Raw genomic sequence first — 72,089 nt, forward strand, 5'->3', positions numbered from 1 at the left:
GCGGGTGTTGGTGGCCAACGGCGACCGTGTTCCGTGCCAAGGGGTTGCTCGCGACGTGTCCCTCGCCATTGGCACCGACAGGGACGAAGCTAGGAAAAAATTTAGGAGAGGCTAAACAACGGCAATTAGCAAGAAAAGAGATTCAGCAAATCTTAGCCCCTCCTACCTATACATCTACAGCTGAAATTTCAGACGACGGCTCTATGGGGCTTCGCTTGCTCGCGAGCGGTAGGGGGGGCTGGAGCCCCCCTAGCCCCACCGCTGGCTCCGTGCCTGGGCACCGAGGAGTTCTCCATCAGCTGCTTCGGCATTAGTCTGGGCGAGTTCGACCTCATCCTTGGTGTTGAATTCCTCTGAACCCTCGGACCCATCCTGTGGGACTTCGAGGACCTCTGCATGGCGTTCACTCGCGGTGGCCGCCGCCTTCTGTGGAAAGGACTAGGCTCCCCCCGCGACGACATTCGGGAGCCCGCGGTCCGGGCCGTCCACACGTCCCCAGGGCAGCCGCTCCTGGACCGGCTCCTCCACCAGTTCGGCGGCGTCTTCGACGAGCCGCGCAGCCTTCCGCCGGTCCGGCCCTACGACCACAAGATCCACCTCCTGCCGTGCACAGCTCCTGTCACCGTGCGCCCCTACCGCTACCCGCAGTTGCAGAAGGATGAGCTGGAACGGCAGTGTGCAGGGATGCTCGCACAGGGGATCATACGCCCCAGCACGTCGCCGTTCTCTGCCCCGGTCCTCTTGGTCCGCAAGGCAAACAACTCCTGGAGGTTCTGCATCGACTACCACGCCCTCAACGCCAAGACCTCCAAGGGCAAATTCCCTATCTCGGTGGTGGACGAGCTCCTTGACGAGCTTCACGGCGCCCGCTTCTTTAAGAAGCTTGACCTGCGTTCCGGCTACCACCAGGTGCGGATGCACCCGGACGACATCAGCAAGACGGCGTTCCGCACTCACCAAGGGCACTACGAGTTCTTGGTGATGCCCTTTGGCCTCTCCAACGCCCCGGCCACATTCTAGGCGCTCATGAATGATGTTTTCCGACCGTACCTCCGCAGGTTTGTCCTGGTGTTTTTCGACGACATTTTGATTTACAGCTCGTCGTGGACCGAACACCTGCAGCACATCGGCATCATCCTCAACGCCCTCCGCGCCCACCATCTGCACCTCAAGCATTCCAAGTGTTCGTTTGGGGCGTCCTCGGTGGCCTATCTCGGCCACGTGATCTCCGCTGGAGGCGTCGCCATGGACGCTGCCAAGATCGCGGCAGTTGCCTCGTGGCCCGTTCCGCGGTCTGCTCGGGCCCTGCGGGGCTTCCTGTGGCTCGCCGGCTACTACCGGAAGTTCATCCGGGGCTTCGGCATCATTGCGGCGCCCCTCACCCGCCTCCTGCGACGCGATGCGTTCGCATGTGACGACGACACCGACTCGGCCTTCAGGGCGCTCAAGGGCGCCCTCACTACCGGTCCGGTCCTTCAGATGCCGGATTTCGACCGGACGTTCACCGTGGACAGCGACGCCTCGGGTGCGGGGTTCGGTGCCGTCCTTCACCAGGGCGTCGGGCCTCTCGCCTTCTTCAGCCGGCCGTTCGCCGCTCGCCACCTCAAGCTCGCCGCTTATGAGCGGGAACTCATCGGGTTGGTCCAGGCCGTTCGCCATTGGCGGCCATACTTATGGGGCCATCACTTTCTTGTTCGTACTGACCATTACAGTCTCAAGTATCTGCTAGACCAACGCCCGTCGACGGTGCTGCAGCATCAATGGGTCAGCAAGCTCTTCGGCTTCGACTTCGCCGTGGAGTACCGCCCCGGCAGCCTCAACACCGTGGCGGATGCCCTCTCCCGCCGCGACGCCGAGGCCGCCCCTGAGGAGGGCGGTACTGCAGCAGCAGCAGCGGCAGCCCTCTCTAGGCCGTCCTTCGCCTACCTCGACGACGTGCGCCGTGCCACGGCCACTGCCCCCGACGCCTTGCTGCTGCAGGAGCGCTTCCGTGTGGGCGAGCTTGCTGCCTCCTGGCGCGAGGACGCGGGGCTGCTGTTACACGGCTCTCGCATCTTCGTCCCCGATTTTGGCAACCTCCGGCATCAGGCAATTCAGCTTGCCCATGGTGCCGGTCACTAAGGCATCCAGAAGACGCTGCATCGCCTTCGTTCGGATTTTTATATCCTAGGCGACCGCTCCTTGGTGTAGGATTGGGTGCGCACATGTGCTACATGTCAACGCAACAAGACCGAAGCCCTACAGCCGGCGGGCTTGCTGCAGCCCCTGGCCGTGCCATCCCAGGTGTGGGCTGACATCTCCATGGACTTTATCGAGGGGCTGCCCAAGGTCGGTGGCAAGTCGGTCATCCTCACCATCGTCGACCGCTTCTCCAAGTACACGCACTTCATCGCGCTCGGCCACCCCTACACCGCGGCGTCCGTCGCCCGTGCCTTCTTCGACGGCATTGTCCGGCTTCACAGGTTCCCGACGTCCATCGTCAGTGATCGGGACCCTGTGTTCACCGGGCACGTGTGGCGCGATCTCTTCAAGATGGCGGGTGTCAAGCTCCGCATGAGCACAGCGTTCCACCCCTAGACGGATGGCCAGTCGGAGGTGGTCAATAAGGTAATCGCAATGTATTTGCGTTGTGTTACAGGGGACCGCCCTCGCGCTTGGGTCGACTGGCTGTCGTGGGCGGAGTATTGTTACAATACCTCATTCCACACCACCCATACTGCCATACCGGCCGGGGACAGCATGTACGGAGGCTGCGGACGCCCTTCTCCGCAGCCGTGATGATATCCTCGCCGAGGTTCGTCAACGCCTCCTTCAAGCCCAGCAACTCTCAAAGAAGTACTACGACGCCAACCACTGGGACGTGGAGTTCGACGTCGGTTCGTGGGTCTGGCTGCGCCTCCTCCATCGCACGGCGCAGTCTCTGGACCCTCGCGCCAAACACAAGCTGGGGCCGCGTTGGGCAGGGCCCTTCCGCGTGCTCGAGTGCATTGGGAGCGTTGCTTATCGTCTCCAGCTGCCGGATGGTGCTCGCCTCCATGATGTGTTCCATGTCAGCCTGTTGAAGCAGCACCGCGGCGAACCGCCCGCGACTTCGGGAGCTCTACCTCCGACGTAGGACGGGCGCATCCTTCCTGCTCCCGAACGCGCGCTGCAGGCGCAGCGTCGCCGTGGTGTCTGGCGCGTGCTGATCCAGTGGCACGGCTTGGCTAAAGACGATGCCACTTGGGAGCGCCTCGATGAGTTCCAGGAAGCTTACCCCGACTTTCAGCTCGAGGACGAGCTGTTTTCACAGGCGGGGAGAGATGTTATGACGGGCGTCCAGTACACCAGGCGCAACCCCTCCAGTGGCTAGGCCACACCCACGCAGGAGAAGGCCAGAAGGCCTAAGTCATCAGCATTTAGTTTTTATCAGAATTACTATAATTATTAGGGGGTTATTTCTATTATTATTATTAGAGGACATATAAATACTTTGTAAGACTACTTTGGAGAATTAAGCGGAAACATATATTGTTTCTCGGCTTCCCAAGGGAGCCGGGAGTTTTGCCGTGGCCTAACCCTAGCCTCGTGCGACCACGGCGCCGCCGCGCCGTCTTCCTCGCGTCCTCAAGCCCCGACCTCCGAACACACACACCTACAGTCTTCGATCCCTCTCTCGCCGGACTAGGGATTGTAACAGCCCCAAATATTTTAAGGATCAATTATATTGGTACTTTTATGCTCTCAAGTTTATCAGCAGCCAAGCACTTTTTACAATAGATGACTACTGCAAATATATGGTCTCATGAATAACTTTGGTAGTAGCCGTTTTATTCTCTCATGAATTTTGAAACACCAGAAAAAAATACTCATAGGAAAAAACATACAATAAATGCAATGCATAACCTCAATATCTAGCATGAACTCAACCTAAGATCATAATGCATTAAGATCTAAGAGCTATACTTAGGCTTAGGCCAATGAGCCATGAGGATGACATTATTCACAGTGTAAAATATATGCAAAGCTCAGTTCCAACACAGTTCCTTTGACAGTCTAACTAAAACGGGGGCACGTATACATATTAGAAGTTGTTCCATAATTGGTATTTGGCCATGCTCTACACTAAATTAGCTAGCTTATAACAAACAATAAGCTTTAACCGCTTGCAATGTAATAAAAAGATGAGGGACCGTACATTTTTACTAACTGATATTGTTTTTTGGAACCAATAGGTTATATGTATTCAGATAAAAAATAGCAGCAACAACAACAACAACAACAAAGCCTTTAAGTCCCAAACAAGTTGGGGTAGGCTAGAGTTGAAACCCAACAGAAGCAATCAAGGTTCAGGCACGTGAATAGCTGTCTTCCAAGCACTCCTATCTAAGGCTAAGTCTTTGGGTATATTCCATCCTTTCAAGTCTCCTTTTATTGCCTCTACCCAAGTCAACTTCGGTCTTCCTCTGCCTCTCTTCACGTTACTATCCTGACTTAGGATTCTACTACGCACCGGTGCATCTGGAGGTCTCCGTTGCACATGTCCAAACCATCTCAACCGGTGTTGGACAAGCTTTTCTTCAATTGGTGCTACCCCTAATCTCTCACGTATATCATCGTTCCGAACTCGATCCCTTCTTGTATGACCGCAAATCCAACGCAACATACGCATTTCAGCGACACTTAGCTGTTGAATATGTCGTCTTTTCGTAGGCCAACATTCTACACCATACAACATAGCAGGTCTAATCGCCGTCCTATAAAACTTGCCTTTTAGCTTCTGTGGTACCCTTTTGTCACATAGGACACCAGACGCTTCCCGCCACTTCATCCACCCTGCTTTGATTCTATGGCTAACATCTTCATCAATATCCCCGTCCCTCTGTAGCATTGATCCTAAATATCGAAAGGTATCCTTCCTAGGCACTACTTGACCTTCCAAACTAACATCTTTCTCCTCCCGAGTAGTAGTGCCGAAGTCACATCTCATATACTCAGTTTTAGTTCTACTAAGTCTAAAACCTTTGGACTTCAAGGTCTCCCGCCATAACTCCAGTTTCTGATTCACTCCTGTCCGGCTTTCATCAACTAGCACTACATCGTCCGCGAAAAGCATACACCAAGGGATGTCCCCTTGTATGTCCCTTGTGACCTCATCCATCACTAAAGCAAACAAATAAGGGCTCAAAGTTGACCCTTGATGTAGTCCTATCTTAATCGGGAAGTCATCCGTGTCTCCATCGCTTGTTCGAACTCTAGTCACAACATTGCTGTACATGTCCTTAATGAGCCCGACGTACTTCGTTGGGACTTTATAGACAAATATTTACCATGCATAAACAACGAGAGAAAGGAGAAGAGAACTTTACAAATGGTGTTTCCACTGAAATATGTTCTTTTTAAATCTGAAGCAACCCAACAATTTGATGTGAGCATTTAGTAGTAAACAATATCTATAGGACACCAAAATTGATGGATAGGAAATTTTTTATGAGAGTGGCATAAACAGTACCTGTTATAAAAAGTTTCATCCTCTAGAATAGAAAGACTAAATGGCAGCAACAAGCATTGTTTGCATTGATATATTCGTAGATTGATATGACACATCAGTATCATTAGTTTGGTATCTGGCTGAAGCATTCTTATAAGCTGTGAACTATCCCCCAAGAATTTTCTGTGAGCAGATGGCTCATTTCCTGGGCCAGGCAAGTCTCCTTTGTAACACAAAACATGATCACCCAAAAACAGAGAAGGAAAAGCAAAAACAGGAGCATGGTTGTACACACATCAGCCTATCCACCTTGTAAGCAACTCTCTCCATTCCAAATTGTAAGACGTTTTGGCTTTTTTTAGATACATAGCTTCGTGCTATCTAACATCCTTTCAATTGAATAAGATTATTAGCTATATCTGAAGCTAATTTCACGTGTCATGAAACATTAAATGGCAATATTTGAAATAGTTAATTAGTTCCTATGACATGTGAATTTTCAGGCAATGCCTTTTCTTCAGAATATTCTTTGCAAAAGATGAAAGGACAATTTTAACAACCGATAATGTAGAGAATGATTGCTTGTAGTCTACCTCCCATTGCTTAATGACAACCAGTTTGAGCTCTGCAGCCACTTCCCACCAGCATGAGTCCCTTATCGGTCCATTGTCCTGAGCATTCTGGATCAAGTCACAGACAAACAAAAGAGCATGTGGCATTCTCTGCAGAAGAAAAATCAATTAGACCATTGGACTATTTAGTACAAAAATTTACCAATCCAAAGTTGAGTTCAGGAAGGAATAGTAATCACCAGATCTTTCAAGTTCACAGGAATCTCTATAGCATATAGCTCAAACAAACTATGAAATCAGGTATACGAAATATAAAAAGGTTGGCCAAGGAAATACACAGGTAGTAGTGAAGCTCCAGAGACGCTCTTCCTTTCCAGATGGACTGTTTTGTTCTCATCAGCACAACCCAACATGGCAACAGTTTATCGTATAGTGCTGAAAATTCGAATCTACTAAATTGAAAGTTCACTGGCATTTCTCTCAAACACTAAAAAATATAAAAATACTCTTGCGGACTCAAATGTGCCAATATGATGTGAAAAATATGAAAAGCTGTTACCAGGTCAATCACATTCATTTTAACAGTATAGATTGCACACATAAACATAAATAACAACGATGGAACATTCATCAAAAACATGGCTATGCAAATGAATACATACCACGACAATCCAGGCACCTCTGAATCTTAGTCTTTCTTCTGAACCACAGCTCTTCTGAATCTCAGAAGCACAAGAACCCCTGTTCGCTGAACCGCACCTTCAAAATATGCAACGACAAAGAATAAAAGCATAGTTCAGATCAATCAGCGGGAAATGTACAGTGTAAAAAAGAGCAAACAGAATGGGAGCGACGGCAGGGCGCGCGTACGGCGGTGCTGGCCACCCCAGGATCGAGATCTGGCGCCGCACAGTAAAACGGCGACGTGGCCGAGGTGGGAGCCTGCCGAGGCCGCCAGCTCTCTTACCAGTAGATGCTTGAATGTAGCAATCCTGCAGGGAGGTAGCCGACTGCAGGTGGAAGGTTGTAGCCCCTCATGCCACAGTCAAATCACCGCCACCACCCATGCCAGCTTTATTACTGGACGCTCACATGCTAGGTGCATCGCCGTCTCCAAGTTCCTGATATATAATTGGCAGAAATATGAATTCAATTTTTTTTCATATCAAAAGGAAAAAGAATACGAATTCAGCCATCCACACTATTGCATCTGTGCTGCTGTCCATACATTGTTCTTGTAGGGACATCCTCACATCCATACAAAGAATTTATGCCTTGGCATCGCTGATGGCTTCCAGATGTGTGTAGCTATTGCCGAACTTACCGCCCCCCCCCCCCCCCCCCCCCCCCCCCCCCTGAAATTCAGCAAATATGAAGAGCGTGTGGAGTACTCACCATTTTCATTTGCAGTCCACACACTGTGGTCAGGATGGTCAGATGACGAAGAGCTTGACAAATTCCTCAAATAAAGGAAAAGTGAGGACATGGTCCAAATCTGGAAATCCATCTATCATTTATGTGAGCCTCAGCCATTGTATTCTTTCTTCTGCCGTGCACAAACATGGATGGGAAGAGTGCCGACAGTGTGTCTTCTCGAACCCAACTTGATGTCCAGAAACATGCTGTGGCCTATGAGGCTGCTGTTCAGTTTGACAACCATAGCTGCATTGAAGAGAGCAATATTAGTAATGCTCTAAAGGAAGGGGCATGCCAATCCAAGGGCGGTCTAGTGCAACCCATTCAAACCACAGCCACCATAAGCGTTGAGCTCACGCGTAGCATTCAAGGTCCAGTATGCCAAGGCCGCCTGTCGGTAATGCTCTAAAGGAAGGGGCATGCCAATCCAAGGGCGGTCTAGTGCAACCCATTCAAACCACAGCCACCATAAGCGTTGAGCTCACGCGTAGCATTCAAGGTCCAGTATGCCAAGGCCGCCCGTCGGTGTTTCGTACAAGCACCGGCAAGTAAATTTATGATAATGCGCGTTAGGCTCGGATGGTGCGCTAAAGGACACAGGATTTATACTGGTTCGGGCGGAACGTCCCTACGTCCAGTTTGTTGCTGCTTGTGTTATTAGCACCGTAAACGATCTGTAGTAAGGGATACAAACTGCCGAGAGAGGGACTGGTCCCAAGTCTCTGATCGAAGGGTTGAAAGGTAGTCAAGAGCTTCGTAGCTGCTTGAATGTGTGTGAATGCGTTCTATCGTTTGGTCCTCTTTTTTCCCGTCCCTTCGATGGAGGATGTGCATCCCCTTTTATAGATGAAAGGGGGTGGCTTTACAAGGGTGAAGACTCCAGGATGCGTATTCTACTTAGTCTTGTGGCTTACGTCTATCCGATCAGGTCCTCCATCCTGATGAGTGCGAAGGAAGATAAGTGCTTACGATATTGTCGATGTCTCTGTAGGATGTCAGGCTAGTCACAGAACGCTGCCCTGCGCAGGGTATGGGCTGTAGTACGGTGGTTTTGACTTATGAGCCTCTCCCAGCCCCGCTCCGTGCGCCTTCTGGTTCCCATGATTCCTTGTTGGGAGAGTTCGGGGTCGGGGTCCGGTGTGGCACCGTGGCCAAGGCCTTCCGACTGGGAGGACCTGAGGGGTCGGGAAGCGGGCGCCGCTCCCTCGGGTCCACAGCGTGGTGACGGAATACCCGTCGTCCGTGGAGATAGCAAATCCGTTCTTGGAGCGTAGCGGTTGTCGTATATCTTTGTTGGGTTCCGTGTCCCAGAGCTGAAGGCGGCGCCTACAACTCTACAGGGTGAGGCGTGCACACCTGTAATACCTTTTGGGCTCTGCGGCGCCCGGAAGGGTCTAAAGCATCAGTCCTGTCGTTCCCTGGCAGTCCTTTTCCTGCCAGGGCGCAGGGTATGGTCGTTGGAGCCATGGTTGACCCGAATGTCTTGTCTCGTCCTGTACCCATCATTATGAGGGATAGATATCGATCAGGGCGAGGCTCGTTCTGGGCCGTCGGGTGAGGCGGAGATCAATCCCTATCTCTTGGGCGAGACTAACCCTATCCCTCTGGGATCGGGCGAGGCGGAATCCATCCCTTAGCCCTCGGGCGAGACCGAGCCCGCCCTATAAGCGTCGGGCGAGACGGAGTTTGGCTTTGAGCCTTTGGGCGAGACAGGGTTACCCCACAAAGGCGTCGGGTGAGGCCGACCCTGCCCCTCCGGGATCGGGCGAGACGGAACTCATCCCTTAGCCCTCGGGCGAGACCGAGCCCGCCCTCGAGGGGTCGGGCGAGACGGAGTTTATCCCTCGGCCCTCGGGCGAGACCGAGCCCGCCCTATAAGCGTCGGGCGAGGCGGAACCGAACTCCTGTTACTCGAACAAGGGATGACATGACGCCTTTATGCGTCCGGAAGTTTTTCACGTTTGGTGGTTATCGGTTCCGCCTTCTGGGGTACCCCGGTATTAGGTCCCCGACAGTAGCCCCCGAGACTCTAGGCGATTCGGGTAGAACCGCCTGGAGGGTGTTTTTGATTTCGCCGAAGCTAATTTGCCGGAGGGTGCGCGCGAGCGCACCCGATGGGTGTAGCCCCCGAGCCCCCGGGTGACTCGAGTTGAGTCGCCCGGGGGGTTGTATCGGCCCCTTCGTGGGTAAGGCTGAAGGACCTAGTTTTTCTTCATCCGGGTGTTTTTCCGAGTGGGTCGTGTCGTCCCGTTCGCTGGGGATTGAATTGGAGCTGTCATAACTGGTGCTTCTGCCCTTGAAGGCGGATCGTTCGTGGATTCCTTTTTAGTTGGGCCGGTCGGCGAGTGTCTGGGCCCTTGGTGGTCCAAAGAAAGAAGAACAGGCCTTTGTGGCTGGCGCTTCCCTGGTGGGTAGAGAGTCCGGTTTCACTTGGGGAAGGCGAACCGTCCGCCGAGATTTTTGGGGTGAGAGGATAGGAACTGCGGGCGCGTGTCCCGCGACGTGACGCGGTGGCGCGCGTGGCAGGCCTGGAGATCGAGGCGGACGGTTGCCCTTCTCGCATCCGTCGCCCCCTATAAAACCACGGGGTTCGCCCCCAGGATCCCGTATTTCGCTCCCCTTCCTTTGCGTTCTGAAACATCCGCCGCCAATCTTTCTAGCCTCTCGCGCCCGCATCGCTTCCGTCGACCGGCCTGCGTTCGTGCTCCAGCCGCCGTTAAGCTCGCGCCTGCCCTTCCCCCCTACTGCCTCAATGGAGTTGTGGGGCAGATCAAGCATCACCTCCCGGCGTCTGGAGGGCCTCGTCCGCCGTGGCCTTCTCCGCCCACTGTCCGCCGTCCAGGAGTGGTTGCTTCCTGGCGACGAGGGTGAGCCGGTACCGCCTGAAGGGTATGTCGTCTCTTTTGCCCTCTTCCATGAGCGGGGGTTCGGGGTTCCCGCGCATAGATTCCTTCGGGGGCTATTAGATTACTATGAGGTAGAGCTGCAGCATCTGACTCCCAATGGGATACAGCATATGGCAGCGTTTGTTGCCCTGTGCGAGGGTTTCCTAGGGATCGATCCCCACTTTGATCTGTGGCGGTATTTCTTTAGCGTTAGTCTGTCGAAGAGGAAGATTGGGGGGACAGAAGTGAACGCGCCGATGGGGTGTGCCAGCATTCATCTGCGCCATACCCGGTCGAAGGGTTACCCGTACATGCGTCTGGCTACATCCAACAAGGGATGGCATTCGCAGTGGTTTTATGTTAGGGATGATGCGAGTGCCCCCCTACCGAAGTACACCGGACGTCTTATTGTGGATGCTCCGGCGTCATGGGGCTGGGGCGTCCAGGCTAAAGACAAGAAGCACATCTCCGACCTTCTCTCCGCCCTCCATGCCCTGAAGGGTCGGGGTGTAAAGGGGTCGGGGATTATCGGTGCCTACCACGCGAGGAGGGTGGCGCCACTGATGGCGCGTGTGCTTCCCCTGCATCGGATGATGCCAGGGATATCGTTCGAGGGGACGGTGCTCGTTGACGAGGCGCTCCCTTATTCGGAAGTGGCGCAGCGTGTCAAGGAGGCGACGGAGCCGACGAAGGATTCTGCCGGCATGGTCCTCGACATCGTGTATCCGGTGCCCGGGCATCCCCCAATGCGGCCGGAGCCTGGGTTCTTCGAATTCGTAAGCCCTCTTCTCCTGTACTCTTTTCTTTCTCCTGAATCTCCCTTTTTTAATACTTGCTTTTGTGATGTTGGGGCTAGCCGAGGGGGCTAGTCTTCAAGGATAGTCCGGCTCCACTACCGAAGGACAGGGCTGTGGCGGCGGCGAATCGACTCGCGGCCGAGCGGGACAAGAAAGCAAAGGAGGAGATGAAGAAGGCGAAACGACTGAAGCAGGAGGCACGGGATCGGGGAGAGGACGTGAGCAGTGAGGATGACGACGATGATGATGATGACGACGACGACGACGAGGTAGCCGTCGACGTGGATTGGGGCGTCCTGGAGGATGAGGAAACGCTGACAAGTGGCCACCCACCCGTGCAGGGGCCCTTCGCTTTTCACGCAGAGGGAAGTGAATCAATGAGGTCAGTGGAGGCCGGCGAGTCCGCCGCTTCGCACGGCGTGCCGGCCGAGGATCGATGGATGGGGGACGCCGGGCTTGCTGTCGCCGACCCTGAGGCGATCGTGGAGAGGGGTGGTACTCGGAGCCGCGCCCGGCTTTGGTGCCGCGCCTCGTGAGGTGATGGAGGGGAGCAGCTCCGGTGCTGCGCCCCGTGAGACGAGGGAGGGGGACGGCTCCGGTGCCGCGCCCGACAAGACGATGGAGGGGAGCGACTCCGGCGCCGTGCCCGACGAAACGAACCCCCCTGCCCCGGAGCAGGGGGCAGGCATGAAACGGTCCCGTCCGGACGAGTCAGGGCAGGGGTCTGGGGATCCGTCCCCAAAATGTTTCCGCCGGCCGAGGACGTCAACGTAAGCTCTTGACTCCTCTGTTTTCTTCTTCCAGACTATTTTTATTTTTTTTCTCTCTTTTTTTATTTTGACTTATCGGTTATTACCTTTGTGTAGGTTCTTGCGGACGGGTCACCCCCTGGGGCTGGCACCCAAGAAGAGTCTCGCCCTTCAAGTGGGACAGACGGCGTCGCCTGGGGTCACCCCTGTTTCGGGCAGGGGTGGTGCCGACGTTGGGGCCGCGTTGGCCGAACCGACGGCGTCCATGGTGGCTCCCACACCCACGGTAGGCTACTGAGCGAGCGGCTTCTTCCGTGGTGGGCGTAGGAAGAGTCGGCCGAGGACCGCATACCGCCGGTGAAGGTGATCGTGACTGCGCCGAGCCAGGATCAGCCGGGCGCGGTCGTGGTGGCACCCGAGGGCGTGGTGCAATCCGCGCCGCCAGGTGCCCATGTGGATCCGCCCGTGGCGCCCGAAGCGGTCCAGATGGAGGAGGGTCCAGCCGGAGGGTCCTTGAGTGCGGCGGTGGTGCCGCACAGGGTCAGAAGGGAGCCGCCACCGGCCCCTTTGTCGGGAGGAAGCCGCTCCCCTGCGCGGGGGGAGCCGCCGCTCCAATGGATGGCCGCTCAGGACCCATCGTCGGCTCTTTTCTCGCTCGATGATCATTCCGAGAGCATGGAGCGGGAGGGTCTTGACGTCGGGATCTCGACCATGCTGAACGCCCTGGACCAGGCCAGAGGGGCCCTCCGTGAAATCGTTATCCCTACCACTCAGGTATTTTCTGGGCTTTCTTCTTTCTTCGTATGTTTATGTGTTCTCGCATTTCTGATATCAGTCTTCTTCTTCTTCAGATTCTTGTTGCTCGTAGCCGGAAAAAATCCCTATTCCTCCGTGAGCAGAAGGCGGAGCGGGATCGCCTCTCCGAGGAGGCCCGGCTGCGAGCAAACATGGCCGCCCAGCTTGCTATCGTCCAGGAGCGGGAGGCCCAGGCGCGTCAGGATGCGGAGGAGGCGCACGGGATGTTCGAGGACCTGTCGGCGAGGTCCAAGCTGGATGGAGAGGAGATTGCCAGGCTCCAAAAAGAGCGAGACGAGCTGTTGCAGAGGAATACCGCGGCCAATGAGAAGGCCAGCGAAGTCCTGAAGGAGCTGGAGATGGAGCGGGACCTCCGGCGGAAGGCCGAGAGTAGGGCCACAGCCCTCCAGCAGAAGGTGGACGAGGACGTCGAGGTGGTCCGCTCTCTCCGGGCGGAGCTTGGTGACGCGGTGGAAGGAAGGTTGAGTGCTGAGAACGTCGCCACCAAGCTGGAGAAAGAGGCTGCCTATACGCGAAGGGCCCTTCAGGCTGAGAGCGATGAGCACGATCGTCTACAAGCCGCGGTCGGGGTGGTCCTCAACGCCCTGAATGTGACGGAGCCGGTGGAGACCGGCCCGCTCGCAGCTCGTGTCGGAGGTATCACGGCTCGGGTGGGCCAACTTGAGGAGAGTGCCTTTCACGCCGGGATTACCCAGGCCTTCACCGTCGCCCACGCCCATTATGAGAAGGAAATAAACCTGAGGGTGATGAGCGAAGGCTTTCCGTCCACCTACGAGGATGAAGAGCTGGAGGAAATGGAGAAGATGGTCGCTCCCCTTGCGAAGAACCTGGCAGACAGTCTGAAAGAAATGGTTCTCCCTTCGCGGGAGTAATTAATCGAACAATTTTGAGAACAGCTTATATGTAATATGTGGACAAGTGTCGGTACTTTTCGAGTCTGGACGCCTTTCGTGCTTTTGCGTCTTAATTTCGTTTTGTTTGATTTTTTTTGCGATTTGATTTTTTACGGTCTTACCAATATGTTCCCCTGAATTATGCCGCTGATTATAATGCGAGGAGATTGAGGAGGTAGCCGTACCTTAACAGCCCCCGAGTAAGGTCCGACCCCCGCACCTGCTGGGGTCGGGTGTTACTAGAGATTCGGAATCGTGGTTTTGGTGACAATGGATGTCGTCGCAATAATCCCCATCCTGTCTTCCAACAGAAATCCCAACTGGGGACTCTATGGGCTCGGCAAGGTGGGGCCTCTGAACCTGTGTCCCTGCATTTGTTTGGCCCGAGCCCCCGAGCCTTGTTAGGGTCTGATAGGGGTCGGCCGTTATTTGCGTGTTACCCCGTCCTCGGTTTTCGCAATCGGAGGGGCTAAGTGAACGACACTTGCCTCGACGGCTTGAGTACCGCGCTCAACGAGCTCGCTAACGGGTACGTTCGTGCGGAATCCGGGTCCATCATTTGCTGATGGGGTCGGCAGAGCCCTCTGGTGGCACTCCACAACTTCTTAACCCGCCTCCCGGCAGATGCCTGAGTCGTTCGATAAGCTCAGGGGGCCCGATGGCCTCTCCTCGATGGAGATTCTGTGGGTTTGGCTCGAGGTTAGAATCGAACGAGAGAAGGTCGAGACGTCCCGGTTCGCTTCTGAGCGGGATCGGGCAGGGCCGCTGGGGCTCGTCTTGGTTATCTCTCCCTGGCCCTGTTCGGCGTGAGGCGGCCTCGAGCCCTTCGCGGGCCGACCTTCGAACCTCAGCCTATGGTTTCCTATATCGAATGAGGCGACAGCCGTTTCGTGGTGTGACACGAATCGTTGGGATGCAATTTTTTGCATATGAAATGTTTTGAATGCAACATTTAATTGAAAATAAAGGCGGGGTCGGTAACGTTACCTTGGTGATATGAGTGGCGGAAAAGCTCCTACCAGATGGGTTCGGGCCCTGACGTTTGTGACGAGGTTGAAAAAACCTGCGTAAGAATTGATATTCTTTGTTTTCGTGTCTCGGTGACGATCCGAGCCGTTCGGTTAACTTGGGCAGCCTGACAGCTTCTCCTTTGGGGGAGACTCTGTAGGCGGACCCTTCCGATCCCTTCTTTGAGAAGGCAGATGTCGAAACTAGAGACGCGAGGGGCGTTGAGTAGGATTTTTCTGGTAAACAGAAACACCGTAGCTATCGGGGCGTAGGGTTTGTTAGTTCGTCCAGTTTTACTCAAGGCTTTGTGCCTGTATGTCGCGCTCTTAGTTTCAGACGTACGGAGGGGTCGGGTGAAGAGGATATCTAGACTGGTAGTCATCCTCGGCAGCCCCCGAGTGATGCTCGCGTCCCTGCTATTTGACTGGGGTCGGAATCTTGCGAACGAATTTTAACGCATAAAGTGAGAAAGCTGAGAGGCTTATCTTTCTTCGGTCGTTCGTTCGTCGTGTCTTCTGGGCCGAACGGTCGACCCAGGAGATCTGAAAGGTCCCGTCGTCGGGTCGTCTGTGGTCCTGCATGGGGAGGCGAAAAGTTGTCTGCCTATGTGGGTGCCTTAATCGCCGCGTCCGGAGCGGGTCAGTGGCGGGCCATACCCAGGCAGTGTTTAGTTTGACCGAAGAGGGACGCCTCGCAGACCGGGGTTCGTCCCGTCACTTCTGGCGCGTCCCCTCAGATATCAATCAGCATTGATTGCATATTAAAAAAGAGGGAAGGGAGAGGGTTTTTTCGTCCGACCTTTCGCCTTTCCTCAGTTACAGCGCTTCTTCTTTAAATAGGGAGGGGGAGAGGAGCTCTCCTCCCACCTCCCCTTCTGCCTCCGAGCCGCTATCTCTCCTTCTTCTTCCTTTCCGCCAAACGCGTCCGTGCGTCGCGGTGGTTCCTGAGTGAGGAAGAGTAATGCCAGAGGGAGATAGAGAACTTACGACCTTGCTCGTGAGTCTGGTGCGTGATGTCGAGCCGGAGGTTATCCAACGTAGATGAGATGGTGCGCGCGGCCCTTGGTGAGGAGTCGCTGCTGCTGAAGGAGAAAAGACGTCGGTGGGCGTCGTACGTCGTTGACTGCGCCGTCGTTCGCTGCGCTCCTCCCTTGGCGGGAGGCAGTTTCCTGCCCATACGCCGTTGTCAGGGTTATGGCTGGGGATGATGGCGTAGTCCCCAGACGCCATGACGGTGGCGTTGCTGCCGGGGTTGCGGCTGACGACGATGGCGTAGTCCCCGGACGCTCCGGCGGAGGCGTCATAGATGGTGGCGCCTTCGAGGATCCAGCGAAGATGTCGCCGATGGAGAGCGTGGCACGGCGCCCGCAGTAGACGAGCTGGCCCGTGTACATGCCCTCGACGTCGCCGATGGAGAGCGTGGCACTGGCGGCCGCAGTGGACGAACTGGCCCGTGTACATGCCCTCGACGTCGCCGATGGAGAGCGTGGCGCGACGATCGTAGTAGCACTTGTGGTAGAGCTGAGCCGAGACTGTGATGAAATAACGTTGTGGGGAAGCCCCCGAGTAAACAGTCTTCAGAGTATATTGTTCCTTTTTTGTAATGACATCGCTTTGTAAGTGGTGAATTCGTGCAAAAAATGAACAAAATTACATCCTTTGCTTATGGCAAGTCATTTTAGCGCTTTCCAACTCTTCTCATGGTCTAAGTCATAGGAAGCTAGGAACGTGGGCAAACTAATTCTGATTGAACTGGTGAGCAAAGAGGTTGCAGCCGCTGGGGCGTGGGTGTCTCGCAGTCCTACCAGTTGTATTCAGAATTGGTTCCCAAGATCTTAGCCCTCGAGACTCATTTACGAGGCGAATGGAAAACTTATAGAATGTTTGTAAGTATAACACAGGGATTTTTTGCAAGCGCGATACTTGTATTACACATAACATATGTTACGATCACATGCCAGCCCCCGAGTGAGGTCTGACCCCTCGCGATTTGTAGGGGTCGGAAATCACTAAGGATCGGGGTTCTGTTAAGACAAAAACTGATAAAGAAAAGTGTAAGCTTATTTTAAGGATAGAAACGACGTAGCTGCTCAATGTTCCAGGCGTTGGTGAAGACCTCCCCTTTGATGGTTTTCAACCGGTAGGCGCCTGGGCGAAGTATTTCCGCGACGATGTAAGGCCCTTCCCAGGGCGGGGAGAGTTTGTGACGATCCTTGTTGCTCTGTACAAGGCGGAGGACGAGGTCTCCGACGTTGAAGGCTCGACCCCGCACCCGTCGGCTGTGGTACCGCCGCAACGCTTGCTGGTACTTGGCTGAACGGAGGAGGGCGATGTCGCGGGCCTCGTCCAGCTGGTCCATGGCGTCTTGGTGAGATGCCTCGGCTCCCTTAGCGTCATATGCTCTGATTCTTGGTGCTCCATAGTCGAGGTCCGTCGGGAGAACGGCCTCGGAGCCGTAGATCATGAAGAAGGGTGTGTAGCCGGTGGTCCGGCTAGGAGTCGTCCTTAGGCTCCAGAGCACAGCCGGGAGCTCAGCGAGCCAACGCGCGCCGAACTTGTTCAACCGGTTGAAAATTCTGGGTTTGAGGCCTTGAAGAAGCATGCCGTTTGCGCGCTCGACCTGTCCGTTCGTCCGGGGGTGCGCGACGGCTGCCCAATCGATTCGGATGTGTTGTTCATCACAGAAACTGAATGAATTTCCTACCGGTGAACTGCGTGCCGTTGTCTGTGATGATGGAGTTCGGTACTCCAAAGCGATGGATGATGTCGAGAAAGAACAACACAGCTTGCTCTGATTTGATTGTGGATATTGGCCGAGCTTCAATCCATTTTGTGAACTTGTCTATGGTGACAAGCAGGTGGGTAAAGCCTCCGGCGCTTTTTTAAGTGGCCCGACCAGGTCAAGCCCCCAGACCGCGAAGGGCCACGTGATGGGGATCATCTGGAGAGCCTGGGCCGGGAGGTGTGTTTGCCGAGCGTAGTATTGGCACCCTTCGCAGGTGCGTACAATTTGCTCGGCATCGGCTACTGCGGTGGGCCAATAGAAACCCTGTCGGAATGCCTTCCCAACCAAGGTTCTTGGTGCGGCATGGTGTCCGCATGCCCCACCGTGGATGTCGCTCAGTAGGAGTTTTCCCTGTTCGCCAGGGATGCAAAGCTGAAGAATTCCGATGTGACTTCGTTTGTAGAGTTCGCCCTCTACAAGAACGAAGGATTTGGCGCGTCGCGCGAGCCGTCGGGCTTCTGTCTTGTCGGTTGGTAGTACGTCGTGGAGGAGATAGTCGATGTAAAGTGTTCTCCAGTCATTGGGAGGATCGGACTCCATTGCTGGGTCTTCTTCAAGCTCCATGACCTCGGGGTCAGGAGGAGCAGTTGGCGGATCGGCCTTGGGGGTCGGACTAGAAGGGCCATCATCGGCTTGTTCCGACCCCGCGTAGCGTACCGAGGGTTTGTGTTGGTCACTGGCGAAGACGCCTGTTGGAACTGGCTCTCGGCTGGATGCTGCTTTTGCGAGTGCATCGGCCGCTTCGTTGAGGCGCCTGGGGATATGATTGAGTTCGAGGCCGTCGAATTTGTCCTCCAGACGTCGGACCTCTTGACAGTATGCCTCCATCTTGGTATCGTGGCAGCCCGACTCTTTCATGACCTGGTTGACGACCAGCTGAGAGTCGCCCCTGACGTCAAGGCGTCGGATGCCCAGCTCGATGGCGATTCGTAGGCCGTTGATGAGCGCTTCGTATTCTGCAATATTGTTTGATGAGGGAAAATGAAGCCGAACCATGTACCTCATGTGGACCCCGAGGGGGGATACAAAGACTAGTCCTGCTCCGGCGCCCTTCTTCATCAGCGATCCGTCGAAGTACATAATCCAGTACTCTTGATCGACGGCTGCTGGTGGCATCTGGACCTCGGTCCACTCCGCGATGAAGTCAGCCAGTGCCTGAGATTTGATCGCCGTTCGGGGGACATAAGAAATGCCCTGATCCATCAGCTCGAGTGCCCACTTTGCGGTTCTCCCCGTAGCGTCATGGCTACGAACGACCTCAGCCGAGGGGGAACGACGTCACTACTGTCACGGGGTGTGACTCGAAGTAGTGGCGTAGCTTCCTTTTGGTGATGAGGACGGTGTAGAGGAGTTTCTGGATCTGGGAGTAGCGGGTTTTGGAGTCGGATAACACCTCGCTGATGAAATATACAGGGCGCTGCACCTTGAAGGCGTGCCCCTCTTCTTCTCGCTCTACTATTAAGGCGGAGCTAACCACTTGGGTGGTGGCCGAGATATATAGTAGGAGAGATTCTCCATCGCATGGAGGAACTAGGACCGGCGGCTTAGTTAAAAATCATTTAACCATGTCAAGTGCTTCCTGAGCCTCGGCTGTCCACTCGAAGCGGTCAGTTTTCTTCAGGAGTCGATAAAGGGGGAGTCCTCGTTCGCCGAGGCGTGAAATGAATCGACTGAGAGCGGCAAGGCACCCGGTGATCCGCTGAACCCCCTTTATGTTTTGGATCGGGCCCATCCTCGTGATGGCTGATATCTTCTCTAGGTTGGCTTCGATGCCACGCTCGGAGACGATAAAGCCGAGCAGCATGCCCCTCGGGACCCCGAAAACACATTTTTCGGGATTGAGCTTGATGCCGTTCGCCCGGAGTCTCACAAAGGTGCGTTCAAGGTCGGCGACAAGGTGGTCAGCCCGCTTGGATTTGACTACGATGCCGTCGACATAGGCCTCAACGGTTCGCCCGATGAGGTCTCCGAAGCAACTAAGCATACAGCGCTGGTACGTTGCCCCAGCGTTCTTCAAACCAAACGGCATTGAAACGTAGCAAAATGATCCGAAGGGCGTGATAAAAGACGTCGCGAGCTGGTCGGACTCTTTCATCGCGATCTGATGGTAGCGTGAGTATGCGTCCAGGAAATAGAGGGTTTCGCACCCCGAGGTGGAATCGACTATTTGGTCTATTCGTGGCAAAGGAAATGGATCCTTTGGACACGCTTTGTTGAGGCCAGTATAATCAACACACATTCTCCATTTCCCGCTCTTTTTCTGAACAAGTACAGGATTTGCTAACCACTCTGGGTGGTATACTTCCTTGATGAATCCTGCGGCCAGTAGTTTGGCTATCTCCTCGCCGATGGCCCTGCGTTTCTCCTCGTCGAAGCGGTGCAGGCGTTGTTTTACTGGCTTGGAGCCCGGGAGGATCTAGAGAGTATGCTCGGCGACCTCCCTCGGGATGCCCGGCATATCCGAGGGTTTCCACGCAAAGATGTCCTTGTTGGCGCGGAGGAAGTCGATGAGCGCGCTTTCCTATGCGGAGGAGAGCGCGGTCCCGATTCGGACTTCCTTGCCCTCGGAGCTACTGGGATCCAAGAGGACGCCCTTGGAGCCCTCTGCCGATTCGAACGATCCAGACGACTTTTTTGCGTCGGGTGTCCCCTCAATGACCTCCTCCCTGAGGGTGGCGAGCTCTTCGGATGCGATGACCGTGGATGCGTGTCCGCAGCATTCGACCTCGCACTCGTAAGCGCGCTAGAAGGAGGTGCCGATGGTGATGATCCCATGGGGGCCCGGCATCTTCAGCTTCAGGTATGTGTAATTGGGTACGGCCATGAACTTCGCGTAACATGGTCGCCCCAATATGGCGTGGAAAGTCCCCGGGAACCCCACTACATCGAAGGTGAGGGTCTCAGTCCGGTAATTGGATTGATCCCCAAAGGTGACGGGCAGGTCAATCTGCCCTAGCGGCACGGCTTGCTTTCCTGGCACGACGCCATGGAAAGGCGCTCGGACGGGGTGGAGGCGCGTTCGATTGACGCCCATCTCGTCGAGCGTCTTGGCGTACATGATGTTGAGGCCGCTGCCCCCATCCATCAGTACCTTGGTGAGCCGCTTTGGACCGACGATTGGGTCGACGACAAGCGGATACCTTCCCGGGTGTGGGATGGTATTTGGATGGTCGGTTCGGTCGAAGGTTATGGCGGATTCCGACCACCGGAGATAGGCTGGTATAGCCGGTCCAGCGGTATAGACCTCTCGACGTGCGACCTTCTGGCGGCGCCTGGAGTCGTAGGCCGTTGATCCTCCGAAGATCATGAGGGCACCGGTCGGAGTTGGGAAGGCATCGTCCTTCTCCTCCGTGTCGTTAGTGGTGGGAACAGGCTCCTTCCCCTGCTCCTCCTTGTTCAAACCCCCGGCCAAGTATTTGCGCATAAGGCCGCATTCCTTGGATAGGTGCTTGGCCGGAAAGGCGTGGTTTGGGCATGGCCCCTCGAGCATTTTTTCGAAGTGGTTCGGAGTGCCCTCCGCGGGCTTCCGGCCACCTTTGCGGTCGGCAGCGGCCGCGAGCGAGTTGTCGCGCCGTTGCTTCTTATTTTTTCCCTTTGGCGAGACGGTTGGAGGCGCCTTCGCTGGCGTCCTCGTCCCGCCTTGTCTTTCCGTCGGAGCGATCAAAGATGGCTCCGACTGCCTCCTCTCCAGAGGCGTGACTGGTGGCGATGTCCAGAAGTTCCTTGGTAGTTCGCAGGCCCCTGCGTCCTAGCTTGTGGACCAGGGATTCACAGGTTGTTCCGGACAGAAAGGCTCCTATCACGTCGGCGTCGGCGACGTTCGGGAGCTCGTTGCACTGTCGGGAGAAGCGCCGGATGTACCCGCAGAGGGTTTCATCGGCCTTCTGACGGCAGTTCTTGAGGTCCCATGGGTTTCCAGGGCGTTTGTACGTGCCCTGGAAATTACCCACGAAGATCTCAGTCAGATCCACCCAACTCTGAATGGCATTGGACGGTAGGTGCTCCAGCCATGCTCGTGCCGAGTCGGCCAAGAACAGCGGGAGATTGCGAATAATAAAATTATCATCACTCGCACCACCGGCCTGACATGCAAGCCGATAGTCTTCGAGCCAAAGCCCGGGATTTGTTTCGCCAGAATATTTAGGAATGTTCGTAGGCGGTCGATACCTTAGGGGGAACGCAGCGTTGAGGATGTGCCGGCCAAAGGCCTGAGGGCCTGGCAGAACGGGGCTCGGGCTTCGGTCCTCGTTGCTGTCGTAGCGCCCGCCACGTCGGGGATGGTAGCCGCGGCGCGCTGCTTCTCCATCGTCGCCGTGGGCACGTCTCTGAGCGTCGATGATGCTACGTACGTCGCGGCCACGGCCGAGGCGTTGATGTACAGGGACGACGGAGGGCTGCCCGCCAGCTGGCGGTGTTTGGTGTACGGATGCGTCTTTGGTGGGACGCACTGAGGGCGCGCGCTGGCTGGTGTCGGGTTCGCGTCGTCGAGACAACGAACTTTCCGCCTGCTGCGCCGCTGCACGCTCGAGCAACGTGCGAATCTCCCGATGAGCGCGTCGATCCTCGGACGTCGCGGCCTCCGGGAGGCCATGCAGCAAGGTGGTTGCTGCGGCGATGTTCTGGCTGGCTCGAGCAAAGTGAGGAAAGGCCCCATCGTCGATGAGGATCCTTTGATGTACGGTGCGGGCTGTGGCGCGCGCGCGCCCCCCGTCTTTGCGGCGTTCAATCTCGCGATTGATGTCCGCGTATTCCCGTGCGAGCCCTTGCCCGGCCTCATTGATTTCCTGTTGACGAGCCTTTAGCTGCTCCATCCTCAAGTGAGATGGGGCTGTCCCCTCCTCCCCAGATCTGCTGTCAAGATTGTTTGTAGGGGTGGCCACTTCCCTGGAGGCGCTTTCGGCGTGACCCTCAGGGGTCTGCGTCATGTAGCATTCCCGGGAAGGGTGGTGACTCCCCCTACTGGAATCTGAGCTGGAGAGCGATACGGGCTCCTCGTTGAGGAGCTCGTAGAGGGTCTCCGTATCCTGCTCAATCATCCCCACGAACTCGATGTCCGTGGGTGGTTGAACCACACGTAGCGCCAGAAGGCGGCCAGCGGTTGCCGCAACGTTGCGGAGACCGAACGGAAACACTGTCGGGGCGCTCCATACGGACCCTTCCGGACACATGGTGGCGTTGTGAGAGGCCTCCTTGGGTGACGGGTCTCCCCGGGAGTTGCCCGGTGGACCCTCAAGCCTGAGACGGCTGAGGTTGATGGAAGGGGGAGATGGGGCGGCTGAGTGAGTCAGTGCCAGCTCTCCTAGTGTGATGATGAAATCCAGGTCGCCGAAACGCACGTGTGCGCCCGGGGCCCAGGTGATTGCGTGGGTGGTCATCCGAGACCTGATTTGGAACGCGCAAAGCCCCTACCCGGCGCGCCAACTGTCGGTGTTTCGTACAAGCACCGGCAAGTAAATTTATGGTAATGCGCGTTAGGCTCGGATGGTGCGCTAAAGGACACAGGATTTATACTGGTTCGGGCGGAACGTCCCTACGTCCAGTTTGTTGCTGCTTGTGTTATTAGCACCGTAAACGATCTGTAGTAAGGGATACAAACTGCCGAGAGAGGGACTGGTCCCAAGTCTCTGATCGAAGGGTTGAAAGGTAGTCAAGAGCTTCGTAGCTGCTTGAATGTGTGTGAATGCGTTCTATCGTTTGGTCCTCTTTTTTCCCGTCCCTTCGATGGAGGATGTGCATCCCCTTTTATAGATGAAAGGGGTGGCTTTACAAGGGTGAAGACTCCAGGATGCGTATTCTACTTAGTCTTGTGGCTTACGTCTATCTGATCAGGTCCTCCATCCTAATGAGTGCGAAGGAAGATAAGTGCTTACGATATTGTCGATGTCTCTGTAGGATGTCAGGCTAGTCACAGAACGCTGCCCTGCGCAGGGTATGGGCTGTAGTACGGTGGTTTTGACTTATGAGCCTCTCCCAGCCCCGCTCCGTGCGCCTTCTGGTTCCCATGATTCCTTGTTGGGAGAGTTCGGGGTCGGGGTCCGGTGTGGCACCGTGGCCAAGGCCTTCCGACTGGGAGGACCTGAGGGGTCGGGAAGCGGGCGCCGCTCCCTCGGGTCCACAGCGTGGTGACGGAATACCCGTCGTCCGTGGAGATAGCAAATCCGTTCTTGGAGCGTAGCGGTTGTCGTATATCTTTGTTGGGTTCCGTGTCCCAGAGCTGAAGGCGGCGCCTACAACTCTACAGGGTGAGGCGTGCACACCTGTAATACATTATGGGCTCTGCGGCGCCCGGAAGGGTCTAAAGCATCAGTCCTGTCGTTCCCTGGCAGTCCTTTTCCTGCCAGGGCGCAGGGTATGGTCGTTGGAGCCATGGTTGACCCGAATGTCTTGTCTCGTCCTGTACCCATCATTATGAGGGATAGATATCGATCAGGGCGAGGCTCGTTCTGGGCCGTCGGGTGAGGCGGAGATCAATCCCTATCTCTTGGGCGAGACTAACCCTATCCCTCTGGGATCGGGCGAGGCGGAATCCATCCCTTAGCCCTCGGGCGAGACCGAGCCCGCCCTATAAGCGTCGGGCGAGACGAAGTTTGGCTTTGAGCCTTTGGGCGAGACAGGGTTACCCCACAAAGGCGTCGGGTGAGGCCGACCCTGCCCCTCCGGGATCGGGCGAGACGGAACTCATCCCTTAGCCCTCGGGCGAGACCGAGCCCGCCCTCGAGGGGTCGGGCGAGACGGAGTTTATCCCTCGGCCCTCGGGCGAGACCGAGCCCGCCCTATAAGCGTCGGGCGAGGCGGAACCGAACTCCTGTTACTCGAACAAGGGATGACATGACGCCTTTATGCGTCCGGAAGTTTTTCACGTTTAGTGGTTATCGGTTCCGCCTTCTGGGGTACCCCGGTATTAGGTCCCCGACACCGCCCATTTCTAATAGCTGACACATTGTTGTCCAAGGCACCTTGTATTTACCCGTGGAGAGTTCCTGATCCCCCACCCAAAGGAAACATCTTGGTAGCTTATCCCATTCTTTGAAAAATCGTTTTATCTGGTTGAGGACATGACCAGCTAGGTTGGTTGGGAGCTTAAAATCGATCTGAGAACCCCCTTTTTTCTTACTAAGAAGACGATCCTTTCTGTCAACCAACTTGCTTTTGGCCCTTGTCAACACCTACTTCTGAAGTCATCTGACTTTCTACTTCTATCCACAGGCTTCAGAGCAGTAATTCATCAAGCCATCATCAATTTCATCTATACTCGTTCTGCCCATCTCCATCTGAATTATTCTCAAAGTATTGTGTATCTCATTCCTTCATGGATGTCGATTATCTCGTGCCAGAAACACATTCATTTTCCTTCCTATCTCAATCCAACTACACCCTGGCTGCTTACTGACACCCCTGTCCTTCATGGATCTCCTCACTCTAAAAACTTCTGCCCATTTCCCCATCTCAGCATACATATTCGAGAGAAGGACATAGGGCCCAGAGTTCTGAGGATCAAGCTCAAACAATCTCCCAGCTGTCCATTCCCCCAACTCAACATTCTTATGCAGCCTGCAAGCACCTAGCAGAGAAGCCCAGAGCACAGAGTCAGGTTCCATTGGCATGTCCTTTATGAGCTCCTCAGCTTCTTTGAGATGACCAGCACGACCAAGCAAGTCAACCATGCATGTGTAATGATCTCGAGATGGCGTAATCCCATGATCCTCAGTCATGGAATGGAAGTATCTCTGGCCCTCATCCACCAATCCAGAATGACCACAGGCTGACAAGACCCCTATCATAGTGACAGAGTCCGGGTTCTCATTGCTGCACAGCATTCTCTCAAAAAGATGCAATGCATCTTTTGCACGGCCATTCTGTGCATAACCAACAATCATCGCATTCCACGACACATTATCTCTGGCTGCCATTCTCTCAAATACCTTAGCACCATCATCGATGGAACCTGTTTTCAGGTACATGTCTACAAGGGAGTTCCCAACAAACACATCAGATTCTGGCCCAAAGTCAAAGCGAAAACCTTCCTTGAGGACATGCACATGAGCTTGCTGACCAAGCTGAAGGTCAGCAATATTCCCACATGCATTCAGAACATTTCCATACGTGTAATGTGTCGGCCAAATGGAGTCTCTTTTCAGCTGGACAAAGAGCCTAATCGCTTCTTGCTCCTCACCATTCTGAGCATATGCTGCAATGAGCACATTCCAAGCAATGACATTCTTCTCGACCATCTGCGAGAACACCACCTGAGCATCTTCCACATTTGCAGACTTTGCATACCCAGTGAGTATAGATATTTCCGAGACAATACTCCTGGAAGGCATGGAATCAAAGACACACCTTGCTTCCCACGTCCTCCCACACTTCGCATACATGTCCACCAGAGCATTGTTGAGCACCATGTCATCCCTAAGTCTGTCGCACTTCACCATATGGGCATGGACCTGCCGTCCTTCCCTGTCCGCAGCAAGTCCTGCACATGCGCTCATGACACTTGAGAGTGTCACCTCATCCGGAAAGAAACCAGCGGCCATCATCTCGACGAACAGCACGAGCGCCTCACCCACGGGACCGTTCTGCTCGAAGCAAGTGATCAAGCTGTTCCACGAAACGACGTTCCGCTCCGGCATTGCGTCGAACACCCTGCGCGCATCCTCCGGGCGCTCGCACTTGGCGTACATGTCCACGAGCGCGCTCCCGATGTGCACGTCGCCCGCGTGCGGCGACCTGGCGACGAGGCCGTGCACCTGCTCCCCGGTCCTCGAGTCCCTCTCAGCGGCGCATGCGCTCAGGGCGCTGGCGAAGGAGTAGGCATTGAGCACGAAGTCGTCGGCGTGCATGGCGGCCAGGAGCCGGAGCGCGTCCCCGGCGTGCCCGCGCCCGTGCCGCGCGAGCGCCGCGACGACCGCGTTGTAGGAGCACTGGTCGGGGTCCGGGATGGCCTCGAAGAGAGCCCGCGCCTCGTCGGGGCGGCCCAGGCGCGCGTACGCGGAGAGGAGCGCGTTGTACGAGAAGGTGTTGCGGACGGGTATCTCGTCGAACACCCTGCGGGCGTCGCGGAGTCGGCCGAGCCGCGCGTAGGTGGACACGAGCGTGTTGAGGAGGAAGGTCTCGCCGGCTACGGGAGACTTCAGAACGCGCGCGTGCGCGGCTCGGGCGCCGGGGAGGTTCGGCGCGGAGCGGAGGAGGTCGGCCAGCGGCGACGACGCGCGGAGGTGCGCGAGGAGTTCTTGGCCATGGTGGTGGTGGAGGTTCCGCGCCATGCCACCGAGAGGCACGCCATCAGCTCGCATTCGCAAGGGCCACCCTTTACACTTACGGAATTCCTGGAATTCCTGGCGTAAGTAACGGCCAGGGTCAGTTGGCTTGCGATCTAGAGAGAGACAGGGCTGTAGGAGAACATTCTGCGTTATCGAATGATGAGGGACGAATATGTGAGTCCGAGTCGCATCTTGCGTGGACACAAATAATATTCTTCAGAGACGTTAAAATTAACATTCAAATTAGTGTTCAGTTTCAAAATGCGTTTGTAAAAGCATCACAGTTTCACACTTGCTGATGCATGTTTGAAGGATTGAATTGAGAATGCTCCTTGCCATCAACCACCCTATCATCAATTTCATCAGTCCCCTGAATTTCGTCATTTTCATCATCCATGTCCATGTGACCATGTCAATACAGCTGCATTGCAGCATCGGGGGCTCGGGGCTTCAGCTAATGCTGCATAGCATATTACAATCCTGTCCACTTCATACATAGATAAGCGTCCGGACAGCAGTTAATCTTTGTTTTAAGCATTTATAGTTAACATGCAGGGCACCAGATGCAACTACAAATGCCTCAGCATCTTATCTTAACTCAAGGCATGCCATTTGCTCTCCGAGAGTTCTCATTGTAGAGCAAGCTTCAACTCGATGGTTTTTTTAAACACAAATGGCAGGAGCTCTGCCTTTCAATTAAGGTAGGAAAAAGAGATACAAACAATCCAAAAATAAGGGGGAGACAATGGCCAGCTTCTACATCACATCACTAATAAAACAGGTAAAGCCCCAAAGGCTGAGAAACCTCCCCTGAACACAAGGAGACACTGAGCCAAAGAAACAAACACTACGGCATATTGTTAAAAGCTCTTTTATGCTGAGAAATGTCTTCCTTCACTTTTAGTGCAACCTGTTGCGCCGTTTGGAACACGCTGTCAAAGATGTGCTGCACTGGTTACGTTCTTTCCAAATGTTCCACGTGATATAGATGGCCATACCATTGAAACTGCGCCTCTTGTCCTTTGGGATCTTGCGGGCTGTTTCCCCCCACCATGTGCTAATCGTTGTGCTCACATCCGAAAGCGCAGGCAGGTTCACGCTGAAATGCTCCCAGGTCAGAACATGGTTCCAGACCACCTGTGCAAAGGGGCACTGCAAGCAAAGGTGTCTTCCACTCTCAGGGGCTCATTACACAGCACACATGCATCATGGTGAGGCCAACCCCGTAGCGCCAAATTCTCTGCGGTTAGGGTTTTACCTTGCACCAAAATCCAGGTGAAGAGCTTGCATTTGTTTTTCACATGTGCTTTCCAAATTAAGTTTGGTTTGGGCCTAGTGTAGGAGCCCTTGAATTGCGTCCTCTTTGCCGACCATGTGGAATACTGGCCTTCAGACATCCATCTCCAGATGATGGAATCTCACACTCTAGGCTGTAGATGCACGTACTTTACTCGATCGATGGCGATAGTCGTACTTTACTCAAGATACAGATGAACTGCTGAAAGTGAAGTCTGCAATTGGGAAATCCAGTGCTATATGGTCATACACTTCTTAACTACATTCTGACCCAATGCAAACCCCCAAGGCAGGAGAGGAGGTTGAGCCCTTGATAGACATCAATTATCAGGTCAGTCAGCGCATGAGCTCAGCATCCAGCCTGAATTGTCTTGGAAGGATATTAAGTGCTGCTGATCCTACCAGTTTATAGAACGCTAAAAGGTCAAATTCAAGTTTGTGACATCTCTGACTGCCCATTCAGCTTCTCAGCCACCAAAAAACCAGTCTCACAGCTCAGCAATAATCTCAACCATCACCAGTTTTTTCCGTCTCAGCAGAATGACATGGGCTCCGCATCATCACTGCCACTGCATTCGTAGTCAGGAGTGGACTCAACAAATACAACTGGAGTCAGGGGTTTGCTGTCATTGATACGCTGCGCAGCCCTCTCCCCTAATTTGCTGTTCCCATATTCCCTGCAGCAGTCAAAGATCCTGAGCCACATCGCGGTTGTTGGCTCAAAGGGCATGTGGTCCACGAAATCCTCTAGCTCAACCATGTATCCATGCTTGCCCAACAGCTCGATCATGCATTCATAGTGTTCGATGCGTGGGACGATGCTGTACTCATCAGTCATCAGAGTGAAATAACTCCTCCCCAACCCAACATGCCCTTCAGAGATACATGAAACCAGAGCACCAAGGAAAGTGACAGAGTCTGGCCTAATCCCCTGCTTCCGCATTTCATCGAACAATTCAAGCCCATAGTCACCTTTGCTATTGTAAGCACATGCAAAGATCATAGAATTCCACAGGATGACATCATTAGATAATCCCAACTCAAAGATCCTGGAGGAATAATCAAACAGCCTACACTTGGAATACATATCAACCAGTGCACTTCGCAGTATGTCATCAATATCATACCCGTTTCTGATCATGTATGCATGAATCTGCTTCCCATGATTAAGCAGAAATATATTTGCACAGGCTGCAAGGGCAGAGCTGAACGTGGACTGGCTAGGTTTTGCCTCAGATTGCATCTCACGTAGAGCATGCAGAGCTGCTTCACTCATGGAGTGGCGTTCATAACCTGAGATGAGTGAGTTCCAGGAGAATCTATCTCTCTCTGATCCCATCTCAAAAAGAAGAAGCCGTTCTGCATTCCTCAGGCATCCACATTTGGAATATAACCTCACAAGTGCATTCATCAAAAAGGGGTAACTGAACAAACCAAACTTGAGAGCAAGTGCATGGAGCTCCTCACCTTTCCCAAGGTCAAGCAGCCCTGTACAGGCATTGAGCACAGAACCAAGTGTAACGACATCAAGCTCCTTTGTCTCATGCCTCATCTGCTGGAACAAATCTAAAGCACCAGTCAGATCCATGGACTTGACATAACCGGTCAACATAGCATTCCAGGATACCAAATTGTGCTGTTCCATGCCATCAAACACCCTTTTTGCATCAGCAAACCTCCCACAAGCAGCCAATCCTGACACAACTGAAGTGGACATCACCACGTCCTTCTTTGGTGCCAAGTTGAAGAGCCTTTGTGCTGCATCAATGTCACCACACTTTGCATACATATCTACAACTGAGCTCCGCACGTGTACGTGGTGTTCATACCCATGGCGGAGCACAAAAGTATGTATACACCTCCCTTCTTTAAGTGCACCGTTATCCCGGCAAGCAAGCATTGCGTGTGTGACAGTATATACCAGTGGCCTAACACCAGCCCATACCATCCTGAAGAACATATGAACTGCCATGTCGCCCATACCAGCGAGAAGATATCTCCGGATGATTACATTCCATGAAATGTCATTGGGTTGCAGGATGCCATCAAATGCCCGCCTTGCATCTGTAAGCACGAGGCACTTCCCGTACACGTCAACCAGTGCTGTGCCTAGAATCACATTGGACTGGAAGTCCCTCTTTGCGATATGACCATGGAGCTGCTGTGCACCACGCAGGTCAAGGCACTCAGCACAGCAGGCAAGCACTGATGCCAGTGTGACGTCCTTGGGGCGAATGCCAAGAGAGTTCATGTCAGCGAAGAGGGAGAGCGCCTCTGCAGGGTGCCCAGCGCGGGAAGAGGCGGAGATGATGGCGTTCCAGGAACCGCCGTCCCGGCGTGGCATTGCGTCGAACATCTCCCGCGCGTCGGCGAGACTGCCACAGGCAGCAAGGGACTCGATGGCGCGGTTGGAGAGGAATGTTGGAGTGGACGAGATCGAGGTGGAAGGGGAAGAAGACGAAGAGGAGGCGAGGTGGGAGGCGACGCGGCGGGCGGCGGCGAGGGAGCGGCGAGAGGTTGCCAAGCGGAGGAGCGAGGCGTAAAGAGAGGGCGGGAGCAGGGAGAAGGCAGAGCACGCGGGGAGGGCGTCGATGGCGGCGAAAAGGTGCCCGGCGGCAACGTGGTTGGAGATCGCGGACACCGTTGAGGCGACGGCGGACGCGGCCGCCATGTTGGCGGGAACGGGAAGGCAAAGGATGGGTCTACGCGTAATGGGTGCTGCGCTATCTTGTGGTTGTGGGCCTAAATTGAGGGCTTTTTTTGCGATTATTTTCCTCTAAGAAAAGCTTATTGTAGTTTTCTCTTTTATTGTACTAAAGATGCGGTTAGTTCATGTAAATGTAGATGTTTTTATCGGGTACAACTTGGACACACACAATACACATTCTACACTCACACCACACGCGCGTTTGTACACACGTAAAGAATAGATTGGGAGGCTCTCTGGCCTCCAGTGGTGGGAAACGCGTATTACCACCGAACGCGCACGCATGCGTGTACCATAAATTTTCTGAAAAAATCTAGAAAAAAGGTGCGACAACCAGGGTTTGAACCCTGGTGGGTAGGTCCCACTGGACAGCTCTGCCATTGGATCACAGGGCCATTCACATGTAAATGTAGACTTGATTACATCGGGAAACAAATCATGTAAGTGACTGGTTTTGCCGAGGCCCTGTTGTAATCGGTCTCACCTTTAATCAACACCGCATGTACAAGCCCAATACTGTCCCGACCCCAGAGTAATAACGAGAATCTATATATCTATCTATCTAGGGGCTTACAGCCATTTTCTGTGTTGTTTTTCGCACGGTTTCACGCGCCTACATGGGCCTGTGTGCCCCCGAACGTCACCAGCATCGAAAAGAGAGGGAGGGGGCGGCGTATGCCAACCAACGCCAGGGGAGGAGGAGACACCGAGGCGAGGCAACAGAAAAGCGAGGATGAAGATGCAACACCCGATCTACTTTTGAAACATCTAGATATAATATTTGCAACATATGTCTGAAGGTAGATAAAACACTTTGAAACATGCATCTGAAACACTTACAAAAACCACATGAAAAACATAGTAAAACATACACAACATCCAAATAAAACAATTATAACATATAAGTGAAACATATGCAACATCCAAATAAACACACTTGCAACATATGTTTGGAAAAATAGATGAAACATTATGAATAGAAACTTGCAACATACGTGTACAGCCATTGTAATATATGCAACATCCCAATCCACTTTGCAATATCCGTATGAAACACTTAGAACATACCTCTGAAACACTTGAAACATATGTTTGCAACATGCACTTTCAACACAACATCTCCTTGCTGCTTGGGAGAATGGTGGCTTGTTGGCGTGTGATCACCGGAGGTAGCCCGGGGCGACGCTACTACACTCAGACCTTTCACAGCCACGTCGTAACCCCCATCGCAACCGTATTTTGGCCTCGGCAGTAAGCTATCGGGAGTGATGGTCATAGCCCTCACTGTCGGCATCCATCGTATTGGCTTATGATCCATCCGTGATAAGGTCCTTACTTCTGTCGCATTGAAGCATGACCCGTCTGTGGATATACACTAATACTGCCGCATTGGCAAACGATCCATCTATGTAGATGCTATCACCACCATCGTGTGGGCACATCAACCGCCTATGTAGTGGTCACCAACACCATTGCCTTGTACTTCGACCCGACTATCTACGGTGCAGCTTTGCTGTCGCTTCGACGGCCGAGACATCTATAGAGGTAAACATCACCATCGCTTCAGCGTATAAACCATCAGTACAAAGGGCATGGTCACCATCGCTGAAAGGACCTAGGATGTCGCCTAGAGGGGGGGTGAATAGGCGTTTCTAAAAAATCAACACCTTTAAAAGCAAAAACGATTAGTAATAGGAGTTTTCAAAATGGAAACTCCAAATCAGAGTAATACCACCCCTCACAAGTTAGCCACAAAGTATATAAAAGATACTAGATAAACCTAGGGAGCCAAACAGCTGCAACCAAAGAGTTGAATCAAAATGCACTACTCAGTTAATGTCAGAAGTCCTGACAGTTTGGGTCAGAACTTCCGACGTGTCAGAAGTCCTGACATTTGGGTTAGAACTTCCGATGTGTCAGAAGTCCCGATAGTTTGGGTCAAAACTTCTGACGCAAACTGTCAGCATTTCCGACCCCTACGGGAAATGAACTACAAGTGCTAAAATAAACTTTGTGATGCCGATAACTTACAAACCCACTTCCTAGTGGTAAGGTAAGGTGTTGGGTCACTCTCTTGACGTTGATAAGCCACCACTCCGTAGATCGAGTCCCAAACCCTAAGAAATAGCTAGAGAGAGGGAGACAACCAAATACAAGTAATTTCGAGCAAATCACAACAACAAGAAGCACGCGGGAGACAAGAATTTAGCCCGAGGTTCGATAGCCCCACAAAGGAGCTCCTACGTCCTCGTTGTTGAGGTGACCACTTTGATCGGAGTCTCTTCCACCTCCTTGCCTCACTCAAGGATACCACAAAGGTCACTTGAGTTTCTTCACTAGAAATCAAGGGTGATACAAACTTCCCAAGGCTCTTCCACAAGATGGAAGCTCTTGGGCGACGCCTAGCCGGCTAGGGGAAAATCCCCAAGAGTAACAAATGCAAATTAAACCAGCTTGACGAAGAAATCAAGTGCTTAAGCTTGCTCAAAGTGATTTTCTCACTCAATCCACTCTCCAACCACTCAAACTCTTTGGGAATTGAAGTTGGAAGCATAGGAGAGAAGAGTGGCGAGCCTAGAATGCTTGGGGGCTGTTTTGGCTGAGTGTTCATCGCAATGAAATGAGTGGGCCATGGTTAGAAGAGAGGAGAGGGGTATATATACTCCAAGGCAAAATCTTATCGTTCAGATCTACGTTGGAAGTTCCGACGTATGAAGAAAACACTGTTCACGCAAGGTCAAAGTCCACTCGAGACAGCCAACGTCGGAACTCCTGATGAACGTTGGGACTTCCGACAGGCACAGACAGTAGGTCAGTAGAACCATCGATGCTGGGACTCCCGGCTTGGGTCGGGACTTTCGACTGTCGGGAGTTCTGACTCACGTCGGGACTATTGATGTCCATAGTCACCGTGCAGGCTATGATTGGGAGTCAGCACTTCCGACAAGAGTCATGACTTCTTACTGTTGGGAGTTTTGGCTTACGTCGGAACTTCCGACACCGACAGTCATAGAAAATTATTCTATGTGCTCATGAAGTGCTAGAGTGTCTCTCTTTTGATTTAATTATTAGGCTTGAGCACTTTATCTTCCTCAGACCACCGAAACTTGCATCCCTCTTAATAGTACGGCATACCTATTAACTCAAGATCAAAAGAAAAATGAAATTAAACATTTTGAGTTGATCTTCTTTAAATTGATGCCGTGTCTTTCAATCTTCATCAAGTGAGGGTGCCAACATGTCAATATTGATCTTGTCACTTGAGCATAGCCATCTTGAGCACGTGACTTGATTCCATTCATCAAATATGAATAACTCCAAATGCATCAAGTCACTTTAATCAACTTGTCCAATATAGATTTGATCCTCCACATCAATATGACCATCATAGCTTGATTAGTACCTCAACTAAATGCAAGTACTTTCTTCTTCACCCTAGCTAGGTTCCTCGGCCATCAAGCCATCGCTTGCCCTTCACCCTTGCTTAGTACCTCGAAGCCTTTTCTTGCTATCTTCACCATCTCAAGCCGTCAAGTCACATCTTGTATTAAATCAACCATTCATTTGTATTGTTGCCTTTTTCATTTCAATTTAGCAAGCTTCAAATATGAGACCATTCCATATGCAATCCCTCATGTCTCATTAATTAACTCTTATCATGCTTGCTTTCACATAGATCATTGAAATCCCATAATAAATAAGCCTTTGCATGAATTCTATTTGCATTGTTGTCTTGTGCTTGTTTATACAACAATACATCATTTTGGCTTTATACAATTTCATCAAGTATCTGTGAGATAATCAATTTTCTATCTAACACTTAGCAAACATGTTAGTCCTTTTAATCGTGTTGTCATTCAATCATCCAAAACTCACTAAAGGGCTAGATGCACTTTTAATCTCCCCCTTTTTGGTGATTGATGACAACCCGATTAAAGCTTATAAAAAGATATAAACAATTAGGCTTTTAGATTCAATGATTTATGAGAGGCTCCCCCTTAATGTGTGCAATATGAATTGAATTAATAAATGACCTCAAATATCAATTTGCACATACTAAAACACATAGGAGACCCCCCTTAAATCATTGCATCCGTGGGGTGCAAGTGTGTGTCAAAATAAAAAACCATGATGCATATGATATGATATATCACACAAGACTAAACAGAAAGCATCACACCATACAAAGTCACTCTAAAACATGCATGGTCCTTATGAAAGTAAATACATCATATATATCACACACATAGCACTCATCTCAAAGATTTCTCAAGTCATATCTCTCCCCTTGTCATAGCTACTCTCCCCCTTTCATAGCTAGACACAAGGTTGCACTCCTGAAGCTTTAAACATATCCCCTTAAGCTTTCATCTCTCTCCTCCTTAAGCTTTAATCATATCTCTCCCCCTTTGTCATCTATCGCCAAAAAGAGACACAAAGCACAAAGGGTGCTTAAGGTTCAAACTTTGTACTAATCTCTCCCCCTTTGTATTAAACTTGCCCCCTTTGTCATGGCGTGGGTCATATTACTTGTCACTCCCCCTTTGTCATCTTAAAGAGGTTGTACTTGTCACTTGTTTGCAATTCAAAATAGATCAAGTACATGGGTTCACTAGCTCATGAACAAACTCATACACTAACCACTAGATCATATAATCATTCAAGCAATAGTGGTAGTCTATGAATCTAAAAATTTTCATTTGTAATGCATGATCCTATAAGGATGTACTATATGCACTAACCGCATACTAGTAAGGGATGAAAAATGATCATGCACAATATAATGATACCTTTGCTATGTTGGAGAGGAAGATAGTCATATAGATTTCAATTCATTTCTCCAATAGCACCATGAAGTCCAATTATAAGCTTGGTGAAGACTAATAGATACCAATTCTTTGAATTCCTATTCTTCACCCATATGAATTGAGAATCACTAATGATCAAGTGCACTCTTCTTATTGTGGTTGGCTTGCTTCTTCTTTGATCATTGTTTGCTTGAGAGAACTAAAAGATGCACCACTTGTAATACCACTTGAAATTTCATGACTTGTTCTCTTTTGGGTGTTGCTTGCTTTCTAGACCAATCCCTTGATTTTCTTCAACCAAGTACCTCAAATGTCCCTTTAGATTACCACTTCGATTTTAGCCATCCAAGCCTAGGGCGAAGTGACCTCTCTCCAAAGAACCATCCTTGATACTCACTTCAAATAACTTAAAAGAAAATCACTTGATCCACTTGAAAGATTTTGTTTGATTGATCCATATTGTTGGACTTAATTTGATGAATAACTTTGAATCCTTCTTTAAGTCCTTTTATTTCTACTTGTTTAAGTCCTTTTGTTTCTATCAAAAGATCTCCAATTATCACTAGAACTTAAACTTCATCTTCATCTTGATCTTGGTCTTGATCTATAGCTTGAGTACCAAATGTGTACCAGATACACTCTTCAAACAAATTGTCTTGTACTCATCATTTGTCATGTTTCTATCTCAAACCAAAACCAAAACATAGGTACCTCAATCACTTATAGATATGATTCTAATTTGAGGACCTTTGCATCTAAGTGACTTTTGATCAATCCAATAATTGTTACTTTCCTGGTAGATTCTGTACTCTTCAAAGAATAAATCATATCTCCCAAAATACATATCCAAAAACCACAAAATTTAGTGAAGATGTGACACACTAAGTCTTCTAGTAGCTGTAAAAATTTTAGATTCTTTTGACTTCTATATTGATACCAGATTTCATATATTTCCACACTGCTATATGCTGAAAACTGCTGCACTATAGCTAACAAGATCTACTCCAAATCCGAAGTATCACTTATCCAAATCTCATGAAATTTGCACATCAACTAATACCATAAGTGTAGAGCATGCATACCAAATTTCAAGCCAATACAAATAGATTTGGTTACTCAAACATGTCTATGATCACTACTACCTCAGATTTTTAATATTGGACAGATTTCAATAATTGAGCTATTTTTCTCCAAATTGAACCAAACTTGAAATCAACTTGTTTGAATACTCTCACAAGATATATGTCCATTCAAACCACTTACTAGAAGAAATCTTATGAACATATCCAATTAAACCAACTTTAAACTTGATTACTTAAGTATTTAATCCATTCAAACATCTCATAGCAAGCAACATATGCATATATATCCAATTCAATTAACTCATATGCACCCAAATAAACTTTGATCAACAAGAGATATACCTTGATAGCTTATGATCATCTTTGCAAGCTTCAACTCCACTTATTTGCAGGCCTTCAAATATATCAATAAATTCTCACAACTTGAATATGACACTTGTATGTTGATAGCATATGGACTTCACTCAATTTTGACTTGGCATTGGGATAGAATTGTACTAGGTTTCAATACTTGACTCAACATAAGATGAACAATAATAATTCCATTGAATCAAGTCTCCAATGCTGTGGTACCTATAAACGATCATCCACTTTTCGATGGTACCCAAACTAGTTTGGGTCCTCTCATGTTAGACGCAACATACTTAGGCATAGTCTTAGTATGAATAGCGGATTTTTTTTGCAATACTAACCAATAAGATACCATAACAAACCTTCCTTGGCATAATATTTGCATCAATTGAAATAGGCTTAGGATTCTCACTTAGGGGACATGAATTAGCCAAGAATTGATTTTCTCTTTTTCAAATATTTGGCAAATTTATGATTTTTAAAACTTGAGAGAGATTTTAGAGGGATATAGGGATTTTTATGGACTTGAGAGAACCATGTCACATGTGATTAGGAAAATAATCAACCAAGGGTAGCAATAATCACAATATGACATGACTAGGTCACAAAGACCCAAAAACCACATGATTTTCAAAAACCACACCACCTACACATGCTAGTTAGGGATTTTGAAAAACATCTATCCTATATCACACAAATGCACACACTAGCATATAAAGGGCCTTAGATGCACTTACAATGCATGTATGTAAATACATACCTTTGCCTTGAGCCCACAATATCACCACTGAGATAATACATGGCATGACAACATCATGTTGACCTCACTTGTCAAATAATCATACCATATATGAAATCAATTTTCATCTAAAGGACTATAAATAATGCTAGATAAATTTGTTAGTCCACAATGGTGCAAAATAGAAACTGAGCTACCCCTAAATAAGTACCACAAGTAATTTGAATGACTTTCAACAAGCACTTTATTCTTTTAAGAATTTGGGAGTCAATTTTCTATTTTGACCAATACAAAGTAATTTGCCATATTTAAATTTCGTTGAGACATACTCATAACCCACTTAGGTTTGATAGATCACAAGCTTCTGAGCAAATTAAGGATATATGAAATCATATGGATCAAACCTCAATTGCATCCCAATTAGTGCTCTGGTTCCTGCCATACCAGACACGTCCAGTAGACATACCGGACATGTCCAGCATGTGAAGAACATAAACACTTTTCCTTTCTGCCCTGGCCATACCGGACACGTCCGGTAGGTGCAGGACAGAAACAATTGAAGCGCTGCTTGTGATTCTTCGTTTTAGCTCTAGTACTTCTTGTATGCCTACATCTGAACAAATGCATTGCTCTACTAGAGAGCCATTAAAAGCATCACATGGCAAACATGATAATTATTAAATGAAACTAATTAGTCACTTCCGATTATTTCACAAATATGCTTATTTGTGAGCCATTGAGCACTAAACACAAAGTGGCTATCCTATAAGATTTTTAGGTACTTGTTACCAATGGTAGAGATGAAGTAAATGATATGGTCATTGATTTATCTTTGGGTCAACCATATATAAGATTATGATAAGAATTGATTGATAGATGGAGTGAATATTTTCAATTTGCTTGCTCAACCACCCCGAAGCTTTCATCTCACCACCAAGTACCTACATTATCAACCTAAGCACATTTTGGTACCCAACTCTTGTTGGGTCCTTTTGGGTTAGTCAACAAGTGCTTAGGCACCCAAATGGCCTTAGTACTAGTTTGTGGTGAACACATCACCTTGCTAGTGCTAACTCCATTTGTGGTCTTCCTAAGCATATTATCATAAACAAATGTGTTCGACTTAGGGATGTTACCATTTGGGCAATCATAGCTTAGATGCCCCTTTTTTTTACAAGCATAGCATATGCGACCTTTGTTTGCTCTATGCTTGTTTTGTTTGTATGGACATCCATCAACCTTGTGGCCCATCTCATTGCATCCATATCATCTTCTTGTTGTAACTTGGGCTTCCTTTCTTGCCTCCTTGTACATTGGGCATTTCTTGGTTGGATGCCCTAACTTCCTGCACATGAGACAAGTGCTTTGTCCATCACTTTTCCTTTGGTTGGCCAACTTGTTTAAGGCCATTTGATCAGCCACTTCACACTTGTTAGCCCAACTCTTGTGTGGACACATGGTAATCTCATGTCCATTCACTCCACAACTATAGCATAGTCTTTTTTCATGTTTCTTGCTCTTGGTTGTGTTGACCTTGCTTGAAATGTGATTCTTTTGTTGGGATTTGGAGGAAGCAAGGTTTGAACCCTTCTCAAGCTTCTTCACCATGTTAACATGGTTATCTTGAGAAGGTTGTGCTCTCTCCTTACCCTTCAATCGAATCACATCATTTCTTAGCCTTTCCACTTCTTCCTTAAGCTCTACATTTTCTATAAATTTTTGCTCAATCGAAGATTGGCTTGCTTGAGAAGCACACTCATTAGCACAAGAAATATTCAATTGAGATTGTGTACAAGTGAGTGTGTGAGTGGGAGGTTGAGATGATTTTACCATTGTAATCACAACCTCATGAGCCACCTCAAGCATGATGCTTGATTCTACTAATTCTTCATGAGAGCACTTGAGATGAACATAGTTTGCTTGTAGCACATTATATTTGCTTGAGAGTTCATCTAATTTTGCCTTGAGCTCAAAGTTTTCCTTCTCTAGTTGTGAAACACTAGAAGAGGAGTTAGTAACTAAAGTATGCTCAATTGATAATTTTTCATATCTCTCATTTATGGCCTTTAGCTCTTGCAATTTGGAGATGAGAAACTTTTCTTGATTTTGAAGTGATTGCTCTTGTTTCTCATTCTCTTTCTCTAGCTCATCATTCTTCTCAACTAGCTTCATGAGAATGAGCTTGTCTTTGTTGCTTAGATGATCAAGAGTGTAGCTATCTTCAATTTCAATATCACTCTCTTCTTGATCATCTACTTGTGCTATCTCCTTGGCTTGATCTTTCTTGCTAGCCTTCTTCTTGCTTTTCTTGGCCATGAAACACAAGTGATGAGTATCATGAGATACTGAGGTTGACTCATCACTTGGCCACCATCGGGCTTGAGCCTCATCATCACAGATTGCCTGCTATCCGGCTGCCTCAGCCATACTGGACATGTCTGGTAGGGATACCAGACACGTTAGGTATGTGCTTGCAGATAGCGCAGTCGCCTTGGCTTGCACCTCTTGCTCTGGCTCAGCGCTCTTGAGGTCTTGTGAGGCTTCTTCGCTGCATGAAGACATAATGGACATATTTTCCATTAACTCGACCTCAAGTGCATCATCGTATTTGGATTTTCCATATAACTCAACGAGTTTGGTCCAAATGAGATGAGCACTCTCCAGAGGTGGTTGTCCATTGAATATTGCCTCATCTTGAACCTCTGCACTCAATGTACTCAAAATGATATTAATAGCTTGAGCATTGAGTTGCACGCATATCTCTTCCTCTTTTGATAAATTCTTATAGTTGCTCCAATCAACTATAGGAAGAGGTATGCTTGCAAACACAATATGCTCAACAAGAGGACTGATATCTCTAAAAGTATTGAGTACATGAATTGACCAAGGTAGAAAGTTTGAACCATCATTTTGGAGAAGCACCGGCTCCAACTCGATAGGTGTCGACATTCTTTTCTCACAGCGGTGAAGCTTGTAGTGAGTCCTAGCTCCGATACCAATTGAAAGGACCTAGGATGCCGCCTAGAGGGGGGTGAATAGGTGTTTCTAAAAAATCAACACCTTTAAAAGCGAAAACAATTAGTAATAGGAGTTTTCAAAATGGAAACTCCAAATCAGAGTAATACCACCCCTCACAAGTTAGCCACAAAGTATATAAAAGATACTAGATAAACCTAGGGAGCCAAATAGCTGCAACCAAAGAGTTGAATCAAAATGCACTAGTCAGTTAATGTCGGAAGTCCCGACAGTTTGGGTTAGAACTTCCGACGTGTTAGAAGTCCCGACGTTTGGGTCAGAACTTCTGACGTGTCAGAAGTCCCGATAGTTTGGGTCAGAACTTCCGACGCAAACTGTCAGCACTTCCGACCCCTACGGGAAATGAACTACAAGTGCTAAAATGAACTTTGTGATGCTGATAACTTACAAACCCACTTCCTAGTGGTAAGGTAAGGTGTTGGGTCACTCTCTTGACGTTGATAAGCCACCACTCCGTAGATCGAGTCCCAAACCCTAAGAAATAGCTAGAGAGAGGGAGACAACCAAATACAAGTAATTTCGAGCAAATCACAACAACAACAAGCACGCGGGAGAAGAATTTAGCCCGAGGTTCGGCAGCCCCACAAAGGAGCTCCTACATCCTCGTTGTTGAGGTGACCACTTTGGTCGGAGTCTCTTCCACCTCCTTACCTCACTCAAGGATACCATAATGGTCACTTGAGTTTCTTCACTAGAAATCAAGGGTAATACAAATTTCCCAAGGCTCTTCCACAAGATGGAAGCTCTTGGGCGACGCCTAGCCGGCTAGGGGAAAATCCCCAAGAGTAACAAATGCAAATCAAACCGGCTTGAAGAAATCAAGTGCTCAAGCTTGCTCAAAGTGTTTTTCTCACTCAATCCACTCTCCAACCACTCAAACTCTTTGGGAATTGAAGTTGGAAGCAAAGGAGAGAAGAGTGGCAAGCCTAGAATGCTTGGGGGCTGTTTTGGCCAAGTGTTCGTCACAATGAAATGAGTGGGCCATGGTTAGAAGAGAGGAGAGGGGTATATATACTCCAAGGCAAAATCTAACCGTTCAGATCCACGTCGGAAGTTCCGACGCAGATCTCAGGACTTCTGACGTATGAAGAAAACACTGTTCATGTGAGGTCAAAGTCCACTCGAGACAGCCAACGTCGGAACTCTCGATGAACGTCGGGACTTCCGACGGGCACAGACAGCAGGTTAGTAGAACCATCGATGCCGGGACTCCTGACTTGGGTCAGGACTTCCGACTATCGGGAGTTCTGACTCACGTCAGGACTTCTGACATCCACAGTTACCATGCAAGCTATGACTAGGAGTCAGCACTTCCGGCAAGAGTCATGACTTCCGACTGTTGGGAGTTCCAGCTTACGTCGGGACTTCCGACACCGATAGTCATAGAAAATTATTCTATGTGCTCGTGAAGTGCTAGAGTGTCTCTCTTTTGATTTAATTATTATGCTTGAGCACTCTATCTTCCTCAGACCACCGAAACTTGCATCCCTCTTAATAGTATGGCATACCTATTAACTCAAGATCAAAAGAAAAACGAAATTAAACCTTTTGAGTTGATCTTCTTTAAATTGATGTCGTGTCTTTCAATCTTCATCAAGTGAGGGTGCCAACATGTCAATATTGATCTTGTCACTTGAGCATAGCCATCTTGAGCACGTGACTTGATTCCATTCATCAAATATGAATAACTCCAAATGCATCAAGTCACTTTAATCAACTTGTCCAATATAGATTTGATCCTCCACATCAATATGACCATCATAGCTTGATTAGTACCTCAACTAAATGCAAGTACTTTCTTCTTCACCCTAGCTAGGTTCCTCGGCCATCAAGCCGTCGCTTGCCCTTCACCCTTGCTTAGTACCTCGAAGCCTTTTCTTGCTATCTTCACCATCTCAAGCCGTCAAGTCACATCTTGTATTAAATCAACCATTCATTTGTATTGTTGCCTTTTTCATTTCAATTTAGCAAGCTTCAAATATGAGACCATTCCATATGCAATCCCTCATGTCTCATTAATTAACTCTTATCGTTCTTGCTTTCACATAGATCATTGAAATCCCACAAAAAATAAGCCTTTGCATATATTCTATTTGCATTGTTGTCTTATGCTTGTTTATACAACAATACATCATTTTAGCTTTATACAATTTCATCAAGTATCTGTGAGATAATCAATTTCCTATCTAACACTTAGCAAACATGTTAGTCCTTTAATCGTGTTGTCATTTAATCATCCAAAACTCACTAAAGGGCTAGATGCACTTTCAGTCGCCTTGCACCACGATCCGCCTTTGATGATCATTTAGTTGGTGTCGGGTTACTAAACGATTCGGCAGTGATATACTTTTACCCCTGTCGCAAATACGTATAGCGACGGTGTTAGACATTTGCACCACCAACGGTGGTGGTGATAACAAAACAATAAACGACCCTTAATATCTTACTAAACACAAAACATACAGATATAATCATTGCATCCATAAACCATATTTTTACAATAACAATGACGCTTACCATAATATCTTTCTCAATTGATGTCCTAACACAAGCGGTACATAGATTGTAAACTAAAGGTACTGATCTCTATAGACTTACATAACGAAACGACGTAGCTGTGCTCCTCCTATGTGGCACTCCTGCTTGCTAGGAAAAAATAAATATAATTAGTGCATCCTTCCAATTGGTAGGCAATGCATCATGGAACCCCTCTTCTTCCTCCTAGTCAATGCAGGAAAATTGTTCAAAAGTACTCAGACTCCACCTGCACAAAGCAACAAAATTAATATTATTCAACACACCATTTCTTTAGTTACGAAGCCCAAATTGGCCTATATATAAAATCAAAACAAATACCTACCTGAACAAAGGCATGTTGTAATTACAACAAAATACAACATATGCACCTTTACTTTTCTGCTAATGACTCCATGAACAAGGTAACATAAGGAAGATAGTGAGGTCTATCACTCACACATAATAGTTTCTAGGTACTTCTAGGATAGCCGATGGCTCGGGCAGGGAGAACATGAACTTTACTATGGTTCATGTCATATGCAAGTAGTGTTTTGTGTCCTCCCCAATAAGGCAAATCAAATTCCATTCTGGATGAACTGTAATCACTCTATAGGCCGCATCACAAACATCGGTACCAATTTCAGTATTCTTCTTTCCAAATAGCTCCAGCGTGGTTACCTTATGCTTCAATGTCCATTTACTAGTACCATAATCTTCAAGAATCTAGATTGAAAGCTCATACCTATTCAAAGTATCAGCAATACATAAACATAACTGCCCCTGAGCTCCATGAATGGATATTGCATCACCAGTTGGCCTACGAATTTTCCTCCATATCTGGATTCAGGTCGGAGGAGCGAGGAGGTGGGGGGGGGCTGCAGGCGACGACGCGGTGCTACGAGCAGCGCTGGGGTGCGACGCGTTGGGGGGAGGAAGAGGGCCGCGAGGTAGGAAGACCGATTTTTTTAGAAACTCCTGAGCGAATAGGAAGGGGGAGTTGGGTCAGCATCGTGGCCCATCAACAGAGCGTCCGGGGCGGACGGACACCCAGTTTATAGAATTACTAAGATGCGGTTGGTTCATGTAAATGTAGCATGACTTGATTACATCGGGAAACATCCTATAACTCTCGCAAAAAAAAAACAAATCCTATAACCGACTGTCTAGTTTTGCACTGTTGTAATCGGTCTCACCTTTAATCAACATCGACATTGTTAACCAGTGTAGCAGAATCACTTTTTGATACGATGATTCCATTGAGGACTCAATCTGGGTCCTCCACTGCCCTTCAGAATCAACCCCACACCCAGTCCAAGGCTCCAAGCATGATCGTTGCCACCATTAAATCTCAGCTTTGCCGGCTTCTACCATGGTGTCCCCCTGACATCTTATTATGCCATGGCCCATGGCTAGCTTTTGCACCAACATCCATCAGCTCTTTTTTAACCCTACAAATCACATAGGGTTCTCGACAGGAACCGCTGTTCACATCACCCGAATTGTTTCCAGCAGTCCGATCCTCCATCGTGTGGCCCAGATCGCTTGTAGCCGCTTCTGTTGGAATCTGCTTCTGCCGACTCCTCGTCACTCTGGGTTCATTTTGCTACAGCTCCTGATTCTCCTTCAGGAAACTTCTCATCCCCTCCCCACTCTCCTGTATGCTCCCTCCCTCGCTCCCGAGTCGCGACACGACCGATGACGGCGTGGGGCGGCCTTGGCGGTGGCCGACCCTCCGTGCGGCGGTGGCCTCCCGCCTCCTCCTCCACCACCACCACCACGCCCCTTCCTCCTCGCGACGCAAGGCAGCGGGTCGCAGCGGCGCGAACGACAGCCTAGGGTTTGGCCCCTCTGTCACCGGTCGTCCCCATGGGCGCGCGGGCAGGTCGGCGGTGCGAGCAGACCTCCCGCAGGTTCGCCTCTCCTCCTGGGCTCCATGGAACGTCGAAACCCTTGGTGCGTGTATATTATTGGGTTTGTCTTTAAAGCTGCTACACAGTTTACTTGATAGCTACATGGATTTGGTGAAGATGATTCTTTTCCTCCTGCTGGGCGATTTGCAAAAATGGGACTCGAAACATCGGTCATTTGCAGATGAACCCACTTGTCATCCACCCGAGTGTCATCATAATCAAGGAGTCAATCTTTTGAGTGTCATTTTTGCAATTTTTTCAGCTAGGAGGTAGCACGAGGAAATTTTGTTTTCCAAAATGCAAAATAAAAGGACAATTCTGCTGAATAAGAACAGTACCCAGTAGACCACTAGAGGTAGACAATTTTTGTGTCTTATTTTGTCCTCGCAGGATAGTTCCAGTGGTTTATGATGATAGATCTCTTTTCTCAATTGACCCTTGCTAACAGCTAACACTACTGTAGAGCCCTTGCTGCTAAATAGATCTGCATTATCATGGTTTATGAATAACTTCAATTATTTATTGTCCCCTTGCAGGTCTTGGTTCCTGGTCCATCGAAGAAAGTAGAGGGGTGCGAGTAATTTCAGAGATAGCATTTTGTTTTGTTTGGTTTTTACTCCTATGCTTGCTTATTTCCACTTCTAGGGTTTTCGAAACCCTACTATACAGAGCTACCAGTTCTCGGTTTTCCATTCTCAGTTATCACTCCCTCAGTTGGCCAAGCTTTGGGGTGCTATCATGAACTAGAGCCACAGAAGTTTAAATCTCTATGCTAGGTTTTTTTAGATATGGTACCTGGTAAGTCCCTTCTATGGTATATAACTTCCAGTTAAATGAACAATTGTTAGCTATCCATAATTTGTTTTAGATTTAATTTACATTGACTGTTCTACAAAGGAAAAATTGAAAAAGGCTTCTGTACCCAGTGCAGCAATTACTGGAAAATAACATTCCTCTTTTCTTCTTCTTTTTATCGCTTCTCCATAGCTAATAGCCTAAAAGCAACCATTCCACTACAACATTTTATTATGATATGTCATTTACATTTTTTTTGCGCTGCCTGTGATTGATCCTTGCTGGGCGCTCAGAAAATAAATAGTCATTATGCTGACTTGCATATTTTGGTCCAATGAAATTAGTATGACTGGTCAATAAGGACTTATTATCTTACTTAGTTTCCTCACAGGCTGTAGCTTATGCCACTTGCACTCTAATACAATGAGGATTGATAGGGTTTGGTATTTTTTAGGGTGAGATACCAGTGCTTGCTTGGCATCCCATGCCAGTTTCATAATATTCCAATCCTTGTTTTGCATAAACACTGGGTTTTTAAAACACAATCAAACATTGATGTTAAGATGATGTCTTCTTTCATACATATCTATGGTCCTGCGTATCCTGAAACTGCTATATATGGACTGTATTATACCTGTATATTTTGGAGGACGACACTCAAGTCAGTGTTTCTATGGTACTGCTAGCACATGTATGCATTAACATCTTTTAATTATGTACAGAAACTGGCCATTCTGGCTTGCTCTGCCATCTTTTAATATATCAGTGCACAACCTAGACATCATGTTTCAGGAATGCATCTTTATGCTGCTCTCCCTTCCCTCCCCCTTCCCCTTGTTTGATTTTCTATAAAAAAAATTATCTCCTGGTAACCCATACTAATACTGTTGCTCTCCCTTCCCTCCTCCCCCCTCCCATCCTGCATTTCTTAGACCAAGGTAAAGTAGCACATTTTGAGAGGCTATTTATAGTTAAACTGAAACAATATATACTACAAGCAAAGATGGCTTAGTCTTGATCTATATATGCCATAGCCCTTTTATAGTTATATTTTCATGACAGGGTTCCATCCTCTCTATATCAGTTTGCTTGTGTCAGATTGTTTAGTCAATGTGTTACAGCATAGTTCCCAAAGATCTGCTCTACATTTTAGCCACCTACCTCACCTTAGTTAGTTGTTTTTACTTCGAGTGGCAGCTTGCATTACTGGATTGCAACTTGATTTTTGTTGATCACTCTTTACGAATTGCCTTGCTGGTTTGTCAATTTATGTAGTTACTTTCCATTTCCAAATAATATTTATAAGCATAGGTGGATTGCAACTTGATTTTTGTTGATCACTCTTTACGAATTGCCTTGCTGGTTTGTCAATTTACGTAGTTACTTTCTATTTCCAAATAATATTTATAAGCATAGGTGGATGACGCAATGAAGCAATACAGTAAAAATAGGCGATGAGACTTTCAGCTTGCACTGTTCCTCTGCTTTCGTAGAGATTAGGTAGCTGCTAATATCACCTCTTTCCTTTTGTTTTGATTTTTCAACCTATGAGCTAAAGGGAGGAACTTTATTCCCTTTTGTTGGTTTATAAGTGTGAATCCGTAGGATGAACTTTATTGTTTTGTCAACAATGAACAAGGATTAGCTTTAGTTTCTTGCTGTGAAAAAGGGGAATTTAGATTCAAACTTTAACTCTCTTGCAAAAGCATATGTACACTTCGTTTTACAAATATTGCTGATTTCCATTTCCTGCTCTCATTCATCCTGTCCTTTTTTTATATATTGATGGCATGTTGGCAAGGCGGGAGAACACTGAAGCACATGAACCCAATGTATTCTGTTCATAAGATCTTGTGATCATGTAGGTTTTAAGTGTCAGATTGCAGTACTATATGACACAACTTCACACTAGCTATTTAGTTGCTTAGATTTGCTTAAAAAAAGATGCTATGGTTATGTCCTACAAATGTGTCCTTAGCTTCGCACCGGAAAGAAGTTATTATTGAGCCTAAATAATTATTTCTGCTAACTTCTTTATAGTTGAAATCAGATTTTTACCTCCATTGACGTAATCGCAGGCTTGATTAGGTTAGTTCCTACGACGATAAGTTATTCAGCTCTTTGAGGTTATATATATGAGGTAAAGTAGTTGCTCATATACCTGCAGTATTTCCCTAGCAAATATAGTCATGGTGTTGGTGCCAACTAATGCTATCAAACAAAGTTAATTGTACTCTTATGGTTATTTTTTTATTTACCATTCTGATCTTATTATTTTACATGCTATATGGATCTACATGGAGTTGCTAAACTATCCTACAACATTGTGCCTGTCAAGACTCTTGCTGCTGAAAAGAAACGACCTTGTGCAGGCCGTACTTTATGCCTCAGGAAAGTGGCTAGATAAGGTACATTCTATCACTATTGGTTTGAGTATGGAACGTATTTGTAGTAATGATAGCTATATACACCAAGTCTCCTTGAACGATCTTGTATTCTTTCTTCTATACAGAGAAAAAATAACCTTCCAATACATTTATCCTAAAAGCATATGCCTGTGTCTAACGATCAACAACTCTACTGAATTTCAAAAGAAGGTCATGACTTCGGTCAATATAAAAAAGCCTACCAAATAGTGACAATAGGTTGCACATGCCTTATCTAAGTTGATCATTCGTTTGAATTCCTTGGTGTCTCCATTTTGATAACCCAAATGGCTACAAGTTCTCGGTTCTTATTCTAATGATGCTCCAAACTACTAAACTACTTGGTGAAACCTTGTGAAGTAAATAAGTTGAAAGCAGGAACACATTGTTTTGTTGTATATGGTAATACCATTTCCTGTTGCACCATATATAGGCATGTGTGACTATATCACAGTTTACTGAAACTCAATCATTTTCAGGTGACAATTTCTTCAAAGGTGTGAGCTATATTATTATTGAGGTTGTATGTGCTGAGCCCTTCTCTGCTTAAAAAAGAAGAAGCCACGAAGCGTGGAGGCAAACATAATTGCAAATCGATCCAAACTGTCTAAATTTGAGTCTAAGTATCGGGAGGTATACAGTTCCCTTTAATATATTTTATTCATGCAGGTTCTCCATTTACAATAAAGCTATAATTCACTCTGTTATTTCATAAAATTTTCTCTGCACATGCATATGTATAATTATATTTAGTGCATGCTCTTCATGTCCACGTACAAAGGAAGAGAGTTTCATGACCTTCAAAACTACATGTGTGTAATGCCTAGCACAACTCTTTAAATTTCTTATGCTTCGTTTCGAGTTTGGTTCATCTATACGTTACACACAAATTCCTGTCAATTTTATAGATTTGGTATTTATTGTAGTGCCCTCAGCTTTATTTAGAATTCATAGTTTTTTTTGTGATGGATGGTCCAACGTCCTAATTCGGACTTGCTCTGCAGAAAGTGCCGCATGCTCCATTTTATATGAGACTTGATCCAAAATGCTGATAATTGTGGACCAATAGCAGATTCATTGTTCGGAGAGATGGCTACAGAGCTTAGTATGCTTGTCGTCAAGCAGGTGGCACAAAAAAAATAAGCAATAATTCTCTGCATACTATGCTGTTAAGGAAGTCTAATTGAACACTAAAAAATATTCAGTGTAAGTCAAATTAGACAGTTCACATGCATGTCTCTGTTAGGTATTTTCTTAGTTGGTATTGAAGGGAAGTAAAGCTTGGTTATAGGTGCAGTGTGTGTTATGTTCTAAGCCATAACAACCTTTCAAAGTTCAAACAATAATATGGTTACTTCTTCTCTTTGGTCCATGAATGTGTAGCGGTTCTCCCCCTTTAGTGCGTACTAGCTGCGGCCAAGTGTATGTTAGTTAGGTGGCGCCTATTGGCAGTGTATGTTTTGTAGGTTGATTAATTCCTGTCCTGTTCTTGGTATAATGTGTTTATTCCAAGACAATTAATGACAGGTCAGAACAGCAAAAAATTTCCAGGAAGCATGGTAATTGTTATTTATTATTGTAACGTGGTGCCTATAGATCAAGGCTCAAGATCATTATATTGACAGTTGATGCTTGTAGCTAATTGATTCTTTCTTTTTTACCAAGATGTGATGCCATACTTTCCAGATGTTTGGATGAATTCCTGTCTACAATAGCAATACGTAGAGTTCCTATAGTTTATCGATACCATTTAGCATCAAGAAGATAGGGCTTCATATACGCGTCCCATTAATGATTCCTGCTTTCACCCTTACTCCACAATTTAACCGGTACAGCACCGCGAAGAGCATCTCATTTTCCCGTATACTTGGCTTCATATATGTTGTAGGCCATTTGTTCGCATCTTGGTTTTGCTTGATGCAGCCTGTTCTTAAGGTTTTTATAATGAATGCGTCCTTCTTTGTGCACTGCGCTTGTTGCTTAATAGTATATCTTAGTGTTTATGAACAATTTTATCTGACTAAAAAACCTTGAACCTCCATATTGTTAATTGAGTCCCTACAATTATAGAAACTAATGTCAAACTGATATCAGGTCCAGCCAAAACAAGGAAGAGATACATGGAGTATAAACTCTGTTCTTCAACAATAAAATCATTGAACAGTTAACAGTTTGTATGGTCCACATTTGGCTCAAACTTTGTCAAATATATGCGCCTTTTCCCATTCTAGGTTACTAAAGATGGCATTGCCGCCTTAGTTTAGGGCCCAATTTTTGCGAGGATTCGTGGTGTCCTGTTCTTATTAATGGTTCCCCTCACTATCGCAGAGTTGGATGCTTCCCCAGTTTTGGAGTTCACCTCAGCTTACATGGTGCACCAAGTCACCCTCAAGCAGTTCTGGGCTCCGAGCACGTAGGCAGAAGCTGATTTATTTGGTCTACATTCTCAACTTACTGCGGTTTCAGTTTTTTTTTATCGTTGGAGACGAACCAGGAACCATTTTAAAATGCTTTTGCCTGCGGCAGTTGGTTGAGTAGAGAACACCATATAATTAGCAAGCTATTTTTTAATGTTCCATTTGTACATAGCTGTTTGGTAAAAGAAATGTTTTACATGAGTTGCTTATGCAGCGAAAATGTTTTACATGAGTTTCTTATGCAGCGCAAAACTTCCTTGGGTGGTACTAAGGATTGTTTGCCTCTTACCTGACGTGGTGAGCTGGAATGGGCTACTTTCACAACTCCTGTACGTGCCGTACCTCCAATCTTAAGTTTCCATAATACGCTTTTTCATATTGCTGTTAAAATATGTGACATTTTTATGCAGTGGATATCTGATGCAGCAGTAACTTCTACTACAGTCTTTGCCAATATAGAATGTGGTCTCCCAGATGTTTAGAATGCATTTGTAACTCAATTCTTATCCTATACAACTACATGTAAGTTTTCCTGAAAAAATCGGTTCGGTTTCCCGGTTTTCGTGTATAGGGCTGATTTGTCTAAAGATGTAGCCGTTTCTCTCTTTACAGATGGCCCAACCTGCAATGCTGAATGCTTTGATACAGAATGAGGCTTCAAATTCCACCTTTGCTTTCTCAATCATGGGAAACACCTGATTTTGCAAATTGCTAATTCATCACTTGCAAGCTGCTGCTAATTCATCGGCAAAGGGATACAAAAATCGAAGCTCATTTTACTAGCTACTCATTGCTGCCTTATCATGATCATGATAGCAGTCTGTCTTTAGGGTACTTTGTCACGTTGACTTACCTTTATTAGTGATGCTTTTGTTGTCCAATGAACTATAGCATTAGTCTGTCTGGCCACCATTCGTTGATAAACGTATTCATTTAAGTCTAATTTGAAGATGTCAACCTAACATATGCTTTCTTCTATACCTGCCACGCTCTCTTCGTCCACGCGCGGGAGGGCGCGCGCTTTCTACTGGTTTGTCTTTGAAGACAAGCTTGGTTTTCAAAGATTTTGGTGATTGGCCTCCCACTGTGTGTCTTTTGATGTTTCTTTTTGGCAGAAGATTAGGAACAAGAAAACGGCCTCAACAAAGGGAAGCAGCAGCCATGGACCCAGCCTGAGAGGTACCTGCTATAGGCCCTGGAGCAATCTGGGACAGCATCATGCCTTTTGGCCTTGTAGAGCTTCTACAAATACGGAGTATATTATTTTTACTTCTATATATTTGGTTCATATAGTATATTTTAAATTTGGTTCAGTCAGCCTCGGATCTACTCATCTTCATTACTTCTATTTCAGGAACTTGTTGGTTCATGGCGTTGATTAAGATGTTATTTGTTTCCTATTCTCATCTCTGATCAGCCGTAATGCAGATGCACATTAGGTCCTTTGTACACGTCATTCCTGCGTCTTGCGTCCTGCCATGTATCTTCATAGGCATATATACCGTCAATTGCAACATGGCTTTAGCAATCATTCAAGAATAAATCATAAATGTTACTATCATCTTTATCTTATGATTTCCGCAGCAAGATTTTTTTTTATTTTTAACACTTTTTGTAAACTAATTTTAAATCTAACACTGTTTTTTTTTCTTCCAAAACTAACACTTTTGCCCACGCCTATTTCCCTGGCACGGCGAAACGCCTGTGCCGCGCCATGCATGGTGGCGCGACGAGAGGGATGACGTGACGACGACCGGGGAGCTGACCGGTGACGTGGCAGGATCTGCCGCGCCACCGATCTTGGCGCGGCGCCGCAGCGCCATCCCTCATGGCGCGGCAGTCCTAGGTAAATATCGCCCGCGAGCCGCCCTCCCTCTGTCTGCCTTAATGCGGTGGATGACTTTCGCGCCGCACCCTCCCGCCACTCCCAAGTGTTGTCGGCGCCCGGCCCTCCGTCGCCGCCTCCCTCCCTCCCTTCCCATCCATTCCCTGGCCGCCTCCCTCCCTCCTCGGCCTCGTTCAAGTGCAAAGTGTATGTGTTGAAATGTTGAGCTATATGTGTTCATGTACTAATGTCACCTTATTTAGGTGTTTTCAATGGCGAAGTGTCATTTCAAGGAGTCGTTGTATGGTCCTAAGAACCAATGGCCGGAAGAACAGCGAAAGGTTAAGGAAAAGAAGAAAGAAAGGGTAATTTACAAAGCACCTCCTGTCATGTGCGAATATGGTGTTAAATCCAACTATGGCGTAGTCCCTTCGGAGCCTGGAATAGGCCATTATTGTGGCCATATGGTTGACTATGATGAGGTTGGTTATTGGGGTTGAAAACCTAAAATTGTATTTTCTGGATTTTTTGAAGAATTAGGATATAATTTTTTGTTTGAACAGAGCACTAGGAAATGCAAGTGGGAATCTTATGATGATCAAGATAAGTTCTTGGATGACTTGAAGAGGATGCAAGTAATTGCACAGAAGAGGGGATATTGACGTGACTATGTCGACCACTTTGTTAAACTGCGAAAGAAGAACATGCGTGAGTTTGCTAGAAAGAGCGGTATTCGTAACCCGATCGATGTCAGGCTTAACAAATGGGGGCCGGAGAGACGGAGGGCATTAGAGGAGGATAGGGCAAGGAAGGCTGCAATGGAGGAGGAAACAGTACAGATGCAGGGCTTGAATGACCATGTTGCTGCATTGTGTGCAAGTGAGTCATTGGAAGTCTTCTTACTTTCGTTGCCTGCTTTTAAATGTACTATAATCATGTTGGTAACTTGTTGCATTTTATACATGAAGGGATTGGATGCAACGAGGACCATGCTGCAGAGGTGGCCCGTGCAAGTTATGTAGAAAATAAGTTACATGAGCACAAAACCCGAGCCAGTCATGGCGTTCTATGTCCGATTGTGTTGGACAATGAGGGGGACGAGGATGAGGACGACATTGCCAGGTTGAGCGATCTCATCGCTCTAGCGGAGATGGGCTTATACGTGGAGAAGGATGAGGACAACACTGGCAGACTGAGAGAGCTCATCGCTCTAGCAGAGGCGGATTTGAAGGCGGAGGAGGATGAGGAAGTGTTCTTCTCTTAAGCCACAGAGGACGCAGATGAAGCGGAGGCCGCTTACTATAGGCGACAGACAGATCAGGGCAATGCGGGTGAGCCTAGCCACATGAACGAGGAGGAAGAGAACGCGTTCTTGTCTTAGGCCACAGATGAAGCGGAGGCCGCTTACTATAGGCGAAAGGCAGATCAGGGCAATACAGGTGACCCTAGCCACAACAATAGGGTTGTGGTAGAGGATTGGTACTCGGACGATGAGTTGCTTACTCAGTATGTTTCTGATTGAGGATTTTTTATTGCGCCGTCTGTTAGTTCCATGCTTTATTAATGATCAATGTAGCTATGTACTAGAACTTTCATTGTGTTGTCTTGTTTTCCATTTGAACTATTGATGTATTGTACCCATGTATCATGTGCTCAGATTACCCATGGTCGATCTTAAGTGATCCCATCCATTTGTCACCCTCCGACCCATCCATTTGTCGCTCTCCGATGCATCCAAGTTTTTTTAATAATAGCGAATACGTTGAGAATTTCTAAAATGAACAAAATCAAGTAAAATTACTTTGAATACGGTTGGCTGGCATATATATCTTGTATGTTTCCCATGTATTTTAAAATAGTAGCGTGTAATTTATGTTATTAGCATCAGTTCAATGTAAAATAACAATAATGTTGTCACTTTACTCCAGCGTTCTTTTTTCATGAGTCACGTTTGGCACGCAACCCTAAGCCCAGATTCTGCCGCACCATAGCCCACGGCGCAGCACTGACGCGCCAAGGCCCACGGCACGGCAGGACCTGGACACAGATAAAAGCTGACCAGCCTCAATTGCAATAAATAGAGCTACTATCGGTGATGTAAATAACTACAAGTGCTGCCGCGACGCATTGAAACGAATATGAAGCAAATAAATGGAGTCCGTGCACAAGTTGACAAGTTGCCACATAACATTTTCATTGGTTCATGAGTCTGCAAGTTTCGGACGACAATATTCTCGATCACGTGGAAGAAAATAAGAGGTACGTTGCAGCGATACTCGTCTGACTCATCCCTAGTGATAGGACTCAGATAGTCCTGGAGCTCCGGAGCATCCCAAGGACACCAATGCACCTGAACATTTTATAATTAAGTTTGGTTGTGATATAGTGTATATCGAACAAGACACATGTATGCAGTAGCGGAGCTCGTCAATTTCTACGCCTAGGGCCACTACGTCCACACCGTGACACCAGATCAAAATACCGTCTGTATGGAATCTAATAATAATATATGACAAACTAGCTCACAAATAAATGCATAAGTTTAGCTAATGATGGCTTGACTTAGGTGCAAGAGAAAAAATGGAGTTTAATGTCTTATCCTCGAAACCATCAGTGATGGAATTTTTAGAGAGAAAAGAGGCGATGAATGGGTTCTTAGAACTAGAATTTACCATGGTTGAGTAGTCCATGCTCACGCTCTAGGGCCCTTGCAGCTAGCGGCCAGTGCGGTGATTGCGGCTGCGGCCAGGTGCCTAGGCCACAGGCGGGCAGCAGCCTAGCCCCAGCACGTCTACGACGGTTAGGCGGACAACCTCTAGCGACAGTCGGCAAAGGCCGAGACGGCGAGTTGCCGGTCAGTAGCTGTTGCCTACTGGGCTGATGAGCGGCGTGATTGCGTGAGAGGCGGAGTGCTGGAGTGGGGGATTTGTGGCTTGGCATGAGACGTGGAGTGGAGATTTGCGGCTCGAATTGCTCTCTCCTCTCCCTCTTTCTATGCCTAGGCCGGTTGAATTTAGCCCAATGTCTACGGTCACTTTGAATTGAGCCAGAAATTTACATATGGTATAAGAGACATTTTGAGCCACGCCTAGGGCTATTGCCCTAGTGGCCCAAGGCCCATATCCACCCCTGCATGTATGATAGTAAAGAGAGCGTAACCTGATGCTGTGTCAGGACGTCGAGACAGTTCGTGTACTCCCTGTACTTGCGCCTCGCATTCCCTCTAACTCTGCTTGCATCCAGATATACAGACCTGTAGGCAGTGTATCTTGTCCATTCTAATGCTGTATTGAACACGATAATGAATTAGCCATTAATAATTTCATCATATGTAACTGCCTCGAAGAATATAGTGAACCGAAGTACTTATAGGGAAACCAGTAACAAGGGGCCTCCCAATGGGCTATCGTTCCCAACACCAAACCTGGAGTAGGTAGGAGCAACCCCAAAGTTCACATACCCTGAGGTGCGACGGCAGGCAACACATAGCTGTCGATACGTCCATGCCAGGACTACGCTACCCTAGCTATACGCCGCTATGTTATCCCACAGCTGCATAGTATGTCAAGAAAGATCTAGCTGATGGTGTTGCCCGAGGCGTCTGGGAATAGAAAAGCACCAAGGAAGTGCTAGAGCCACACTCTAGCGAACCTGTCGATCTGAGCCTCATCAACCTATGGGTCCAAATAATCAAAGAGCTCTATGATCCACGACGATGAAACACCAAAACTTTTCCTGAAATTCACCAAAGAAAATGAGACCCGATGGTTGCAGGAAAGCAATGCAAGTATTAAATAGGCTTTAATTGCTCACTTATTTTTCTTAGAAACCTCATCATCCGATGGAAGAAAGCTAATGAACTGAGCCACCAGCTCCCTCCAGTGATCATTGTCAACTATACCTGTCACTGGAAGTCCCCCCAACCGAAGGCTAAAAATAGCATTCACGTCCTGCATGGTCAAGGTCATCTTGCCACAAGGTAGGTGGAACGTGTGGGTCTCAGGCCTCCATCTGTTATAAGAATAGAACCACTGTTAGTTACCTTAATTTTGTTATAAGAATGTTTACGTACAATGAAGGCACTCGCACCTATCTACAACTGCAATAAGTAGTGTTGGGTCAAGGGGCGGAAGACCGTAGTTGACAACATGGACAAGCTTGAGGAAGCCGGCACGCTGTATGTACGACACGTAATGCTCGTCCCACTGGTGTGCCCTGGTGTGTGTGCGAGGCCTCAAAGGAGGAAAGGGCACCTCTGCGTCGGTGTCAGTCAAGAAGTGTGCTCGGTGCGGGTCATCGTACTCCACCTCAAGAAGGGGGTACAACTGGTGCTCCGTGGGAGGAGCCATCCTATTACAAATTGATAAACAAAGGGTTAGAGTATTCAAATTAACATACCTCTACATTGCAAAATTTGAACTACTTATTATGCAATAGGAACACAATATGAAAGCACATGTATATATTCAAAGTAACATTAATAGACATATTAAACAACTTCACTAGGAAGATAAGCAACTTCTATGTATGAACCTACTTCCCTCGTCTTCTATGCCTGCTAGCCTTGTGACCAGGTTCTTTGCAAACGGAGCAAAGATTCCTACCACGGGTCTCGTTGAAGTCTCCCCCTCCATACATGTCTTTGCCATATCCTCTCATAGCGTCCATGTCCCCCTTGAGTCGCTTCTTCTTCCTCCTATCCTTCCCTACCTTCATTAGATCTGGATGCGACACATAGCCATAACCATTATAAGGTGGCCACTATGTCGAGTCAAGGTATGGCTCAAAGCTCATCTCCCAAATACTAACGGTGTTTGAACAGAGATACAAGGGTGACATATATGGTAGATCCTTATAGTTGTACCCGCAAACCCTGTAGGCCATGATCATATGAGAGCAAGGGGCATGCATGATCTGAGGGACGTTGCAACTACACTCTACCTTTTCAAGATCAACTCGGTAGTTTCGTCCACCATAACGTTCATCGCCCAAGCTTATGCCACCCTTGCCCTATACACTAAAGATATGGCGGCAGGGTCCATACGGCTTGGCGGTGTGCTACTTGGCCAATTCCTTGGCCTCCTTCAAATGTTCTACTCCGACCTTTCCAAAATGCCCCTGCTCAGCTATATTCATCTATGCAAGTTCCCACCTCTTGACAAAATATTCGTTGCACTTATGAAAGGAGAACTCAACAATTCTAGACATAGGCAATGATCGAACTCCGGTGAATACATGGTTGAAGGACTCCGAGGAGTTAGTGGTCATGATGCCATACCTAAAACCCCCCTCGTCATATGCTAACGCCCACTGAGCCTTATGTTCCATCTATGCATCTAACCAGGCTTTTCCCACTTCATTTAGCATCTTGTCTAGTTCTCTCTTTGTCTCCTTGAATTGGTGCTCTATACGTACACAACATAGAGCCTTTACCTTGTCACATACCTCCTGCTTCCTCTAACGTCGCCAAAAATTAGCGGCAAAGTGTCTCATGCACCATCTATGCACTAGAGGCAAGAACCCATCTATATGCTCAGCTACAGCATTAAGAAGCCCTGGGTGATGATTTGAGATCAAACATATAGTGTGAGATGGGCCAAGCACTTGCACACGTAGAAGCCGCATGAACCATGACCATGATTCATTATTCTCTCCCTCTACCAAAGCAAAAGCCATGGGTACTATTTGGTCCTCAGGATCAATAGCAGCAGCCATCATCAAGGTGCCCCTATACTTTCCTATCAGGAAAGTGCCATCAACAAGTACGACTGGCCGACAAAACTGGAATGCATGTTTTATTTGTGCGAACGATCAGAACACATGATAGAGGACATGCCTCAACAGGTCCCAAAAATACATCCCTCTGGTGTCCATAAACCATTTCAAGCCAGGGTTGTAGTAATGCATTGCACATAAGATGTGGGGCACCCTGTTGTACGCTTCCTCCCAACTACCCCATCGAATCACTAGGGCAATTTGCTTAGCACGCCAAGCCTTTCTGCACTTCACATCGTACTTAACGAATCCAGATATGGACTGTTGTAAAGAAGACACCAAAATGTTGTTATTATCATCAACGAGCCCCAATATACGATAGACAAGGTAACGTGTAGTGAGCTGCTGATGATTTTCCTTCCCCCTATTTGTTAGGCAAGTGTGGGGTTTGACAACTTTACTTATCCTCCACTTGCCATCACTTTGTCTCTTTCGTGCATTTAACCTCCACATACAACCGTTTTTGCATATCACGTGGTATCTTAACTCCTGGTCCGAATGAGTGATGTTATACGGCCTATGATGATACACATCATAGTCCTGAAGGAAGAGCTTCATCTCTGATATTGTATTGAATATCATCCCTTTTCTAAGGGTTTCTTTCTTATGGTCATACAATGATTTCGTACACATCTGGAGACCGGTGTCACAAACTACCATATCCATCATGCTGACATCCCTATAGTTCGAAATGCCCCTGAAAGGTACTTTCATCGATCTTAGTTGCTCAAGCTCAGTCGCTGTGTAAGGTGGTGGTGGAACATACTGCTGCGCTTCGCTAATTCTGCCCCACAAATCATAGGGGGTATCATCTGCTGGCAAATCTGTGACTAGTCTACTATGAGCCTGGATAGCATGCAAAACCTCAGTTGGTACTGGTAATGGCATACCATGAATAGGTACTGGCATGGCATCAACCGATGTGGGCATAGCATGTCTATCTCCCTGGTCATTATCTGAATCATCCGAATCACTGCTAACTACATCATCGATCCTGTCCTCCTCCTCCTCTTCTAGTTTGAACTCATTCACATCGAAATCATTGCTTATACGACCTACTTGACTTGAATGAAACTGCTCCTGCATCAACTGACCGTCCAAATCCATGTTACCCTGAGCTGCTTCCCCTTTGACTCCCAATTCTTGCTCATTGCCTCCAACACCGTCAATGGACGGCCTGTCCAGGACACCCTACACCTGTACCCATTCTCCACCATCACCTCAGCCATAGGCATATTGGAACCTTGGAGCACCCTAGTGTAGTGGGACCAGTGAGCAGGTTCATGCAAGGACATGAGGACATAGTGTGCCCTAGTCTTCCCAGTATCAAACCTCCCCTTCAGTGTGAAATCATCGTCAAACTTTGTATTCAAACGGACACAATGGTCATTGAAGCTAGGAGGTTCATCAAACCATTTCAATTCTTCTTCCATATCCTCAAACATACCATCTTCTCTCCTAACACTTCCTCCGTAAAAAACTCTAACACAACAATCCATCTACAAAAGCATTTTAAGAAACTTCATCAAGTCGTCGAAATCGTCGTATGTAATGTCCATAGTAATATTAATACCTATTCTAACTATAACTATACTAACTAATCTAATATTAACATCTATACAAAGCTAACTACAACAACTAATTATACTAAATACAATGTATAACTAGACTCACTAACTGTACTAACTAAACTAACTAACTTTACTATCTATACCAACTTACTATATTGCCTATACTAACTAAACCAACTAACTTTACTAACTATACTTTACTAATTATACTAACTTTATTTATTTTACTAACTTAATATACTAACAATGTCGATTCAATCAACAAATACACTAGGGGAGTACCTCGTGGCGGCGGCGGTGCTCGTCCTCGCGGTAGCAGCGCGCGCTCGTCCTCGTGGCGGCGGCGCGCTAGACCAGGTCGGGAGGCACGGGGGCTGGCCTCGGCGGCGGTGGCGAGTGGACACGGGATAGAGAGAAGGGAGTACGGCAGTTGGGAGTGGTGTACAGCGCGGCAGTGAGGGCGGCAGCGGCAGTCGCGGGTGCTGTAATGAGGGCGGCGACACGGCAGTGAGAGCGGTGGCGGGCGCGGCGGGCGCCATGGTGCAGTGGGCAGCCGCCATGCATGGCCGGAGGGCGCGGCGGGTGGCCGGAGGGGTGGCACGTCGGCGTGCAGGCACGGCAGGCGTAGTGGGTGGCCGGTGGGCGTGGCATGCCGGCGTTGGTTGTAACACCTCGGGTGTTTTAAATACTAAAACCTACCATGTCATCATATGCATTGCAAATCATTCATGTGTTAGTGAAAATTTTGATATGCATACACTAAAACAAGTTTACCCTTATGTTATATGTGTTGACTTGTATGGCTTGAATTGAGTTAAAATTCTTTGTATTGAATTGAATTTCCGAAAACCCTAATTTTCAGTATTTAAATCCTACCCTAAAAACCTAATTCAAAATCTAAGCACATTTTGGGGTTGAGCCCAAAAGAAAAAGTGTAGAGCTTGTCGAGTTGTACAAAGTTGGTTTTTGGAGTTTTCAAAGTTGTTTCATAAAATTTGAAGTAATGTGAAAAGGCGTAATTCTTTAAATGTCCCTTTTTTGAATTCAAATTTGCATTTCAAAATGTAGACCTAATTAGGGGGTGGTTATAAAAGCAAAGTTGTAGAACTTTGAATTTTGAACAACTTTTATTTTTGGAGATTTTTTAGTTGTTACATAAATTTGGGAGTAATTTGGATTTTAAATCAAATGGCATTTTGGTAAATAAGTTGAACAAGTGCCATCGGGCAGCTGTCACCGCCGGCGATCTTCTTTCTGCTTCCAGGCACCGTTGTGGCCATCCTTGGCTTCGCGCTGGCGTGGAGAAGGCCCCTGTGTGGCTTCTCTTTGCTTCCTGGTCACGTTTATAGCCCAGGCGTCGTCGCTGTTCTTCTTTTCTCCTCCTCTACTTTTCCAGTCGTCGCCGCCGCCGCTCCATTGAGCTTTGTCGTCATCGTAGTGCCTTCTCATCCTCGACAGAGCACCATCTGAGCTCCGCTTGTTCCTTGCGCACCCAGTCCTCCAGCCCTTGTTGCCTGATTGCGCCGGGAACCACCGTTCTTTGCCTTTCTTCCTCGCGGCTGGCAACACCACCATCGAGCGAGCGCCGTCGTGGCCAGCGCTCTACGGTGAGCCTATGACCTTGCGAAGTCTTGCTTCAGCTTCACCATGATGCCGTGGTGCTTTGTGCCTGGTTGGTTGACCATTTTGTCCACCACAGTCGTCAGATCATCGCCGTCATCATAGCTTGCTCCGCCGTGGTTGCTGTGAACGTCGACCAGTGTCTCCGTTGATCCTCCGGCCTTGCTCCTTGCTCAATCATGTTCGGGGTGAGCTACTGAACCTTTCTGTGTAGTTTGTTTAAGCTCTACCAGTCTCACATCGCTAGCATAGTGCAGCCGCGCCGTCGTGGCCGCCATGGCCAGTGTCATGCTCGGTCCTGGCCATGTTTAGTCTTGTTTGTGCCACCAATCGACGCGTAGGTGTGTAGGGGACGTGGTGGTGCTCTCGCTATCGCCGTTGGTCTCACCGGCGGCGAGAAATCGCCAGTCAGTGCCGTCATTGCTGTGGTCAGCGCGGGAGGAAGGGGATGACAGGTGGGGTCAGGGTGTCAGTGACCGTGGGTTTCAAAATGGAATTTTTCTATTTTCAGAAATGAATGAATAGTGTATGCTTTTGTTATTTTTGTGTAGAATTAATTAGAGCTCCAAAAATTATGAATTTTTTTGTGTGACCTCTCTGTGATGTATATTATTTAGGAAAAATATGAAATGTTGTTTTTCAGTACTTTTTAGATGTGATAAAAATGGCTCAATTAATTAATAAATGAGTTTCTATGATTTTTCTAGGCTTAAATAATTATCCTTAACTTATGAAAATTGTTTTGCCACTTAGTTATCATGTGATGCACATTTACAAAAATTTTGAGCTCAATTGGAACAAGTTGATTTATTTCATAATTTTGAATTAAATAATTAATTCATAAAAGCAAATAGTAACCTTTAATGATTTAGGTTTTGTTTGAAATTTTGGATTGAGTGATGACCTTGGGTCATTAGTTGGTAATGATCCTTGGCAATTGAAGTAAGTGTTAGGAAAAAGGTTTAGTTAGTTTTGACTTGTAACTGTACCGCGAAGGAAAGTTGTATTCAAGTTTTTAACTTTCGCATCCATCATCAAGCATCATGTTTTATATCTCACATCATATTAAACATGGCATTGTTACTACATGTAGTGAACGAAGGTGAGCACGTGGTAGTTAATCAAGTTATAGAAGAGGTTAATCCGTCTGTTGAGGTCGGGTTTGATAATTGTGGAACGACTCCGGAACTGGACTTTTCCATCAACGAAGGCAAGCCCTGGATGTATTTAAACCTACCTTGTGTTTTACAAATTTATATCGCTTTTGCTTTTCAATACTGCATTAAGTGATTAGGAGTTGAGTGAAAACCTAATTGGTGCATTACCAACCTTGTTTTTCCATATCTACCTTGTTACCAGTTTTACTTCGTAAATACCTAGTTATGCTGAGCCATGCTTAGACAGATAAAAGTTGGGTGATTACCTGTCACCTGCAAGTTTATATGGATCTTTGGTTACATTTGGTTACTTATGTTATCATGAGATATGAGCATGTGGAGTAATAAATCTAGACCGGGCGGACTCGGTGTGTGAGAGCCACAAGACATGGAGGTCTTGTGAGCGGGTTCTTTTCGCCTACGTCGATTAAGGTCCGTCCGTTGTTGAATTGCATGAGGTGAGACTTTGTAGTACTAGCCACATACTTCGGTAAGCCTTAACTTAGTTATTCTATTATGAGAATGGCTACTCGCGCACTGGAAGTGGAGAGATGGCGGGAATAGCGTGTACCCACGTGGCAATGGGCTGGATTGGTAGAGTACTGTATTCTCGGGTGACGCAGACCCATTCTTGTTTTAGAGGATCCAAGGGTAGGTTGATATATGTAAGTCGGGGACCTACATATGTCGTGTGGTATGGAATTCCCAGCTGGGTTTAATCGGTTCAAATCGTCGTTGCTCCTCGGTTATGGAGACTCAACTCACTGTTCATCATCGTAGTTTAATAACTGGAACTTGAGTAAGGTTTGAGAAAGTGTTGAATATGAAGTTTCATGATCTCATTATGGATCATGTCAGCTTTGTATATGATCTTTTGAAGATAAAAATGTTAATATAAAGAATTTTGTTAGAAAGCTTTTACGCAAAAGAACTTTGATTATTGCATAAGCCATACCTTGAATCAATGAGCCTACATTCCTGAGTCCTATCAGTTTCTATTTTGGTTAAGTCTTGTTGAGTACTTTTGTACTCAGGGTTCATTAACCCTTGTTGCAGGTGAGCCTCATGAGCAGGTCTATTTTGGAGCGTGTTGCATGACTGTTGTTTAGGTCGATGACGATAAGTGAATGTGTGATCCTTGGGCAGGATATTTATATTGTGTGTTTGTATTATGTTACTAATACCACTCCACTACTACTATGGTTTGTAATAATTATCTAACTTAGTTTGTAAGGTTTGAAACAACTGGTTTGTAAACTAAGTTATTGTAAGACTTCCGCTATTTTACTCTGATGTAGATATTTGAATAAATGTTGTAATACTGCAATGACTCTATAATGGGATCCTGCTCAGAAATCATGGATGATTCGGGGTTCTCCGTGGACACCCGATAGTCTTCTTAAGTTACCAGGAACATATGCATAGTCGTCAGAGGTTGTTGGACAGTGACAGGTGCATGTGGGTCCTATAATTTAGGAGGTTATGCCACAGAATGGTATTAGAGCGATCATTACAAAGTCTTTGTTGTATTGTTTTACAAAAACTTCAAAATAATTTGGGACAAATCTATTTAACTTATTAATTTGGTCCAAATGGCTTCTGACTTATCTTATTTCATTCTCACCATTCCTTATTTGATTAAAAAGGCTTTTGTGTGGTGGAGTAGTAATCTTATTATGCCCTATATAAAAACAACTGTTGTTTATGTGCCTTATAAGCTTTGATGTTTTTGTTCGTAAGAACGATTCATGCATCATGATTAATCCATTCGTTACTTACTTTCCCTCTGAGTCTGGGTTGGGTAGTGAGTCTAGGTTGAGTTGTGTAATCCATCCTAGCTATTATTGAGACTTATATCAAATTGTCTTAATTGGATTAATCTTGCTTCCTACAGTATGGCTCGTACCAAGATAACGCCCCGTAAGTCTGTCGGACCCAAAGGAGTTCCTCGTCACCAGCTTACCCCTAGGAATGATGGTGCTAGCAGTAGCAGCTCTAGGCCTGATCCCTAGGCAGAGATACAGAGGCTTACAGTAGAGTTAGCTCAGGCTACTAGAGATAGGGCTGTGGATGCCATCCATGTGGGCGAGTTACAGGATAGATTGAGGTGTCTTACCACCACTCACAAGAACTACGAACGTATGTTAGTTCGTATGGTGGAATGAAGGAATGAAGCTTGGCAGAGAGAAGATGTAGCTAGAGCTAGGGCTCATGAGCTAGAATTCTATGTAGAAGACTTAGAAGAACATAATACTTATCTGCATGAAGAAGTTCATAGGCTAAGCAACCTCCTAGATCCAAATCATGCACCCAAAGCTAATGCTATGGACCCAGGTGTCATCCTTGCCGATGATAGTGAATCAAAAGAGGAGGAAGAAGAAGATCCAAAAGAATTAGTGATGATCGATGAAAGTGATAATGAAGGCGGAAATGTTTCCGAAATGGATACCGATCACGAGGTTTGAGGTGATCGAGGAGAAGAGTAGAGTTGTAAATAGTGAGATCTAGTTAAGTTAAGTAGTCTTGTGTAAGTGCGGGTTTGTGTTTAAATAAGAGAAACCAATGTAATGCGTTGTAGTAAGCTCTTTTATCATTTAATAAAGGCTTATGAGTAAAGTTTGGTTTGTTATGAACAGATGCATCATACATGGGGTTCGACTATTCCTAGTACTTCACAAGATGAGGACGGTATTCCTGATCTGCCACCAGTTCCTCCAAATCTGGATGATGCTATCGCCGCCCTTGTCAATGTGAATGTTGAAAATGCTCGATTGCTTCGAGAGATAGCTCAAAGTAATTAGAATATGGTGCAAGGGAACTATGGTCGCAATTATCATAGGCATGAAGCTACATATGTTGATTTCATAGATACAAGACCACCGGTGTTTACCAAGGCCAATGAACCACTGGAAGCTGACAATTGGCTTTGGACTATGGAGCAGAAATTTGATCTTATTCCATGCATAGAGATGCAGAAACCTGTGTTTGCCGCCTAGCAACTTAGAGGTGTAGCAGGTGCTTGGTGGGCAAACCTAGTGGCTATATAACCAGCTGGCATTCTAATAACTTGGGCTAAGTTTCGTACTGCCTTCAGAGCCCATTATATTCCAGAAGGAGTGATGGCCATGAAGCTGGATGAGTTCCTTGCTTTGAAGCAAGGGGACCAAACGGTTATGCAGTATGTGGGTAGATTTAATCACCTGTCATAGTATGCATCTGAACATGTCAATATAGATGCTAAGAAAAAGAAATGGTTCATGCGAGGTCTGAATACCAAACTGCAGACAATGATGACTACCTGTACCAATGTTACTTATCATGAGACAGTAAATATTACAATTGCTTCTGAGGAAAAGTATCGGCAGCATAAGGAGATCAAGAAGAAAAAGAGTGTGTCATCTGGATCCTTTGGTGGAAATCAAAAGAGGCAAAAGATAATCTATCACCCAGTCAATCATTATCATCCTCCTTATCGTCCGCCGCAATTCCAAGCCGGGCAACAATCAAATGTCCATCCTACCACAACTTACCAGAATCCACAATAGACAAATGCTCCTGGTGTCAATGCTCCAACATCCCAGGGTCATAGCTATCCATGTTACAATTGTGGAAGGTCTGGTCATTTCTCAAGGGAATGTCCGTATCCAAAGCAGTCTAATCCCAATTATTAGAAGGCCCCTGCCAATCAACAACAGGGTCAAGCATAGAACAAGAACAACAATCAGAATGCTTAGAAGGGCAAAGATGAAAGGAAGACAGGATGGGTTTTCTATATTCAAGCTGGGGAAATTCTAGAAGGGGAGCTAGTGATGATGGATATATTTCCTATTGCTGATCACCCTGCTGTTATGCTTTTTGATTCTGGTGCATCTCATTTATTCATCAATAGAACCTTTGTTGTAAAGCATGAAATTCCAATTGGGGAAACAAAGGAAAATTTCTTTATACAGTCACCCGGGGGACGTCTGTGTACTAAGGAAATGGTATACCAAGTACCCATAAACCTGGGTGGGCATATTTTTCCCACTACCATGATTATTCTCAAGGATCAGGATATAGATGTGATCTTGGGAATGAATTAGATGTATCAGCATAAGACTATTATAGATGCTTTGAATAGGACATTAAGGGTGAGTTTGCCTGATAGTAATTCTCAGCTTCTTATCCAACTTCCAACCTTAAGGAGATCAGTGGAAAGAGTTTGTGCAACTTCTGTCAAGGAGATTAGGGATATCCTGGTAGTTTGTGAATTCCCTAATGTTTTTCCTAAAGATTTACCCGGTCTACCACCTGATAGGGATGTTCAGTTTAACATAGAGTTAAAACCTAGAACAACTCCGATCTCTCGGAGAGCTTATAGGATGCCTCCCAAGGAATTAGCTGAGTTGAAGACTCAGGTTGCAAGAGTTGATTAATAAAGGATTTATCCAATCTAGTTATCACCTTGGGGATGTCCTGTAATTTTTGTGAAAAAGAAAGATGAGACCCTAAGGTTGTGTGTTGACTATCGTCCATTGAATGAAGTGACCATTAAGAATAAGTATCCCTTACCTCGGATATACTTGCTTTTTGATCAACTGGCTGGAGCCAAAGTTTTCTCCAAGATTGATTTGAGGTCAGGCTATCACCAAATCAAGATTAAGCCTGAAGATATTCCCAAAACGGCATTTACCACAAGATATGGATTATATGAATACTTGGTAATGTCTTTTGGTTTGACAAATGCCCCAGCTCATTTCATGTATCTAATGAATTCAGTATTCATGCCTGAGCTAGACAAGTTTGTAGTGGTGTTTATTGATGACATTCTAGTATATTCCTAGAACAAGAAAGAACATGCGGAACATCTCAGAATTGTTCTGACCCACTTAAGAGAACATCAACTATATGTCAAGTTCAGTAAGTGTGACTTCTGGCTTAAGGAAGTATAGTTTCTTGGACATGTCTTGTTAGCTGAAGGAGTTGCAGTTGATCCAAGCAAAGTTAAGGATGTGCTTGATTGGAAACCGCCAACCACTGTTCATCAGGTTTGGAGTTTTCTAGGAATGGTGGGGTATTACCGTCGTTTTATTCCAGATTTCTCTAAAGTATCCAAGTCCATCACTAGGTTGTTGAAGAACCAAGCCAAGTTTGTCTGGTCACCTGATTGTGAAGAAGCTTTCCAGACTTTGAAGAGATTATTAACCACTACACCAGTATTAGCCCAACCTAATATCGAGAAGTCATTTGACGTTTATTGTGATGCTTCAGGTATTGGTATTGGATGTGTATTGATGCAAGAAGGCCGAGTCATTGCCTATGCTTCCAGACAACTTAAGCAACATAAAGAGCACTATCCCACTCATGATCTAGAGTTAGCAGCAGTTGTCCATGCTTTGAAGATTTGGTGGCATTACCTACTTGGTAATACATGCCATATTTATACAGATCACAAGAGTTTAAAGTATATCTTTACTCAATCGGATTTGAACATGCGACAGAGAAGATGGTTAGAATTGATTAAAGATTATGACTTGGAAGTACATTATCATCCTAGTAAAGCAAATATGGTTGCAGATGCCCTCAGTCGAAAGAGTCATTGCAATTGTCTGACAATAAAAACAAGGGATTTGACTTTATGCCAAGAGATGGAAAAGTTGAGTATAGAGGTAATTCAATAAGGTAGTTTGACCAATAAAACTATTGAAGCCACTATTCGAGACCAGATTATTGCTGCTCAGAAAGAAAACAAGGGTATAGCCCATATCAAATAAAGAATCAGGAATAGGAAAGTGGAATGCTTCAAAGTAGATGATGAAGGTGTGTTATGGTTCAAGAATCGCTTAGTGGTACCAAAGGTTCCTGAGTTGCGATAGTCAATTTTTGAAGAGGCACATGCTACTAGGTTATCTATTCATCCGAGAAGTAATAAGATGTACCATGACTTGAAACAGAGGTTTTGGTGGACTAAAATGAAGATAGAAATTGCCCGGTATATAGCAAAGTGTGATACTTGTCAAAAGGTGAAAGCTATACATTTGAGGTCTGCTGGAGAGTTACAACCATTACCTATTCTAGCTTGGAAGTGGGAGGATATTAGTATGGACTTTATTGTTGGTCTACCCAAGACATCAAAGGGCTTTGACTCAATATGGGTTATTGTAGATCGACTAACTAAGTCAGCACATTTTCTTCCAGTCAAGAGTATATATCCTACTATCCAGTATGCCAAGATGTATTTAGCAAGAATCATGAGTCTACATGGAGTACCAAAGACCATTGTGTCAGATAGGGGTACATAGTTTGTCTCTAGCTTTTGGAAACAATTGCATTCTTCATTGGGTACCAAACTACTGTATAGTATAGCTTATCATCCACAAACCGATGGTCAGACTAAAAGGGTCATTCAAGTACTTGAAGATATGTTAAGGTGTAGTGTCCTTAATTATTCCAATAAGTGGGATGAATGTCTACCTTTGGCTGAGTTCTCATACAATAATAGCTATCAAGAGAGCATTAGAATGGCTCCGTTTGAAGTACTCTATGGTCGTAGATGCAAAACATCACTGAGTTGGTCTAAACCCGAGGAAAGAAGGTTCTTTGGAGTTGACCTTGTGAAAGAAACAGAAGACAAGGTTAGGCAAATACAAAGTAATTTGAAGATAGCTCAGTCCCGATAAAAGAGTTATGCAAATAAACGACGTAGACCATTGGTGTTTAACAAGGGAGATTTGTATATCTGAAGGTATCGCCAATGAAAGAAGTTACTCATTTTGGTGTTAAAGGCAAGTTGGCACCTCATTATATTGGACCATTTCAAATTTTAGAGAGGTATGGAAAAGTGGCATGTCGCTTGAAATTACCAGAACATCTCTCAGCTGTACATGATGTGTTCCATGTTTCTCAATTGAAGAAGTGTCTCCGAGTGCCTGAGCAAAATGTTGAGGTTGAAGGAGTGGAACTTGAACCTGATTTGACCTATTCCAAATATCCTATCCAAGTTCTAGATCAGAAAGACCATGTCACACGAAGGAGAACAATCAAGTTCTACAAGATACAATGGAATCAACATTCCGAAGAAGAAGCTACTTGGGAATCCGAAGATTACTTGTTAGAAAAATTTCTAGAGTTTCTTGTGTTGATATAGAATAATGTTAGTTTTGCTCTATTATTATGAACCATGTTTGTAAAGGAACCTCAGCTGTTTTATGGACAAGTTTTGGAATGTTGATGTTTGACACATTTCCTTTTCCATTACTTACCTTATGACTTTGAATCTCGGGATGAGATTTCTTTTAGGGGGAAGGATTGTAACACCTCGGGTGTTTTAAATACTAAAACCTACCATGTCATCATATGCATTGCAAATCATTCATGTGTTAGTGAAAATTTTGATATGCATATGAAAGGGTCGAGATGGCGACTAGAGGGGGGTGAATAGTCCTTTTTAAAACTTAATCACGTTGGCTAATCGAAACAAGTATGGAATTAAAACTATCAGTCTAGCCAAGACTACACCCCTCTTATCTATGTTCACTAGCACCTTACAAAGATACTAATCAAGCAACAAAGGTGCCGGGCTAGCTAGAGCTCTCCTAACCAATTCTAGAAGCAAGGTCACATAAACCTATGCCACTAGTACTTTAAGCAACAAGGGAGCTCTTACGCATGCTAGTAAGCAAAAGCACAAAGCCAACTAAGCTCACTAGCAATGCTCAATAACAAGGCAACCAATGCCAAATTAGAGAGTGCAATTATTTAGCTACACAAACTAAGCAATGTGACTAACAAGGTTACACAAACCAAATTAGCCACGCAAAGGGAGCTACTTCTATGCTACACAAGCAAGAAGGTAACTAGCAAGCTACACAAGCTAACTAATTACAAAAGCAACAACACAAGCTCAAATGTATATGAAAGTAATCGCAAGCTTGTGTAACGGGGATACAAACCAACAGGAAGAACAAGGTTGACACGATGATTTTTCTCCTAAGGTTCACGTGTTTGCCAACACGCTAGTCCCCGTTGTGTCGACCGCTCACTTGATGGTTCAGTGGCTAATTGGCATCACCCACCAAGCTCGCACATCGGGCGCCGTAAGAACCTACCCCTTGAGTGAGGGTAGCTCAATGACATGCTTTACTAAAGTTGCTCTTCGTGACTCCCATGGGGCGAGCACAATGCCCCTCACAAGCACTTCTCTGGAGCGCCGCACAAGCTTCTTGCGGGCTTCCACGGAGACCACCACCAAGCCATCTAGGAGGTGGCAACCTCCAAGAGTAACAAGCACCACCGGCTTGCAACTCGATCACCTAGTGCCACTCGATGCAACCTCATGATGCAATCGTACTAGAATCGCTCACTCACACAATCGAATGATCACTATCAAGTATGTGTGAGATGGAGGGCTTCTAAGCACTCTCAAGCATGGACACAAAGTCCCCCAAGGTGCTCACCACAAGCCATGGCCGAAGGCCACTTCTATTTATAGCCCCAAGGGCTAAACTAGCCATTACCCTTTTACTAGGCAACTGTCGGGTCGACCGGACGCTCCGGTCGTGTTGACCGGATGCTGGACCTCAGCGTCCGGTCGCCTGATGATAGCCATGTGTCACCTGCGTTCAACGGCATTCTTCCGATCTCAATGGTCATCTTCTGACCGGATGCAGCAGCTTCAACTGACTAGACGCTGGACCCTCAGCGTCCGGTCGTTTACAGTAAGGTATCGACCTTGACCGGACACGTCCAGTCGCACGTGATTGGACGTAGCCCAACGTCCAGTCAAACTCCAGCTCCTGCATCATCATGCGTCAGCCTGACCGGACACGCCCTGCCAGCGCCTGGTCACTTCTAGTGCCAGTGTTCGATGCACCTAGTGAGACTCTGTCTTTTCTGTGTAGGGCGCCGGTGGCACCGTCGGACTGTCCACACTCTATGGGCGGACACTCCGCCGGTGGGGTTTATTCACCAAGTTGATCCACATCAACTCCAACTCCATCTCCATTGTAAATGTACCAACACCACTAAGTGTACATCACCATGTGTATGTGTGTTAGCTTTTCACAAACATTTCCCAAAGGATGTTAGCCACTCAACTTGCCATGCCACTCGATCCTAGCGACGATGCAAAGTTAGATCACTCGAGTGGCACTAGATGACCGATATGCAAACAAGTTTGCTCCTCTTGATAGTATGGCTATCTATCCTAAACCCGGTCATAAACTTCTCTACACACCTATGATCGGTGAAATAAAATGCCCTAGGTTATACCTTTGCCTTGCGCATTCCATTCCATCTCCTCCTGTTGATGCAACACATGCACCAACACGATAAACAATGATATGATACACTTTATATCATCACGTGATCATATTGGTTCATCGATCTTGACTTTACTTGCTCTTCACCGTTGCCATCGTCCATCGGCG

The 72,089-nt window shown here is 47.2% G+C and overlaps 2 protein-coding genes across 2 annotated transcripts; both read right to left on the bottom strand.

Moving 5' to 3' along the window:
* Window positions 1-24,328: 24,328 nt before the first annotated feature.
* On the bottom strand, window positions 24,329-26,714 carry LOC136494688 (pentatricopeptide repeat-containing protein At2g13600). Its single transcript, XM_066490856.1, has one exon. The coding sequence runs from the start codon at window positions 26,681-26,683 to the stop codon at window positions 24,698-24,700; it is 1,986 nt and encodes a 661-aa protein (XP_066346953.1). The 5' UTR covers window positions 26,684-26,714; the 3' UTR covers window positions 24,329-24,697.
* Window positions 26,715-27,214: 500 nt separating this feature from the next.
* Window positions 27,215-30,666, bottom strand: LOC136494152 (pentatricopeptide repeat-containing protein At3g26540). The gene has a single exon (XM_066490310.1). It carries the CDS (start codon window positions 30,615-30,617, stop codon window positions 28,479-28,481), a length of 2,139 nt encoding a protein of 712 aa, XP_066346407.1. The 5' UTR covers window positions 30,618-30,666; the 3' UTR covers window positions 27,215-28,478.
* Window positions 30,667-72,089: the final 41,423 nt, after the last annotated feature.

Source organism: Miscanthus floridulus, chromosome 11, assembly GCF_019320115.1.
Source record: "Miscanthus floridulus cultivar M001 chromosome 11, ASM1932011v1, whole genome shotgun sequence".
NCBI classification, from domain to species: domain Eukaryota; kingdom Viridiplantae; phylum Streptophyta; class Magnoliopsida; order Poales; family Poaceae; genus Miscanthus; species Miscanthus floridulus.

Coding starts and splice junctions, on each gene's coding strand:
- LOC136494688 (XM_066490856.1), bottom strand. CDS start 26,683: ATGCGAGCTGATGGCGTGCCTCTCGGTGGCATGGCGCGGAACCTCCAC.
- LOC136494152 (XM_066490310.1), bottom strand. CDS start 30,617: ATGGCGGCCGCGTCCGCCGTCGCCTCAACGGTGTCCGCGATCTCCAAC.